Source organism: Lineus longissimus, chromosome 5 (assembly GCF_910592395.1).
Source record: "Lineus longissimus chromosome 5, tnLinLong1.2, whole genome shotgun sequence".
In the NCBI taxonomy this organism is placed as follows: Eukaryota; Metazoa; Nemertea; class Pilidiophora; order Heteronemertea; family Lineidae; genus Lineus; species Lineus longissimus.
In genome coordinates, this window is record NC_088312.1 from 14818084 (window position 1) to 14890172 (window position 72089).

General features: G+C 42.9%; 3 protein-coding genes and 1 long non-coding RNA gene across 4 annotated transcripts; 2 read left to right on the forward strand and 2 right to left on the reverse strand.

The window, feature by feature from the left end:
- Positions 1-328: 328 nt before the first annotated feature.
- LOC135488006 (vesicle transport protein SFT2A-like) lies at positions 329-21048 on the reverse strand. The gene is made up of 7 exons (XM_064772365.1): positions 20940-21048; positions 12621-12707; positions 12319-12401; positions 9360-9441; positions 8091-8126; positions 7727-7815; positions 329-6710 (listed from the first exon to the last, which is right to left on the reverse strand). The coding sequence occupies exons 1-7, from the start codon at positions 21003-21005 to the stop codon at positions 6671-6673; spliced, it is 483 nt and encodes a 160-aa protein (XP_064628435.1). The 5' UTR covers positions 21006-21048; the 3' UTR covers positions 329-6670.
- A 29-nt stretch (positions 21049-21077) lies between these two features.
- Positions 21078-25415, forward strand: LOC135487996 (uncharacterized). Its single transcript, XM_064772329.1, has 4 exons — positions 21078-21113; positions 22311-22422; positions 24242-24309; positions 25224-25415. Exons 1-4 carry the CDS (start codon positions 21111-21113, stop codon positions 25359-25361), a joined length of 321 nt encoding a protein of 106 aa, XP_064628399.1. The 5' UTR covers positions 21078-21110; the 3' UTR covers positions 25362-25415.
- Positions 25416-27709: 2294 nt separating this feature from the next.
- On the reverse strand, positions 27710-34106 carry LOC135488007 (uncharacterized). The gene is made up of 4 exons (XR_010446911.1): positions 31959-34106; positions 31748-31823; positions 31526-31606; positions 27710-30983 (listed from the first exon to the last, which is right to left on the reverse strand). It is a non-coding gene; the product is annotated as an uncharacterized LOC135488007 (long non-coding RNA).
- A 29369-nt stretch (positions 34107-63475) lies between these two features.
- Positions 63476-65456, forward strand: LOC135488389 (membrane progestin receptor beta-like). The gene is made up of 2 exons (XM_064772987.1): positions 63476-63638; positions 64166-65456. Exon 2 carries the CDS (start codon positions 64178-64180, stop codon positions 65201-65203), a length of 1026 nt encoding a protein of 341 aa, XP_064629057.1. The 5' UTR covers positions 63476-63638; positions 64166-64177; the 3' UTR covers positions 65204-65456.
- Positions 65457-72089: the final 6633 nt, after the last annotated feature.

A 72089-nucleotide genomic window follows, 5' to 3' on the forward strand; every position in this document is an offset into this window, starting at 1 on the left:
TGCCATAGTTACGGCCTGACGGCGAATTTACGCCATTTGACCTCTGTGACCTTGACAAGAAGGTCAAATTAAAAACCTGTGTGACATATACTGTATGGTGGTTAGATGTACCCATGATATCAAATTGGTGGCAATCGGGCAAGAAGTTAAGGAATAATCACATTTTTAAGGTTTTTGGATTTTGCCCCCTGGTGGTCAAGTGGTGAATCATATTGGACCAAACTTCGGTCCCTGAGATCACCTGACTAAGGGGTAAATGTGTACCAAATTTGCTATCAATAGTCATTGCAGTTTAGAAACGTGCCATTGTTACATCCTAACAGCCAATTTACACCATTTGACCTCTGTGACCTTGAAAAGGAGGTCAAATCAAAAACCCGGAGGATATATGATGCACCTTTGCTAGAAGTACCTACCATATTTTTTTCAAAATTTCCCGACTACTATTAAGGGAGATATTGCATATTTTCACTTTTAACGTTTGGCCCCCTGGTGGCCAAACCATGAAACGAATCGGACCGAAACTTGGTCTCAAAGGTGTCATTACATAAGGGTACATGTGTACCAAGTTTCAACTCAATAGCTCTAACAGTTACGAAACGTGCCCTGCTAACGGACGACGGACGACGACGGACGACGACGACGACGACGACGACGACGGACGACGGACGCCACGGTATGGGATAAGCTCACCTCTGCTAAGAGGTGAGCTAAAAACCACCAAAATATGTTTAATTATTCCAAACACAGAAAGAAGTTATGTAATCCACCAAAATAAAAACTGTGAGAATGTTGCTTTTTACAGAAATTATCACGAATCTTAAAAATATCAAAGGTGTCAAAATTTTGCGATTCAAGGGTATCTCTGTTTATTTGAAGAAGTTGCCATTTAGAAATGCAAGTTGAACTTGGCGTCTTATCTTCGAGGATAATAAGAATAATTTTGATAATAATATTTCTCACACTTACAGAGTGCATTTCCATGGTATCTGTAAACCTTACGCTTGTACCATGTGTAACTGAGTTTACCTTATCGAGCTAGACACAAAATGGATAGATTGTCTTTTTCACACGATACGAAATTATATGAATTAAAGGGACAATATAGGCGGCAGCTAGGCAGGCAAGTTGCCAATAGGGGTCCCTCACATCTCACAGTACGTCGAAATGATTCATGCTTGTATGAGAAATATATTTAGTGCTGAATCTGACATGACCCAGGGCCCTTACTGTGTATATTTGTCACCTGAAGATGGCCAGATTAGCCCCTCTGCTCCTGCCTATAGTCCCCCTTAATAGGGATGATGCCTCAGAGCCACACAGTGTTATCATTCTGATACAATTTTGTCTAAAACTACTACATGTAGAAAGGAACCATCATTATGCTAAAGATCATACATTAATATAACATTCTGCTCAAATATCTTACATAAGTACATGTAGAGTTTCATGAATGAGAAACATCAAAACCTGTAAAAATATCCAATCACCAGAAAAATAGAGGAAAATCGCACAAATATCTTGCACCAAAATAGAATCTTCTCTTACACCAAGCACAACATCTTGCCATTACAAGGGCACTGTCTTTATACAAAACAACTAGTACAAAACATTTTCAACAAGACTGATGGTTAAATTTCATGTGATTGAAAAACTAGCACACATCCGCTCCTAGCACACCAGTGACACCTTTTAATAGTGACATAGACAATGATGATGAAATAACAAATAACTACCGATAAGAACATGTCACTATTGAAAATGGTTTGGTGACAACATTTTAGATCACATTCATTTCAAAAATAGCGCATCATACAAAAAATCACCAGATGTTTTTAAGATAATGCAAAGTCAACTTTGCTGTTGATAGAAATTAAAGCAATTGAGAGACTCCGAGTGTTTACAAACCAAGTTGATATCAATTTATTTTAACTGTTCTTTTAACATCCTCATTGAATAGTACACAGTAACATCAGTTTTCAGCAACCAACTAGCGTTACGCCCAGGTCCCCTGTTGCTATAAAAGGGTGTCTGCACTGACAAGTGCACTCACGAGATTGCATCACCTAAGGCGGCAGCCATCTTGGAATTTAATGCGGTGACCTACTTTTCGATAGGCATAAGTAACAACCCTATATGTACCCACACACTGAATTTGGCTTTGTTACGCTGGTGACGTCTCCATATATCGCGCTCACAAGTGCACAAGCGAGATGAGACAAGACCACCATTGAATATTCATAGGTTGGAGGGTCCAGATCTATCAATTAGACGCAAGTATGTTTTTAACTGTCAAGTGCATATTTGGAGAGGTATTGAAAAGATATTTGGTGTGGCAAGTCTACAGATATATGAAGAAATTATTTGATGAAAAAATTAATTTTGAATTTTGCTAATTTGGCAATGGGGCGTGTTTTGAGATTTTTCTGCTAGTTGGCTGAAAAGAGTGGAAATATCAACATCTGTCCAATTTGTCGATTATCAAAAAAATTCCATGGTCAACTACCAGTTTACTTTTCACCATTTACTTGCCTGACTGTCCGGAATATCATATCAAAATTTCAGATTCACAACCCTACGCAGTAGTTGATGCGTCGCGGTCAAACATAGACAATTTAACTGCTAAAAGGCTTAAAAAATCAATGGTGGTCTTGTCTCAGATTTCAACTGGTAAGGCGGCAGCCATCTTGGATTTAGACAAGGTGACCTACTTTTCAATAGGGTTCTTACTAATGCCTATACGTACCCATACACTGAATTTGGCTTTGATATGTCGCTGACTTACATTGTAAAGAGGTAGCATGAAATTGTCCCAATGAACATGGTATTACAAACTATATTTAGGGAGGAAGAACCACTTGGATGAACTATAGTCAAGGGTATACATATTTCACTCACATAAATACAAGACATAAAAAAATGCGACCTCGTCTCCACATTGGATAAAAACACGCATATAAATGGCCCAAATAATCGACATTGATCTAGATTCAATCCAGATGTTTTTTTGGAAATTGCCACATTTTTTGGATTAGATCGGACCTTGTGAGATAGCGCTTTTTGTCACCAGATAAGATAAAGGGGCATCTCGATCATGTACAGTAGAACCTCTCTATTAATGACACCCCTGGGACTGACAAGTGCTCTCCTTAATAGAGAGGTGTCCTGATTAGAGGTCAAATTGAATGGTAACAACCAGTTTGGGACCAAAACTGGTGTCCTTAATAGAGAGGTGTCCACTAAGAGAGGTTCTACTGTAATTCCATGCAAATTTACTCAGGCATCTCGCTCGTGAAAATTTACACGGTCAGCCTCATTGGGCGATTCCATGCAATCTTACACGAACATCTCTATCACGAAAATTAAAGGTTGACCACAGGTACCGCCATTTTGGCTAGACCTCCAAATCCTAAAGCAATTAGAACTCTTTCCAAATGAATTGAATGCTCATTTCAAGGGCCGGAGGCTGTTCTCTGGAAAACAAAGAACAGACTCCAGCCCTTTAAATTAACATTCACTACGTTTTGAAGGAGTTCTAATTGCTTCTTGATTTCAAGTTCCAGCCAAAATGGCCATTTCCATGGTCAACCCTTAACAAAGCAACTTCTTTACAGGAATTGACATGCTGATGTCGGGTTCAAATGTTGCCACGGTCACATGCGTTCCTGGTTGCTTGGTTGTTGCGTTTAAACTATTTGAACTGGCTGATGCTTTGGCCCTCCACCAACATTTTGCAGGTCATGCTGCTGCTGCTGCACTTGTCAAGTTTAACTACTGACTGAGGCCACTGAGAGGAAAACTTGGGAACGAGATTTCCCTGCTCTTTGAGAATTATCTTAAGGTTGTTTTCAATGCATGCACCATAGATACCTCTTGGCTTTCATAGCCAGTTGAGAAGCACCAGTAAAAGAATGTGTTCCGGCGGGCACATAACCAGGCAACACGTCTCACTGCAGTGACACTCAAGTACAATAATTGCTCGACCACAGGGCCAGGAGTTTCTTTATCCATCTACAATTAATTGACATATAATTTTGGTCATATTTGTCTATAGGAGGTCTCATTTTGCATCGTTTTAGTGATTTTAGTCTTAGTGGAAGAGATGACACTTTTTTATGTCATGTAAACAGCATTAATACGGCTCTGTAGTAAGGCAATGATTGAGGCACTTTCAAAAACAACAACTATGGAAGTGCTGTGTGGAAAGAAACACTAGAATAATATTACAAAGTCAAAACAATATAGTATTGAGAATTACCAAAACCCTCGAATTTTGTAAACACGCATTTGGGGGAACCCTACTAACACGAGCCTGTTATAAATGTAACCAATGGCAAATGCAGTGCTGAAGCAGGGGCTATTTTGTTTTCAAATGGTAGTCTGCATGGGCTTACATTATCACCAGTTTTATGGATGTCGTCAGTATATACAAAATTATACCAACGAAACTCACTCACTATCTCAATTAAATAACATTCAGTTTATACCAAGAATTCATAAAGACTGAGAATTTGGAACTTCAGAAATTAAAAAAAATCGAGTTCTTTTCAAAAGGGTGGGTATTAAGAGATACTAAATGTTATTAAATCATTGTAAAGATTGTACCAAGACGAACAAAATGATACATTATTCAGCTCTGAACTCCTAAAGATAAAGGAGATACAGAGCATTTTGTCAAGAGACAAAATTGATTATTTAATTTTCAGTGCTATGGCGTGATGGTGGGCATTATTTGTCTTGCATCCTAAAGCCATTCCTTATTAGCCTAATAATCGTTACTAAACGAGTTACATTATTTGAGGCATGTATTTCGTGACAAAAATCAAGCAACAACCAGCCAATAGTAGTGATAGCCACTGAATAGAAGACGAATTATCTTGCGAAAGCCCCCTATTGTCAAAATGTGGAACCTACATGTAGTTCTAGTTAAGATGCTGTAGTGTTGGTCCCAAATTCTTAATCTTTATTCATTCTTGGTTATACCATATATTACTATATCATAACCCATCACTCCTGTGAACACAACTAAACAGCTACATAATTAGAGAAACTAGACAGCTATTTCGAATGGACATAGCTTAAAATGTGCACAGTAACAACACTCATCAGAAAGGGAGCCTTTCAACGAGGGCCGCAATCTGAAAAAATTTGTTCACAAACATTCATCTATGTTGGTAATCCATTAGACCAAAACCTTTGTTCAAACCGTAAAATGAATAGACTCTTTCACCAGTCCATTCACTCATTACAGAGACTGGTACTTGACGGCATTTCACTCGTCATGAACTAGATTTGGGGGCGTCAGCTTCCGGTGTCCGGTCATGTGTTTCTCACAAGCATGGGTAACCTTGAGCCAAGTGAATAACCAGGAATACCAGAGCACTCAATATTGACAGTGCATCCACTGTATGCACTGAAAATGTATGGCTCGCCTCGGGTAAATCAACGAGGCTTTCTTGACACTCCGCTGTACGGCGGATAGGGTCGAGGTTACCTGAACTATAAAATGAGGTGAAATTTTACCAAGGTGTTGAATTCCATAATTTCTGCATGCACTCTATTCAATCTATCACCAAAAATAAACATGAAGTGAAATTTTACCAAGGTGTTGAATTCCATAATTTCTGCTTGCACTCATTCAATCTATCACCAAACATAAACAGGAGCAAGGGTCTAACTTGATTTGTAATGTTTTCATGGTACTCCTATGCTCTGTTCACACTGAATCCGAATTTGAAGCAATTTTTTTGTTTTTTAAAGCGCATTCAATTCGTATCAAAACGCCAGTGTGACCACATTAAGGTATTCAGGAGCACATTTTACCATTCCAATAGCCAGAATATGCTGGTGGTTAAAGTGCCCCAAATATTTTCCTCATTGTAATCCGAGTGCCCCTATTTGGGATACCAGTACATCCTAAACTTCTACGTAAATTTCCGTTGTTTTGTGGTTTGAATAAAGGTTACCAGTATTCTAATGAGAAACATATACAGCAATCCACAACCATCCTCCTCCAAATCTTCCATAAAACATATTTTACAAAAGGCCCCATGGCAAGCAATATTCAATTTGAAATAAATTAACAATTTTCAAGCTTTTCACAAGCAAATAATTTTGGTCCGTCCAACATTTCCCGCGTAACAACAAATAACATTTGTGGAATCAAACAGTATTAGTGACAATTCAAAGGAGGAGTCATGGTGCTCATGTATGGCCAAAACGCATGTACAATCACACAGGCAACACAAAGATTACATCCTTAATTGCACACCAACAATCGGGAGGATGTCTGTGTACATGTACATTTTTCTAACAAACAGTAGACTGTAACCATGTAAGATTACATTGGTGATGGCAGTCAGAAATTCCTAACACTCCACCTTACAAACTTCCCTCCTCGCTTGAGGGTGTAGACCAAATTTTTTTTATCTCATTTCCTCCAATGAAATTCCATGATATTTTTCTTAAAGGCAAAATCAACATACATTACCATGCATAACTTTCTCTAGAAAGTTATAACTGATCCAACATGCATATCGCCAAAGCATCCTCATATGTAGCTACTCCTGAATTTTCCAAAATAATAATCATCCTCTGTCACGATATCCAATGTCTTGCAAGCCCAAGGCTTGCGTCTTCTTTCTTCCACTCGAAGAATCTGGTCCACAATCTAAGTCATGCAGCTAGCACAACACTTTTTGATGGCATCACTGAAAAAAAAGGGCCATGTGAGAAAACAACAAGAAAACATTAATCTCTTAACTCTTTGAGTGCCCTTGACAGAAAACTATGATTTTTTCGTCTTCTCCTCCAAATGCCCATGATGGAACTTTCCGATTTATCGTAAGTTCATCACCAGAACAGTAGGTGTCCTTGTAATCGCCGCGAAACAGTGTCTAACGATCGTTGATGAAGTGGGGATTTCCCAGATGTGCTGTCGGCTCATGGGCACTTTAGAGGCAAATTGCGAAAATCGATGGGCACTCAAAGAGTTAAGACTGGTATTTCAGACCAGAGCGTTGTTGTGACACACGCTACAATGGCCCAAAATACCAGTCAGGACCGGGTTGTTGAAAAAGGTTAAAATCAACGTTAGCACGAACGGCAACGTTTAATCTTCCTTATCGCGTTGTCAGGATGCAATATTCTACAATGCATTACAAAAGGCAGACGCTACGTCATTAATAATAAAATAATCATGAAAATTATATAGCGCTAAATCCAACTGGTTTCAGTCGCTCAAAGCGCTTCACTTTATTACCCCTAGCTATTGGCCTGTACATTCAGGATTCAAGCTCTACTCTCTGGGAGTATCACAGGTCCGAGCTGCAGCTATACAGCGCTCACGACTAACATACATAGTTTGCCATCTCTGCCAGCTAGGTACCCATTTACTCCTGGGTGGAGAGAAGCAAGTAGGGTAAAGTGCCTGGCTCAAGGACACAAAGACGAAACAGCGGTGACCTTCCGAGAATCGAACCCATGACCTCCTGATTATGAGCCCGGTTCTCTGACCACTACGCCACTGATCTTCCCAAATCTTCATTGGAACAAATGGTGCCATAACTTTGTAATGCTGTGTAATTCACATCATGAAGAATGCCCAAATAAAGTTATGCTAAGACGGTGGATCATGAGAGATTAAAGGTTATTAATTTGTGTTAAATTCGATTCACCACTAGTTCAGGGGTCATTGCGATGGCTTCGCCTGAAATTTGAAACTTACCGTGCGAACGGAATATATGATATCGAATACCATGTCAGAGCAAGAAACTGAAGGACACAAAACAGAATAGCCAGACCAGCAATCTTCCACTGAAATTGAAAAATGGGACACATTCAGTTATATTCAAAGGACGTTCAGTTGCACCTATTTAAAAATATATGCTTCATTTGACCTCTCTCAGAGCATAGAGAATATCAGAGTCACATTTTTTGTCATCAGCTGGAGAACCCCAGCACTGAGACTGACAGACACTGCGAAGACATTATTTCCCAATTAATAGAATAAGATTTGATTTGGCAGAAACTGTGGTCAGTACAATTAAGGAATGATTGATTGATTGACTGATTATTTGATTGATACTTACCCACAATGCTGCCATAAGTGTAAGAACCAAACACACCTAAAACAGAAAGGTTTTAATCTAGAAATTGCCAGATTCAAACAAAACTGGACCGGGCACGACACGACATGTAAAACAAAAGGATCAATGGCAATTTCAAATGCAGCTCGACCGAAGGCTTCTTACATCAATGCAATATACAGACTCACCCTGGAGAATGAATCCCCCAGATTGCTGAGCATCTTATCAGGCCTTCCAACTGATCGAAAGCTGCCCTGGATAGTGCTTCTTGAGGCCTGGGAGAATGGCTGCCTCACAAGAAAAACATCCAAAATGTGAACTGGTTGGTAAATTTTTTTTAACAAACTGTGTCCATCTGGTAACAGACAATATGTCATCATGTGCATTAAATTTCGAGGTAAATTAACCAGCAGGTTACTCTGTGGTGCATGCACAAAATCCATACATGCATATTTTACAACCTGTTGGATTTCCATAGTACAAACCAACAGTGCATTTTTTTTCTTTATTTGATGCAAATCATGCTTGAAGAACCTTATCAGTATCACCAGATGAAGACAACAATATTTTGTTGAAAGACCCAACAACGCAGTTTTTCTAACTTTATTGAATAAATTTTCCTCTCCCAGGACAGGCAAGCTCGGCAGACTGGAAGGCCTGACAAGATGCTGGGCAATTTGGGGAATTGATATTCCATGGTGAGACTGCAAACCACATCAGTCCACAAAATCACTATCTATCAATCAAATTTTGTAACAAAATGTTGGCGTCCATGGAAGGCTTGGGCATATTTCAAGTCAGATGCACAGCAACTTTCGCCTAAATATTATGTGTTACCATCGTGTATTAGGGCAGCTCACAGTTCATTTGTAATGACAGAAGACACATAATGGAAGGTGCCTCCAGGTATTCATGTCGCCTGTCAAATGATGTAAAATAGACAGCATCTTTCCATTATGATGCATCAAAGCATTCTCTAGAGAGTACCATGGCGCCAACCTTATCATGTTCATTGTGCAGGTATATGTGTTTCAAGCCTGTAACTAATATTTACATACATGGGAGGATAGCCAGCCAGAAAGTACACATGGGAGACTGGAGTGACCAGCTGTATATACAGTTTGTGTGATGTTTGTATGTATTTAGTGCAACTTAAAGATATCATTGACGGTGAAGGCGTTGATGTGTACAACTATTTGGTGTCAGTCCTGGTTTTCTTTCTGATCTGACGTCTTTCTTTCAGTGTTTTGCAGATTCCAAATGAGTACTTACAAATACTATTATTGTTGCAATGATCCGGGTTTCAGCAAACATCTTTTTACACTGATTGACAGGACCCATCAAGAAGCATGTGCTGAAATGGAAAGGATCTTCATATACAAGACTACATGTAACTTGCACAATAATGATAATTGCAGAGTCTCATTACTTGTTAATAATATATCAAGGAGAAATTTTATTAAATTCTAAGACAATATCTTGATTTAAAATGAACCACAATTTACAATGTAAATGCACTATGCGCCTATGACAATGTATGAAGCCTCGTTTTGAAGACAGCAGTTATAGATTAGGCGACCATAACAGCGGTCATTGATTAGGTAAACATAACCACTTGGGTTGGTGCAGAATATGGTAACAGTCAAAAAGCATTCAAAATCACACTTTATTATCAAAAATTTCAGGTGATTTAGAAAAGAAACTTTGCCAAAACATTGGCTGTTGCCTCCGTTAGGCCATGGGAACTATTAATCCTGTTTACCGTCCACCTCCCGCATGGGTTCTGAGCGAACATGAAATATTTTCATTATTTTTTAAAAATTTATTTATTTTATTGTTGCCATCATTTTTTTATTTAATAATCTTTCCAGTGGTTCATCTTAACCTTAAATGATTGAAAAACACAATAAAAACTTGGCAGGGTAGGCTCTTCATCATAATAATGAAATTTTTTCAATGCCTCATGTTGATGACCGACCCGATTTCCATTTACTGGAACTTGCTGAATCGCGTGTTTTGACCAGTAAATCAGACCGTAAACCGATAATGAATAATGAAAAATGAACAAGAGGCCCAAGGGCCTGGCGCTCAGCTGAGTTAATATCATTAATATCTTCCCGGTGTTTAGTTCATTATGCATGAAAATGGCATGCTCCATGGTATTAGATATCCTTTTGCGTTCACTACGGTACCAATGTTTTTGGTTGACATAATTATGCCACTGTTCATTCCTCAATCCTGACCATAATTCGGGTGAAATCATCGTATGAAAATATTTACCGAAACATGAAGTTTATGCCATGAATGAGGATACTCATTGTCATAGCCTTGTTTACAAGTACGAAGTATTTTCCCGCGAATATTCAAAACTGCTTGGCTCCTTGCCAGTTAAATAACATGTGACTATACACAAAATAGAAAACTTTGATGGAAATTGTAAATCATTTTTTATCTATCAGGGGAAACAAGCTGATGATGATCAAATAAATCATTCATGAGAAATCGTTTTGTTGCTGAAGCTTGCATGACGAAGTTAATGCTAAACCTTTTCTTGTGCTCTACTGCGCCACCGTAGTTTTCTATTTAGACCAGCGATGACGTCATTTCTGGTGATTCCCTACGTTGTCCAATGAGCGCTTTTTAAAATGTGCCATTTGGTATTCTACAGTATGCAATGTATTTTTTCAGCGCTCCCAGTTGCCGAAGAGAATGCCGTAGCTCCCTCAATTTCCAATCAATTTTTATGGGAGTGACATTATTGTATTGCTTAGAATGTCTACTTTTTACTCATGAAAGAATCGTAGAACTAAAATATAATAGGCGAACAGAATCATGCCGATTCACTGCACATACTGTGGGAATTCTCCACTTCAAAATACATCGGCGATGTCATCGCGAACAGAGCATGCACTTCCGATATCGTTTTCACAATGTCGCCAAATATTCAAGAACTAATTTCTGAATTTAGTCCCTAAAGACCTTATGACTACCACTGAAACGAACTAGTGATAATATCGCCTACCAGACTACTTTTTAAGCAGAAAATTGGGTACTTGAGTGTCATTGAGCTCCAACATTATTGCACATAGCGTAAACAACATGCCACCATTTTGTCTCCGCTTCGGTATTTCGTACGCCGCTTATAATGCACCTTCTCAATTAAAACCAACATAATAAGGCCTTACATCGTTGATTGAATAGGAACACCACACAAAACACAATAAAGTGGGGGTACAATCGATTACGAAGCTGAAGTGAACAGTGATTTATTCCTGGAGCTACTGCTTTTGTTGTGTAGCTGCCATGTTTTGAGAACTGGCAAATAGGAGACTTCATTGATGGCTGACGTCATCGGGCGGGAATTTGAATCGGCAGAAATAATTAAAAGGCAGGTAGCGCCCTCTCCTGTTAAAATTTTGAACTTTTTCTCAATAAAATAGATTTTCAAGAATTTTATCTTAATATTAGAGCATATTTCGACTAATTCTGCTGCTCCTAGGCCGATATAGGCCAGTTTCCTTCATGCACTCTCGCTCGCAGGAAGTAGGTCGAATGGCGACAAATTTTGTTTTGAAAGTAGAGTTTGACCAGAAGTATCCAGAAATGCAACATTGAAGTCTCTAGGTCTTACGGTTACAAAATGTGCACCAGGGGTTTAACGGACGGATGGATGGATGGATGGACAGACGGACGCCACTGAACAACTTATTTGACAAGCTCGGCTGACTTAGTCAGCTGAGCTAAAAAAAGCCTCATCATCTTTTTAAATCTCTCGGACGGTAAACAGGATTAATCATTCCCATGGCCTTAAGGCCAACATTTTAGCACCACACTCATAGTGTTTTGACGGTGAGACACTCAATACCTCCATTTTGGTTTCAATTCCTTAAACCATTTCATACAAACAATTTTGGTCACAATTTCAAAGGCTATGATTGACCACATACAAAATACATTGGGTGTATGAATGTCATGGTGCAATAGCAACCAGACATGTGCCTATTTCAGGGTGAGCAGAACACACAAGTGATTGTTATTTGGCCAGGAGAGCTCACAATCATGACGTCATAGCTGAGCACATGACGTCACAAGGTGAGGACATTCCCCCACCATATATTCTTTGGCTTCAATGTAGCAAATCTCCAAAAAGTCATATTTCAATATTCGCTTGCATTGCATTCTCTCCAGTATGATAAAATGCATGACGCTCCACATGTATGTCATCACTTACCTTGATAGTGAAAGTAAATTTCCTATCGTATAAAAAACGGCAAAAATGGTCAATCCACTTGGAAGGAATAGACAAAAAGAGCCCTGAAATTAAACACATCGAAAGTCATTATTAGTGCTCATTATTCATGCCATAAATGGATCACACTTTAGGTGAAATATTACTCCTTATTAGAGAGGTGTCCGCTAAGGGAGGTTCTACTCTTGTTGGGTACTGAACTGCTATGTGTCATTGGGATCCCAAAGTGTTGAGGACTGGTATGAAGTGTGAGTTACCAGGATGCTAAGATATTTTTAACTTACCAGAAGTGACAGGACAACACCTAATACAAAACATATCAAAAATCCTTTTATCCTTGTTGACCAACTCAGGGAAGAACCTTCGTAAATCTGGAAAATAGATAAGATACATACACTACAGACTGCTGCATCTCTACACAAACACCTACGAAAAACCCACTGGACTTCATAAGTTCTGCACCGTGCACTGCTCTTCAATTTTCAATGTCCACAATGGTTTCAGTAGAGTAACAAATAGTACAAACCACTAACTATTTCAAGTTAAGTTTGCAGGAAAAGATATGAGAAGTTTAAACCAAATATTAAGAGAAATCTAGTTTTTTAACTGTAGAAATTAACTATAGTGGTCTATCATAATCATGTTATTCATCCACTTGCACCAAAACTACTGTCAAACTTAACCACTGACAGGTCTGGCCAAATATTTCAACGTGGTTTACTGGTGGGTGTTCAGAAATATTACAATACATGTACATGTAAATCATGGCTTAAGATGCTTTACTTTTTCAAGATGTAGAACAGGCCCTGCAATCTCATAATGAAATGTCCGGGGGACACTGCACTCACTTTTGTCAATATGCAACAGTGAATGGATGATATTCTCAACTATATTTTATCATATACCCTAATGCATTAATCCGGCAGACATGCTATGAAAAACATCAGAATTTGTCACAAAAAGTGTGCCAACTTCTGCAAAATCATTGAGATGTCCTGAAGGAATGTTTTTGCTTCAAAATGAAGCCCCGCCAGTTGAAATCTCATTGAAACTTATGTTGAACAAAAATGTGTGAGAAAGTTTGAAAGAATTACCACTCGAACTAGGATGCAATAATCGTAACCGGATTGCACTAAGTTGCAATCTGGAGAAAGCCCCTTGACAACTTCACATCATATTCATTGCCGTCTTTTGTTACGTCATTACGTTGGAATTCCCCGACTGTCGGCTTACGACATCGGTGTGAAGTCGTGACATCGTTACCTCAAAACTTACGTCTTCCATGACTTCATGTCATGAGAGATTTTTGGCCCAAAAATGACAATACATGTATTGCCTTTTGATCAACATTTTCTTGGTATTTCTGGGAATATGCATTAGTTTCCCCGGCCTGTGCGTACGGTGGCTGTAAAAGGCCACGCAAAATCTTTTTTTTAGAATGCCAGAATTTATTTTTTATAACTCGAGCGCTCGACTTATATCTCGAGCGCTCGACTTATATCTCGAGCGCTCGACTTATATCTCGAGCGCTCGACTTACGTAAAGGTCACGCAAAATCTTTTTTAGAATGCCCGAGTTTATTTTTCATAACTCGAGCGCTCGAGTTATCATAACGACCATTCGGGCATTCTAAAAAAAGATTTCGCGTGGCCTTTTACAGCCACCGTACTGTGCGATATGATGGCTTGGATCAGAGTCTGATCCGAGCAACAATTTGACAGACACTCGGGCAGTGTTCTTATATTGTATCACCATTCTGTACTTTTAAAATAAAATATAGACCATTGAAAGAGCTCTGTATGAAACCAACCAGATGGGACTGAAAGCTTTGCTCAGGTTGAAACACTGACATAAGAATGTTTAAGTCCGACATTATCACTGAATTTATGCACCGATGAAACTGAAACTCTTTATCATGGTCAATGACTTTGTTGATATGAATTCTGCACTACGCCTATGCATTTCTTTAGATAAAAGATGACAGGATCTGTCTCCTCCCTACTTTGACTCGCACAGGATCAGTGTTTATGAAGTTGACAAAAAATAAACTATTCAACGGTGGCCATCTAGAACCCACAAAGTGGTCAAGTTGCAATGATTTTAGGTAGGTCAATTCTGATGTTGTTATGAGACCCTTATTATCCACACACCAAGTTTTTGAAGTCTCTCAAATCAAAATCAATAGGATTGTCCACAAGAGTGAGTGAACATGGAAAACTTGTTGACGGATAATGCCAGACAAGACTGGATGATATTAGATCAACCATGCAAGCAAAGAATACTGTTTCCCAATAAAAACAATTCCAAGAAAACGACTGATCACCAAAGGCGTCCATGACAAAACAAACTGATGCAACATATTCAAAAAGACCCAGAGTCTACCAAGTACCACGATAATTTTGTTGTATTAAACTTCAACTTCAAGGCTAAGTTCTATCACCAACTGCCATCATAGAATGCTTCCTTCAATTTAGATTCAAAAACAAAGACTTCAACTCACTGAACTCTCAGTCCGACACCAAATCATAAGCACTACAATACTTTTCACCACTGCTCAGCATCAAAAATAAAGAAGAACGTTCCCCAAACCATATTGACCAATGTCACATCAAAGCAAAAAAATATTTGGCACTAATTAGAGTAAATGATAACTCATCTTTCATAATAGTAAGTACAGTAAAACCTCTCTATTATTGACACTCTCGGGACTGACAAATGCTGTCCTTAATAGAGAGGTGTCCTGATTAGAGAGGTCAAATTGAATGGAAACAACCAATTTGGGACCAGAACGAGTGTCCTGAATAGAGGTTGTCCTTAATAGGGAGGTGACCGCTAAGGGAGGTTCTACTATATAGTGAGGAAATAGTCCCAGGATGTATCCCACCAAATGTGCCAGTCAGGACATTTATCAGTAAAGAACAGCTACCACTTTTCTTAGCCTTACAATACAAAGTGCTGCCAAAACCTCAGTCTGAGGTTGTCAGTATCAATGCACCACCCGATGTTGGTGTCAGTGAGTCCGAGTGGCAGGAACTAAATTTTCTCATTATAAAAAACTTTGACTTACCACTGCAAGCCTGGAATTAGTGTTAACATTGGTACGTGACAAAGTGTTATCTAGACAGTATTGATTCTATCTCTCTCATGGTCATTTATAGTAATCCCAGCAGATAGCCGACTTTTGTGCCTGTCACACAGCATTTTGCCGTCTGAACATGTAATGGATTATTGTTATAACCACTAGCAGTTGGTACCTGTCAAAGAGTCAGACGGCAACTCATGAGTACCTGTCAAAACCTCTAAAATCACAATCTGCATTCCTGGTGCCTGACAGTCATTGACCGACAGTTAAAGGACAGTTTTCGTTAAAACGCTTAAGAAATTGGTGTGCTATGAATGGCCCGGTAAAAACCTAAGGCGGGAATAAGCTTTCATTGATAAATCTAAGGAGTTTCAAGAACCCCAAATCACTAGTAAGGTTCATAGGATACTGGTCTGTCATTGGTTTAGGTCTCCTTATCATTTACATACTCCAATATCCAGAAATATAACAATATTTACGATAACTTTTTATGTTTTTGACATTATTTGCGACCATTATCGATAACGCGCTCCATGCGGATTCGTAAGGTACTATTACATTTGTATAGTGTAACACCATGCCTCGTCAAGTTACCTCGCTTGCGGAGCCACCTGGGTGACCCACGTGCTTAGACTCATAGTAAACATTGTAGTAGAAATATGCTAATGACTATCCCTTATATGGAAACCGAAGTAGTTGAATATTTTCACTGCAGGTGTCTCTGATAGTCACGTGGATTGACGAGCAATCTCATTTAACACTCTTATTTCCAGGCTTGCCACCATAGTCCAAATCTTCCTCCAAGTGGATACCGAGTGCCTACACACCAACAAGCCTGGTCTTATCTTCTTACAATGTCGAAACTCTTGAATCGATCACTCCCTTGTTTTCACATTTTCATTTTTTTTCTGTCATTCAAAAACAATTGACTGTACGCCAAGCACCTGTCATGCCCTTCAAGGATTGGCATCAGTTTACAAACAGAGTCCTCTTAGAAAGTAATGTCAGTTGAGTTGGATCCAGCGCAACAGGTGCATGGCAATGAATGAACCACCATGAGCATCGAAATATGCAATTCAAATTTTAATTATTATCAGATAATTTACAGTCATCAATCAAATCAACACCTACAGCAAGGCGCAGCTGCTATGATAGGCAGCAAATCGGTATCCTACCATATTCAACTCCAGGCGATTTCAACAGATTTGACCGTTTGAGTTCAGTAAAAAAGTTGGTACGCAGGGTTTGTACTACTCAAGCAGGTTGTTGGGGCGACATGCTGAACCAGGGAGCACCAGAAAACCGACAAGCTGCCCCAGGTGCCGACAGTCGGCCGGGGACAGCAGCCTGTTGCAAAAAAAATAAACTTTTTCTTCAAATTTTTTTGGGCTTTCGACTCCCCTATCACATTCTAAACAACAATCACATGGCAAACAAGTATAAAACAATTCCTTCTTATTAGGGCTAAATAATGCATATAATCAATCCAAAAAAAATGAGTTCCGAGTTGTCGCACGTTTTTCGATGCAATATCTCTACATCAGAGACCTTCAGCGACAACCCACTCTGAGGAGAAGTACCGTCTCAACATGGGAATTAGTTAAATCGGAGCTCTGCTACGTTGTCCCATCATTTGGAATTTGAACTGCCCGCAATGACCACTGACTGAGAGAAATCCTCAAGCCCAAACAGAAGCGAAGCACCAATGCTGACATGGAGATTAAGAATGATCTAGTATGAAGAATAAGTGTTTCTTCTACTTCCTATATTCAAGATTCTTAATTAATATTCTCTAGCTGGACAAGTAGATATCACATTTTAAAGTATTGATAATACAGCCCTCTCAAGTCATGTGTGAAGCATAATCAACATTGAACATCAACATTCGTCATTGATTTACTGACCATGAAATATGGTAGGTCAAATCAAAGACAGACTAAACAAGGTTATCTTATATTGTTGCGGAAATCAAAGGAAAGCAGTATGAACACTGAAATGACTGTAATAATGCCGGGACATGCAACCCTCATCACATGACCTGCCGAGGTCTTTCTGCATTAGTCATTTCATAACCGAGAATGAGATTCATTGTAAATGCAAGAGCCGGGACATGCAACCCTCATCACAAGACCTGCAGAGGTCTTTCTGCATTAGTGATTTCATAACCAAGAATAAGATTCATTGTAAATGCAAGACCCGATAAAGTCCCATTACACCATTTTTTGAAGGGGTAGTAATAACTGATGTATTCATACTTTTTTCAACGTTGATGTATCCATGAGTGGCTAAAAACACGAAATTCAAATGATTGAATCATTTAGAATAGTTCAAAGTGATCAAATTAGATTGAAATGTCCACAAATCGAGCGGATGCAGCAATGTAAGAAACTCACCTCTTCATCCTCCTCAGGCTGAGACTGCCCTGTCAATTTTTTTAATTTATCTGAAATCTACGCACAACAGAGACCACATTAAAAATATCCCTCAGATCTGCATATGTAAGGCATCACACCTGGTCAAATGCCGAGAATAACCAAAGATGCTAATTTTAAACAGAATGAAACTGGATTGACAAAATCACAAGACCAAGAACCTGAAAGCCCACAAGAGTACAACCTGGAAGCCCATGAGACTAGAACCTGGATGGATTTCGAACTTCGCAAATGAGTTAGAGGTGTTGATGACCTTTGCTCAGCCTGGGAAAATGGACAGAACGAATCGATATTAACCCTTTCGCTGCCGCTGGTCGACGATCATCGACGGGAAAAAGTTGCCCTTCACTGCCGGCCGTCGACGATCATCGACAGATCACTATCGCAAGTATCGCCATCTCTCCAAAGACCAATGAACTAAATACCGAATTGGTGGCTGCATGTATGTATTGTACACAGCCAATGCTTTATATTTCCACGAAAATTTTTGTATGTTGCTTCTCAAAGATTTGGAGTAAACAACATCTGAACTTTGTAAACAAATATGGCAGCAAGAAGGGTTACATTGTCAGGTGAGCAGGTTTTAGATGCAATTTTTGCGGATAGTGGAAGTGAAATGAGTGAGATTGACGATGATTTTGAACTGCCAGATTCTGATAATGAAAGTGTAGACATGGTAGATGACGTACGGCAGTCAGATGATGATTCTGATGGCGGGAACCCACCCCCAACACGTGTTAACCCCTTTGGACCACCAGTTCCAGATCGTTTGTTGGATTATAGGGGCTACGCTGATAGAGATGGATGGAGAAGATTGGGTCAAGGTGATAGGTTTCAAAATGACTTTTGGCCTGATTTTCACCCTGCTCATGATACCCCTGGGGTCATACCTGATATGGGTGATGATCCCCCCTTTGAGTACTTTTCAAAATTTTTTCCAACTGGAATTTATCGAGTTATGGCTGAAGAAACCAATAGATATGCCCTTGAATTGATGAAGTAGTGACTCTGGCAAGTTCAAAGCATTGTGTAAAGTCATATTCTGTAAAAAAAAACCTGGGATTTAATGTGACAACAGTCATTTCTTCAGAAAATCTCGTATCTCGTTAGTAATTAGCTAATTAGCATATTCATAATTAGTCCAAAAAAAATTTTTTCAAATGAAACTTTAGTATCACCTCAACAAACTTTTCCTTTACACCAACTTCCTATCTCTGATAGTTTATGAGCTAGAAAGGCCCAAAATTTACTACCTGTTTTTACTGTAAACCCCCAAAACATGCCCGGCAGTGTAGGGATTTTGGGCAAAAACGAGCCCGGCAGCGAAAGGGTTAAGGCCAGACGTTGTTAAATTGTTCATTAAAAATTTGAAATAAGTAACTGAATTCAAAATGTTAAATTGCATGCATGATGTACGTTCTGAATACACCAGGCATTTGTGACCCGTTCCAGCAAAACCAGTCGCATGTTGCTCTGAGCTTGTTAGGTTGAGACGGACTGTTTGTTCATTTCACTATTGTCTGCCTTTTGTGACATCTGACGACATCAATTTCTTCTATTATCTCCTGGTGTTATCTATGCTCATCTTATGAGCGACGTGCGACTGGTTTTGTTAGAACCGGTCACATTTCATCAATGAGTAGACAGATACACAAATGATTACTCAGTTTCAGCTAAGTTGCATTCATGATAAACGGTACTGTTCCATTGTGTAACTGCAGTTTTGTTTCCTGACCCCTAGTTGGAAATGCATACATCTGGGAAGGGGCCTACATGTACACATGTACCGTATTGGACAATTTCAACAAAGTTTGTTTGTGCCCAGAATGACCCAGTCATGCATTTCACCCATTTCCCTCGTGCCTTGCCAACCAGCGTTCACCTTGGGATAAACTCTGGTTTTCCCTGATTGATACCACGGCCTCTGTATGCCTAGCCTGGTACCACTGGCCACCGTCAGACGACGCTGTATTGACGAGACGGACGGAGGCCAGGTTCCGGCCACCGTCTATAAATAGATAATGACGTCATTGCGGGGAAGCCTGTCAGTCAACAAATCCGAAAGCGAAACTTATATTCAGTACTACGGCGAACATTCACCCTTCCTAAAGCAAGTTTGGATTTCAATGAGAAATCCAGTACTTCTTTGTACTTTTCCATTGGTTAAATAAAGGCAGATTTTATCGAAATGATGCTAGAAAATGGATGCGGAAATGAATTGTTGACAAAATGAAGCTTTAAGCGTCTATTGATAATGAGCCGTCGGTTCACAATTATGTACGTCCAACCCGTAATCTCACAAAGTATTCTACGAAAAAAAATTTTGTGAACATGATTACACCAAATACACAATATTTGAGTATTTCAAGCAAGCACTACTAACTCATGTTTATTAAACATGATTTCAATATAATATAAAAAGACGTTGGAAATCAACGACTTTCGTGACTCAGAATTCCGAGTCGTGCAAAGATTGGCTGGAACCTGGCCTCCGTCCGTCTCGTCAATACAGCGTCGTCTGACGGTGGCCAGTGGTACCAGGCTACTGTATGCCAAGCAGGATCGGAAACCAATGAAGCCTCATTCTGATATGCGTGCTAGTAAAATTTGAAGGAAATCACGAATTCTCAAAACAAAGTTCGATTTCTCATCAAATGTTTGGAGGATTGTGGTTTTCAAGTGTAAGATTTAGATTTGGACTAGTTTCGTTAAATGTACGTTGTGAATGCGCAGAATGTGCAAAAGTAGGGGTGAATTTAGCATTTTCAATTCATGATGAAAAACTTGTGTTTTCGTATACGGTATTGTATCATGGATGCTTTGGCCTTCATTGACCCTATCTCACCCGAACCCTAGGCCTAACCCTTGCCCCGACCCTAACCCTACACTACAGGTACCTGTGGTGTTGTGGATGATCACGACATTCATTTACAATTGTCCGGCAATCAGATCGGGGGCTTTACATACATATTTTGTCCGTCGGCATACGGCATGTGTGTCCTATTTTCGGACAGAGGTAAATTCAAGAGGTTAAGCACAACAGAGACATCTAATTGAATTTTGGAAATCTTTATGCAATCAGATATTACTTGTGTGACAATTCCTTGCTCTTCGTCAGCATCATCACCACTTAAAGCTCGTTTTAATTTGTCCATATTTAGAACTTTTCACTTCCCACTCCAGCGCAAAACCGGAAATGTACGTTTTGCTCGGCGCATGATCTCTGACGACTTCCTTTTCGGCCATACTACACCGCAAAGATGGTTCGTGAATATATTGTTTATAAAAATCCCCTATCATCTTGTTATTTAAACAGAAAGTCAGGTTGATTTTGGCCCTAATGAAAATTAAGATATTTTCCCTCATTTAAATTCCTTTACTTTATGTTGAAAACGTATGTTTTGTCCTCGTTTTGGGCGATTTTATGAGTACGCTTATGTTTTATGTATTCGAGTATGCCATCTCTATGCATTCATGTGTACCCCCTCCATACTTCATACTCCATACCGATCCACCGTCGTGCTAGATCCATCCTTCACCGCCGATAAACCCCCTGGCCTGAGTGATTGGCGGTTATAGAAGGGCTGTTATTTATCAGTCATCAGACAGTAGGCATCCATATGATATTAGGGCCTAACTGCAGAATAGCCGGGACAGTAGTAGCTCTGTACATTATGTACACTCTGTCCCTCTGTACATTATGTACACATTCCTATCATTTAGCACAGAGTGTCCCGGCTATTCTGCAGTTGCTCCGCTTGTGGTTGTCGCACGAGACCAGCATTGAAAACCATCATTTTATGGAAGACTACGTCAAGTGTTCAATGAGTGACGGTTCCCGGGAATGCTGACCTGGCCCAAATGCACAGTGCATGTTGTATAGAAGAAGGGTAACCTGATCCTGAGGTTGGCATTATCAATTGACAATTCAGGCCGATATTCAATTACTTTGTATCGAGCTATTTGATTGGCCACCCGTTGATGATGATGCGTCCAACACAAAACATGGAAAATGTACGGGGAGACTGAAGTACAGACTGGATGCAGGATGTCTTGGCTTATGAATTTACGATTTTGTTTCATGACACACCATTCATTCAATGATTCATGCCATTGGAATGCACTTTCTTCTTCAGCACTCGGACATGTCAGAGTCGAAATATTTGAGATGCAAGCTTAGACAGTCTGTCCATTTTCAGTGGCAAAGTCAGCTGTCCTAGACATTTCTGCCATCCAACCCCGAGTTTCTCTGTCAGGGTTTGGTACTTTGGCTAGTATTCCTCTCTATTGCACTTTCTATTTGGGCATACTTTGATCATCAGGTCACCCACATGATAGACAGAAGTTTCGAGTTGCGGTTTCCTTGTGTCTTGTAGCTTAATTGTAGCAATATTGTATGGTACTGAGTGAAATGTTGCCCCGAGGTATACTCATCTAATCTCTTTCCACGTCATTTTCAGGTGAATGTACCCAAGCAGCGCAGAACTTTCTGCAAGGGGAAGAATTGCAAGAAACATACATTGCACAAAGTGACCCAATACAAGGCTGGCAAGGCTTCCCTTTTTGCCCAAGGTGAGCATTTTGAGTTGCAATTTATTTGTGCAGCCAGTAGAATTCTCCACTTTTTCGGTGTGCTAAAAAAAGGTCAGTTTGATGGTAAGGATGTCTCTGCTAAATGGTCACACCATTCCTGTGCTCTGCCCTGTGAAATCATCTTTTAGACTGCACAGGTAACTACTTTGTCAATGACAATGATTATGATGACTCCATTTTTAAGTGTAAAATTCAGTGTGTACCAACTATTTCGAAGTTATCTGCTCAAAGCAAACCTGGGAATGTCTTGATTTTCCAGCACCGCAGTGTTATTTTAGAACTGATGTAGTCATTGTAACACTGTCACTGCGGAGGCATGACCGTGTTCTTGGCTTTCTCTAAGACCTTGGCCTATCTATGGACACTATCGTAGCGCAACGCCTATGTTAATTGATACGAGTGGAAAGTACATTTCAAGGCGTCAATGTCGTTGGTGCCAATGAACTCTTGAAGGTGTCAAATAGAGTCGTATTTCTGAGTTTCTAGGTGAACCCTCACTCTAAAAAATTGCGATATGAATGTACATTATTGAGGAGGATGTGCGCCAACTGAAAACCAGCTAAAAAGAATTGTAGTATCAGTTAGCGAAGTCAACCTTCAACAAAGATCTTCCAGCACTCCTGTGCCACATTTGAATCCAACATCCTGGCGTTGCTGGGTTTGGATTGTGATAGTGTTGGTTGTGCTCATGGAAGAAGAGAAACCTGCCAGTATCTGGGTGTACAGGCTTTAGCAGGACCTCTTTCTTAATGTCCACTTGCTTTAGCTTTACTCAGACTGGTACATTCATCATATAATTTAGGACAATGGTACAGGCTGTTACTTGACGATAATGGGACAGTGGATTGAGTAATAATACACTAATAAACTCCTGTCTGGGAGATTTTCAGTTCTCAATCTCATTCCTTCCTTCAACCTTTCCCCTATGGCCAGTCAAGTGTTTCCCACATTTCATACATACCCTGTCTTCCAGCACTCCTGTGCCACATTTGAATCTAACATCCTGGCGTTGCTGGGTTTGGATTGTGATAGTGTTGGTTGTGCTCATGGAAGAAGAGAAACCTGCCAGTATCTGGGTGTACAGGCTTTAGCAGGACCTCTTTCTTAATGTCCACTTGCTTTAACTTTGCTCAGACTGGTACATAAAGAGCGTGTGTAGATTACCTTTTCTGAATATTTCTGATTTGTAATTCTTTACATGAATTTTTTCCATACTGGTACATACAGACAAACCCCTGGCTTGAGGCCTAGGAAGGGCAGGGTGGACTAAGCTGGCTTACGGACAATTGGGCCAAAATAGGGGAAATTTTTCCGTTTTTCCCGCTCTCATTGCGGCATGGCTGGCGGCATGCACTGGACAGGACTGAAATCAATAAACAGGCCTATGTTTTGTATCTGAAACCTTACAAAACAAAAGTCTTCTGCAAACAGTCAAATGTTTATTGTTTGTTACATGCTAATGAAACATGCTGGTGAAGAAAGTAACATTGCTCGAGACTAAAATAAACAGAGATTTCGCATACCAGATATGGTATCGAAAAGATCATAACTTGACAGCGTTTTTGGGCAGGGCGGTTAAAAAGGTGGGCAGGGTATGCCACGACATAATTTTTAGCGGCAGGGCACAATTCAAAATCATTTTTTAAGGCAGGGCGCTGCGTCCCTCTTGAATTGCCTAGCTAGGGGTCTGCAAGAGAGTGTCTAAATGACCTTTTCTTAATATCTCTGATTTGTAGTTCTTTACAAGATTTAAGAATATTTCCCAGTCTTAATTTTTTTGTCTTAATTTTACTTCCAGGTAAACGGCGATATGACAGAAAACAGTCGGGATATGGTGGACAAACTAAGCCTGTGTTTCACAAAAAGGTATGGTATCTACTGATGATTGTTTCAGAAGATGTGAAAGGGGCCATTCAACATTTTTAACAAGCATGACAATTGACAAAAAGATCTTGACACTAGTGCCTTGTGTTCGTATTTTGATTTTTGAGGATGTTGTTGTTGACATTCTCTTTCAAGGGAAGAAAACCCTTTCTTCATTTTTTCTTGGAGAATATGCTGGACGATCCCCTTCAGTCTGTTATATATTTGCATACTATTGGTGGTGTGATTTGTCCAACTACTGCTACAGGGGTGCTGCAGTTGCTATTTCGTTATTGATAGGCAGCAACCCCCATCGGCAATGACGTTCTTTTGTGAAATGCTCGGCTTTCATGTTGCCACAGGATTGTCAACAGTGTAAAAAACCAAACGCAGCAGCCCTGTGGTCGAGGTTGCAGTTGTCTTGTAAAAATTGTAAAGTCAGTTGTTACAATTTTTTGCCATCTTGCTGATAGTGATACTGTAGTGTATTTGAAGGTGACAATGATTTTTCAGAATTTGGTCACCATAGATTGTGGAAACCATCTTAATAAATCCCTCTTCTTACTTGACAAAGGTGACCATGTGTTAATGTTGTTAGACTATTTGTGCATTTCGAAGTCGAAGGCTAGTTGTGTACCAGACCCTTCATGTACAATGGTGCTGTATCAGAATTGGGCTATCTGGCGTCCGCTTGAAGTCTTGAGTGTATTGGTACTGGCTGTACCAGTGAAGGAGATCAAAGGCAATCTTTTGGTCTGAGGTTCTAGCAGGACCTCTTCATAATGTCCATTTGCTTTTACCTTTCTGTGATTGCTACATTTCAAATCTATTGAATTGTTCTATGACTTGCCAATTGAGTGGGAATATTATGAAATCTTGATACATTTGTCTCAAGTGTGACGTATTTTGTATTGCAGGCAAAAACAACCAAGAAGATTGTTCTGCGTATGGAGTGCACAGAATGCAAATACAGGAAACAGTTGCCGATCAAGAGATGTAAGCACTTTGAGTTAGGAGGAGACAAGAAGAGGAAGGGACAGATGATCCAGTTCTAAATGCCACCCGTTCTCTGTAATATAACAACAAATAATAAAAAAATTGTACAGGAACTGGAATTTTGTTTTGGGTTGTGTATAAAATGAAGACGGAAGACCTCTGAAAAAGGTAAAAAAGGAAGACCCATAGGCCTAGTGGGAAAAAAGAAAGACCCTGGAAAAAAATCAATGAAGGTGTAAGACCGGAGTTTTCCCCGGCTAGCTTGGGTAGGCACTAAACACAAATCGGTCTTAAATATCAGCTTACCGATTCTTTCTTTAATTACTCTCACAACAGGTGTAACTCGTTCTCACAATTTACATCGACTCTTAGCCGGCCGAGACACTCCCAGGGCAGAGGAACAACCATCCCCGAAGACGATCACTGTTAACACAAATACCTGTGTCACATCGCTCCCCCTTGGGGAAGATGTGCCCCTCTGTGAAGGCACTAACATTGGAATAACGCTAAAAGCAGTAGTTGGTTTTAGGGTTGGCCGTTAGGCGCCGCAGGCTCATGTGCGCGTGTTAGCTGCGTGCGCACTAGCTGCCCTGAGACTGTTTTAGGTGTAATAAAGGCACGTGTATAAACACGGACATGACATGTCAGCCGGCTTTTTCAAACGAGGGAGATTGAACATGAAAACAAGACAAAACACAACATAAAATTTGCATCAATCGATATTAAACCTTAACCAGAGCCTACATCATCGCAATGTCTTGGGCTAGCTAGTAGAAATCCGAGAATGTCTGATTTCACGAGCAGAAAATGTTAGAATCACGGTGCTGCCCTGATCATGCCCACTTCTGACTTTTCTGTGTGTTGTGAATTTTGTGTGTTCCAACACTAACCCTAACCCTGATACCCTAACCCTGATAACCTCACCAGTTGCTCAAAAACTACATTGATGGTTCGGTAAAGGTAGGAAATATAATAATATTACATGAAACATGGCTTTATATTGAAATAAAAGTTTGTTCATATGATTTAAAGTCACTTAAGCTAAGGACACTTTCACTTTATCACATCCTTCCTCCTTGTCTGTTTTAACACTTTCTCTGATTTCATTTGTGATTTATCTCAAGGTCTATTGTTTTTCTGTTACAAAGGAGATATGTAGTGTTCCTTTATGCATGGAAAACTGGTTTGAATGCAAAAACCACACTTGAGTTATTTTTTAACAAAAACAAATGATGTGGAAGACAAAATTGTGACTGTCCTTCAGAAAATGGCATTTTCAACTCGTTCGGCACCACCAACAACCGAGAAAAATGTAAAAGACCGTTGGTCTTGAATTAGATCTGTGCACAATTGGGAATATATCAGGAAATTGTCCCAGTGGATGAGGTGGTATATATGTCACTTATGGAGACATGTCTTGTCTCAACCAGACAACTAGATGGTCTCAAAGACAATGTCCCTTTTTGAGGCAAGTCTTCAGTGTGCTCTCGAAGGGATGCCACTTATAGAGACAGGTCTTCAATGTGCTGTCACAATCAGCCAACAAGGTGTCCTCATGCATATGTCACTTATGGAGACATGTCTTGTCTCAATCAGACAACTAGATGGTCTCAAAGACATGTCCCTTTTTGATGCAAGTCTTCAGTGTGCTCTCGAATGGCCGGATGTCTTTTATGGAGACAAGTCTTCAATGTGCTGTCACAATCAGCCAATAAGGTGTCCTCATACATATGTCACTTATGGAGACATGTCTTGTCTCAATCAGACAACTAGATGGTAACGAAGACTTGTCCCTTTTTGAGGCAAGTCTTTATTAAGCTGTCGAATGGATTCCACTTATAGAGACAGGTCTTCAATCTGCTGTCACAACCAGCCAACAAGGTGTCCTCATACATACGTCACTTATGAAGACATGTCTTGTCTCAATCAGACAACTAGATGGTCTCATAGAGATGTTTTTTATGGACGCATACCTTCAGTGTGCGTGCTACACCCAACAGACAACAAGGTGGTCTCATTGAGATGTCACTTATGGAGTCTATCACATGGTGTGCTGTCCTAATCAGACAAAAAGGGGGTCTCAAATGGATGTACCTTATTGAGACATGTGTTCGGTGTGGTCTCAAAGGTATGTAGGCATGTCTTCAGTGTGGTGTCCCAATCAGTCAACAATATTTTCTCGTAGAGTCTAGAGCGTTCCTTATGGAGGGAAGTCTTCGGTGTGCAATCCTAATCAGACACCAAGATGTTCTCAAAAATATATTGCTTATGGAGCCATGTCTTGGTGTGCAGTCTTTAACAGACAACAAGGTGGTCTCACAGAGATGTCACTGTGATACAAAGAAGAGTCGCAGAAATGAACTTTAGCCTAGTGAAAAAGATAAAAGACAAGGCGATAGATTTCAGGTCATTTCATTATTATTATCTGCTCTGCTCATTGCCCACACCAAACCCTTATTCAAGACTTTAAAAGCATTAGAAGTAACAGATATACACACTCTACTACAAATGAAGTTTCTACACAAATTTTTCAATAATTGCGATCCGGGTTACTTCATTCTTGCATCAAAACAAATGACCAAATATATCCTCACAATACTAGAAATGGGCAGAAATCAATAATCCCACGATTCCGACTTAACGTTAGGAAAAAATATCATTTTTGTCAATATCTTCAATTCCCTTTCTGCCTTTAAGTATCAGGACAAAATTCACACTCACAGCCTTCATGACTTCAATATGTATAAAAATCATTTACTGGGATTATACTTTCAATATTCACCACACATTTAATTTTGCCAAACATGATTATCATTTGTACATGGCTGGGGCACTTGAGATACATTATCACAGTGGCAATTGCAGGACAAGGGCTTTTAAAATTATGTCAGTCATTTCAAACAACTTGATCTGTCTACTACTCTCATATATAATGAGGTCAAATAAGCTCAAAAGGCCCAAAAACGGTTGTTGTCAGACAAAAATATTACCGGTACAAGTACTTGCTGGAAATTCTTGCAGCCATTCAGTTCACTGTCACGCTGATTTCAACTTAACTCAATGAATGTTATCTTGGGACTTGAAGAAATGTGTTATTACCCCACAACTTGGGCATTGTCACGTTTCTCAGGAAAGTCAAGTTTTTCAGATAAATGCCAGAAAAAGCCATTATCTCTCGTCAAAGGGCTCTAGTTGAGATGAGGCACGAGCGAAGAATGTAAATGTACTTATGGACGCCATTTTTCAAAACTTTCCCAGATTACTCAAACAAATTATTACAGAAAATGATTAACGAGTGTCGCGTAAATGAATACGCACATGGCTTGATTACACGACACACCTCAATCTTTTATTTTAACTTTATATTCAAAACTTGCGAATGACCAATGGTGCGCAGTCAACCTCTTGAATCCCGGTGACCGACCAGTCAGTCATTTTGAAATAATGTTTTTTCCCAACGACCGACAGGTCGGTCTCAGTAATATTTTTATTCCCTTGAGCTGGGACGCTATTTTATTGCTGGTTTTAGCGTGTTTCATGTACAACAGGGTCAGTTAGAGCATGCCTGGGTAGATGGTGCCTCGTTACCGGACTTTGGCAGTTGTATGCGGGCGCTATACATCGTGAAAGTCAGACCCAATTTCGCAACCACGTGACCACCCTGGGATCCCGTGATTTTCAAGTTTTGGGAGTCAAGAGGTTAAACGCAGCAAACCAATCTAGAATGATCTGGATCGGTCAAGATCGGTCAAGATCACTGGTTCCGTGTAAATGGCCCTCACGTGTCTGCATAGGTTATGGTATTCCAACCACTTCAAGCACTTGGGTTGGTACCAAAATTATTAAAGGACCTTAGGCATTATTAACCCTTTGGCTACCTAGGCCTATGTAACGCGATGTACCGAGATTTTTTACCAGTTTTATGCAAAATAACGTAAAAATACTTATAAATATTGTACCTCCTTCATTATGCATCCTTGATTAATAAAACCATACATTTTTGTAAAGCTGATTACCTTGGCTATCAATTGGCGTTGTTTCTCGGTATCAATTGGGTAAGAGGTAATCAATAATCAGTAATAATCAATATTTTTTGATTGATTTTGCTCTAATTGATTGATTTTTCTGATTTGAACAAAGTATATGGAACTGTAATTGATGCAGATACAACCTGTTAATGATCAACGTAACTTGATTAATAACCTTTGACTATTGTCTATAACTGATTGATCGAATAATACAAAATAATATTAACTTATATGCTAATCAGTTCTTGTACTGTGACGCTGCACAAGCGCCAATCAAACTGCAGCGCCCTCTGAAAACTATGAATGAAACTAAACCTAGTCTTCTGCAGATCACCAGGGACACGAACATACAATAGCGTCTTGCGTGTACCGCGAGTTCTATACTAAAGCATTAGTATAGGGATGATATATCGTACCTCCCACGCGAGACAAAATACAGGGACGATATATCGTCCCCTCTAGGGAGGCAAGAGGTTAAGGGCAATATTACCCAGCTGTCCGCTGCCCAGTCACCTCCTGTTCTACATAAGTAGTTTCCATCAACAAATTGCACAAAAAAAGGAAAAATTCCAAAGACTGAATTATCGCGCTTTTCTGATGTTGACCCATTTAGCTCTCCAAGCAGTGACCCTTTTCAGGTGGAACAGTGCACTAGTAAGGCGTTTCCTGGAGTAAGGACCTACCCTGTGACGTCTTGGTACTGATATTATGGCGGGAAAGGTATTTCGTGCCAGGACTTGTGCTACTAGAAATAATGAATAACACGTTTTTCTACTATCTAAGAGCTGAAACAAAATGGCTAAAGCATCAAACATGATTGGAGATTGGAAAATAGTTTATAGGTGAACCAGAGGAAGAACAAAAATACTGCAATAACAAGAGCAACGCAGGGTGTAGCATATGCCCCGGTGAGCACATTGAGTTGGTGTATTAGGAAAGTGAAGTGTTTTTCAGACAACCCCGGGCAGCTGGTGTCATTGCTGACTGGGTTTAGTTGACATCGTGAAAGAGTTATTGGTCTGTAATGCCCGCTGTACACGTTATCTTTTTCTACCCACATAAAAAGTTACATGGTTATTACTCATAGCATTCTCGTTAAAATGAGCGGAAACGAAAAGTTTACAGACGCCTGACGGACATCGGTAAAACATAATGCCTCCGCAATGCTTTACGCATTGGCGGGGGCATAACAAGCTGCCTATTACTTTAGAGTCACACTCCACCAAAAAACATCGATGAAACCCCAGTAAAAACAGTAGTAGTAGAAGATTCAGCAGAAAGCATCTAAAATTGTTTGGGTAGACACCTGCGATATAAATTAAAACTGACCACATTCGGCATTTAAATCAACCGTTCTAGGAACAAACGTCTCGGCGCCAACACCAGATGTTGGCGAAAATGACATAATATCATGTAAAATCCAAGGAAGACATCAAGGAATCGCCTACGAGTGGGCACCTGCAAAAATGTCAGTTGCAGCAGGAACTAGTCTAATCCAGAACGTGTGTAATCCATTTGTGATTGTGTAATTCACTATGAAATAAATCCTTAATCCAATGTTTCCGTTTCTTCCATGCACCGACACTGCCTCAAGAACATTTCCGCCTCAATTTTGTTGAGTCCCTTGCATTGTTGTACTAAACAAATCATAGCCTGGAAAATAAAATTATAAAATTTCATCTATGATGTGATGATAATGCTTTACTTTGATAACAAATTAAGTGTATAATAAGAATGCAGCGGACAATCAAGTGACATATTTTCGTGTTTCCCAACAAAATCAGCCCAAATAACGATAATAACAAGGAGTTTTATATGGCGCTTTAAAAGAGCTTTCATTACCCAGCCTATCCAGAAGGTAAGAGTTACAAAGTGGCACATGCCGGGTATCGAACCCAGGACCTCCCGATCACAATGTTGATGCTCAAACGTTGTGCCACTGCGTTCCTCTGAGCACAAATTATTCCATATGCCTGAAAATGTACCCATCTCTGTACGTAGGTCTTTTATTGTTTCATGACTATCCACAGGACAATGCATGAAGTGATTCAAAATCATCGATCTCTAGGCACTGTATTTGGTTGCAGCCGGTCAGTTTAACCCAATTCGCTTCAAGTTTCTCGCCTGTCATGTGCTGTACTTTCATGGAGAGATACCATCAATAAGGCTGACCATTTGTCAAATTTCAGACCCACCTCTGGCTCACAGACATTCATCATGGTTTTCATCTCTGTCTGCGGCAACTCATCCTAAAAGAAGTTTATGATGGCCTCCATCTGAAATAACATAACATTTGTCAAATGAAAGGTATCTAATTGCTGTTTGCTGTGCAAATTGTCCATGACGAAGTTGGAAGATGAACTGATGGAGAAGACATGAATGGTTAAAAGGCAATTTAAAAATTGCATGTTTCTTACCTCCCAGTCCTAGATTGTTGTAAAGCTGTTCTGGCTTCTTACGAAAGGTTTCTTTACACTATGTTTATCACACACGCTGCAAAAAAATAACAATTTGAATCCTTTGAAAACATTTCGACAATCATATTCATCATAAGAATTGTTATGGCGCCACTGTGCCACTAGGACGAAAACTAAATCAAGACAAAAACGTCAAACAACATAGACTTACCGAGGGAAAAATCTGTTGTTATTCATTCACTCCTTGTACGAGTTCGATCCACTCTGTGTCCTTGGAGCGGTTTCCGTTTATTCTAGGGATGCCATCCCTTTATGACAGTTTATAATAATTTGCATTGATATATACTTTAGAATCGAGAAAAGATTCAACCCGAATAAATGAACGAATGAAAATCAGCACAGAAGGCGAATTAGTTATCAAAGTTCCAAAATAAAAGGGCGGACGCAAGTTAACTATTCGCGGATCGTGTGCACACAATAAATCAATAAATCAAGTCATTAATTGTTCGAATTGAACGGATTGAACGTATAACTATAATTTCTCACAAGTTTACGGAACATAAGACGGTGGTTGGCTCCTTGCCAATTCAAATACATGAATGAAGTACGCGAGTCGCACGGCTATAATACATATGCATTCGGAGAGCGCGATCGCTACTGGGAACCTTTTGGTCGCTCGTGGGACCCACTTTGATGATCGCCGCCCAGACCCTCACGTGACCCGCGTGTTAATAGATGGCGACGGTGTTGTTCCAGGCGGCGGTCGACCTGCATATTTAATGCTTTCCCTGTGTATTTGAGTATAAACTTGTACGATAAATGATAAGCGTGCGTGATCCGTGGTTGATGGATACTAATATCATAATATGGGGGAAGGCGCCGTGGAGGTCTATAGCCAGGGTGGGGTGGGGGTTATAGTTAGGTCGGATGATGGTATCATGGCCGTTGACCGAAAAGCAGTGGGGGAGGACCAGGGAATATGGGGGCTATAGATATATTTGAGTATAGATTTATACGATAAATGATAAGCGTTTGTGATCCGTAATTGTGGATACTAATATCATATAATAAATATGTTTTTGTCCGCTCGGAACTGTTTAATCTACAGACATAGGCATCACACTGTAGGCTCTAATAAGATCAATACCCATGTCGTGATTTTACTATTTAGCAAATTTTATCCCGGCAAATTATATTTTAATGTGATTTATCCCGGCAAATTATATATTAATGTGATTTGACAGGTCATATTTAGGCCTAATACTAATAGTGATCAACCTTGTTACTATTGATTGATTATTGGCAACAATCACTGTTCATTAATAAGTTCGAGGAAAAATTTTGAGATCAACTTTGTTATCCGAAGCGTATAGGCCTAGGATTGATTGATTATGTCGTTTATCTTGTAATATTCATGTAACTATGTACACTGTATTATGATGTACTGTCTGTACTTTTGTGATAGCTGTGCAACTGCAAGTAAATACTTAGTTAGTTCATCACCTTTCGTACAGATGGCACTGCAGGTGAGGGGTTTGGTGTGTTTGGGAAAGGTCTCCCCTTGAGCGGTTGAGGACAATGTCACAACCAGAGGATTTTTATCTATGGTATGGGTTTGCCAAGGCTTCTTTGAGGGTTTATAAGCGCGCAGCAGAAAAGCCGAAGGCTTTTCTGCGAAGCGCTACTATGGTTAACGTGCATACGACGTCATCCAATGTAAACAATGTTTCTCAAGTCCATGGATTCGTTTCAAATGGCTTAAATTTGACTTAAAATGGCCGCCAGAAGAGATAAACGCGCGAAAGTAGTAACTCGACTATTCTGAGCTCCGAGAGAGAACCAGACGATTATTCTCACTGTTTTTTAATCAAACTTCAATTTCTGGGGGTTTACCCCCCGACATATGTGTTTTGATTTTTGAGACTTTAGTAATGATATCCAAAAGATGCTTAAAATGGATATAATCCCGAAATAATGAAGCAAAAGACGGGCAGGCGTTCCGAAAAAAAAAATGTTATTTTGAGATTTCAATAAACCTTTTGAACGAATTCCACATGGGCCGTGGTGGGATCCGAAGACACCTTAAGGAGGAATGCATGTTTTTATGGGGTACCATTGGTTTTGCAGATCTTCTGTTTTTTTCTAAAGAATAATCAATATTCGCTAGCAGGCTTTTTATGCTCCCAGGTATGAAGAGGGTTCTATGTTCCTCATGTTCTTTGTTCATCAGTCTGGTGTTCCTCAAGAGTCAAGTGTCTTCAAGTCTCTTGGCCTGCAAAAACCCTTTCCAACCAATTTTTTATGCATTAACCATTCGGCAACATGTTGGTGGGGGAAAAACCTGATCCCTGACCCCTTGAATTGGTTGGCCAGGTACGACCACAAGCAATTGTCTCAAAGAAGCCACCAGTACGACCTCTTGGTAGTCTTGCCAATATCATGCCAGTGAAAAGGAAGGGTAATGATGGTTGAGGGTTGCAGTTAGGGTACCATCGAAGGAGTACCTCTTCCTCGCTCTGGGTTAAACGTGTCAGTCAAAGGCCTGCACCATCATGAAGGTTTGGAGGTTCCACTCAAGCACCCCGGGGTAAGCAGCTCAGAAGGACTTATTGAGAGGCCAATAGGGGGGTTGAGGGGCCTTCCCCCAATGCACTAGCTAAAACATGTCAGAAGGACAGGGGTTGGGGGGGGGGGGGGCTCTCCATTGCGACAGTTGCGTGAGTTCAATAGAGCTTGCACTTTACATTAGAATCTGCCAGAGTCCCAGACTACGATAGTCTGGACACCTTTCGGGGGGGGAGGGGGACATTTTCCATTTCTTTGCCGACTGACGATGGAGTTGAGTTAGGCCCCTACTGCTAATGCGATACACGGAGAAAACTGTCTATCAAAACAAAAAATTGGCGGAAGGAACTATAGCAGGGTCCCAACCAGGGGGTTTGGGGGGTTTCCCCCCAACCTAAAGGCGCTGCGCGCTTACTAGGGCACTGCACTGATAATATTAACGAATTATGGGCTTTTCCCCCCGCATTGATGTAATCTGTAGTCGTCACAATCAACTATCATAATCATGTCGGTACTTTACGCATATTACATGTCCGTGTATGTAAAGTTTAACGAGTTAACAACATGTTCATCGAAACTGCCAAGTGGCCACACAAATTCTAAAACGATTCCTCTTCCGAATCCATCGCACTACAAATGGTGATTCGAACTATGAAGCATAAAAATTGGGTTTGAAAACACTAATCACGAAACTATAATTTGTCTCAAACCGCCATTATTTCCCCCCCCCCGCTTTTCGCTGTTGTTTTTCAACCATTCTCAACTGCTTCCGAACGGGCCGCATTCAATCGGCGGGGCGTCTTCGGCCCGACTACGACTTTCGTCCCAACAAGAATCCTTTCTGCGGCTGTCTTAGTGCAGACAATGACAGTCAAACCTTTTTTGCCTTTACATACATGTAGCACGAGAAGTAAAAAAGCTTTATGGACTGAATGATGCAGGAGCTGAGCTTGTGTATGAAGTTGAACTTCATACATCATACATGTATGAATTTTAAGAAAAGAAGTTTGACCCAGCACAAAGCCCAAAGTCAGAGTCAGATGAAAAAAAGATTTTATTCTGCTTTAACTCTTTAAATCCTTGAATTTTTTTTAGTGTTTCCCAGTATTTCAGCAATTTTCACCCCAAACGACCTCCAAATCCCCCCCCCCCCCCGCCATGTAATATGTAAAGAGCAATCTCTAGTGAACTCACACAACTGTCCTTCTGACATATATAGCCAGTACATTGGGGGATGAGTCCCCCAAACCCCCTCCCCCGTTCTCTGAAAGTGACAGGTTTTAGTCAGTACATTGGGGGGAAGCCCCCCCCCCCATTGGACTCTAAAAATAGAATTCCTTGGAGACGCTGAACAATAAGGCCCCATAAAGAAATAGTCCCCGCCCCGGCAGCTGCCTCATATCTGCTGACAGAAGCAGCTCTTTGTGGTGAAATAATAATTGAATGCATGTCATGACACCCAGGAGCCTTTTCTCATTTCTGAAACAGTTGCATGGTTGGAATGAATTTCCAAATCAGTCCGTCAAATCTCTATGCAATGAAAATTGAAATGTCACAACTGTCTCCACCGACGTTGTCCTGTATGTCCTAGCAGACGATTTTTAAATAAATGATGTGATTGATATACTTGTAGATTGGAATGAATTATTTCTTCAATGATATGAAAGTTGAAAACCCTCGAGTACGAAAATGAGGAGGCAAGACACATCATGCATGTCATAACACCCTGGACCTTTTTCTCATTTCTGAAACAGTTGCATGGTTGGAATGAATTTCCAAATCAGTCCGTCAAATCTCTATCCAAATGGAACATTATGACCACTCTATATTTGTGCAGTAGTGTTAAAACTGACTTTTTGAAGTAAAGTACGTAAATCGAGAAGAAGAGGACGTTTACTTCGTCTGCAATGAAATGTCACAACTGTCTCCACCGACGTTGTTGTCCTGTATGTTCTAGCAGACGATTTTTAGATACATGATGTCCCATACCCGCACTTCAGGACAGTGGCGCCGGTGTGAATAAATCTACTTGCGTGAATGGTCAATGGCTCATGACGTCATGAAATAATTGCGTCAACAACGGGAATCATGGTAACTGTGGTTGCGGTGCGTCGTGAAAGCAGGATCGGCAAGCGCGGCCCGTATGGAATGCAACAAACTGTACCGGAACCGGAACTGTCATGGGTCTGCACTTTTTTTTTCAGATTCGATGGACATGATGGATATATGAATTTTGTTTACACTTTATACATACACGTAACCATTACACTCACTACGTTGTGTGAGTGATTAATTTCACTAGTATTATTTCATCAAATGGATGAAAACAAGTATACTGCCATTATTGCATATCCCTAAACCGCCCGAAAACCAGCCTTAGTTTCATGATGGCGATGGTGTTGCTTGAGATTTAGATTAGGTACGTACTGGCAGGCAGCTAGGCTGGGAAACTAGACAAAAATCAGTGTCGTTTGCCATGGTGATGCTGGCCGATGCTATTGCGTCCTGTCAATCAAATATCCTTTAAAAAATTGTATTTGGTAAAACATCTTGACAGTACATCTGCTGTGCACACATATGCTACCGGCTGACCGACTTTCGAATGTGGTCTCGAGCCAAGATGCATCCTTTTCTGTGAAGATCTATTGTAAACATGGTTTGTTTTGGCGACCTTAGGTGGTGCCGGCGTATCTGGCAATGCTGCAAAGGTCCTATAAATAGACGAATTCGAAGAAGTTTGTTTTGGTGCTGACCAGATCGTGGTGTCTCTAGGCATTGTTTTTCTGTGTTTCCCCCTATTGAAAAGTCATGGTCTCTCTAGCTGCCTATTGTTTGGAAACACTGACACATGGGCAGGCGGTATTTGCACCACGCCACCACGGGCACTACGCGACCACCACGCCACCACGCGAACAGGCGGAATGATCATAATGACGATATCAAAACAGCGGTCGATTCATTGGATCATGGTTTCTTGGAACAATTATAGATGGCGTTGGCTGCTATCCTAGCTTCTCTGATGCCCGTTCTTGGAACAAAGGCGTACGCCAACTACGGAAATACGTACTGAATTACCGTTGAGTAACTTGACCTACTCCAACTGACGACTGACCTGCAAAAACCATACGAGTTCGAGTGGGTTATATAGTCTCCCTTTAAAGGGGTGGCCGTTCGTTTGGGTGGGGTGGGTTGGGGGGGGGGGGAGGAGTTAGATTTATCACTCACTCGAACACGTGTGCATAGTTCCAACATACTGTTGTGTGAGAGACCCTTATTGGCGACTTTGTGTAACTTTATCTTGCCTACCTAGCTGTTGCCTATAGTTTCCCATTAAAGGGGGACTATGTAGGAGCAGGGGGTCAAATTGGCCAACTTTAGCTGACTTATAAACAGAGTAAGGGCATTAGGTCTTATTTGATTCATCACTGAATGTATCCCTGTTACAGGCGTGACTAGGTTAGGACAAACTGTGAGAGGTGAGAGACTCACTATAAGTTGAACGCTGCTGGGACCCTCTGATCGCTGCTGGGACCCTCAGTACTGTCTCCATTAGAATAAGAGTGATTATTGGCAATAATCAATCAATACTGCTGGGAGAACTAAGTTGATCGCTGCTGGGTGAGGGTCTGGTGAGGGTCTGGGCGGCGATCATCAAAGTGGGTCCCACGAGCGACCAAAAGGTCCCCAGTAGCGATCGCGCTCTCAGAATGCATATGACCTAGGGCAGAATGTTCAAAATCAATGGCCTGATATGAAAGTTAATGCAGTAGTCATCTTTAAATTCCTGAAAAATCACCCGGACTTTTAAAACTGGGGACTATACTGACTTTCAAATGACTGTAATACGTCTACGATGTATAAGCCTGGGCCCATATTGCTATTCATGAAATCCCATCAAACAATAGAACAGGACTTTTAAATAGTGGACTATATTTACTTTCACACCAGTGTCACAGTCTTCATAGTGTTTAAAGGGACGCTATAGGCAGCAGCTATGTAGGCAAAATAAAGTTACACGAAGTAGCCAATAGGGGTCTCTCACCTCTCACAGGACGTCGAAACTATTCACACATGAGACAATACACCTATAGGCAAGATGAGCCCGTCAGGTATTTGAAATCACTGAACCATTGTCGAACAATAGGGCGGGACCTTTAAAACAGGTCACAATATTTACTTTCACATCAGTGTACCAAATAGGCCTTCAATGCATAAGCGTACATGCCGTACAGGACCTTTACCGGGGACAAGTCTCTGTACAACACGAATTCGCAATAATAGGTCTCCGATCTATACTTTCTCCGCAGTGACAGTATTGTGATAACAATAATGGTGTGATAAGATCTCTCATGACAAACGGTTGGACACGGATGTATAGCGGCTTAATAATAGCCCTGCTTTTTGCGAATGCCATTAACAAGTAATTAATACTCGTAAATCCCGTCAGGCAACAGCGCAGTATACCAACATGCCATCTATAATTGGTAGGTGTAACCACAACTCTCAAGTGTCTGTGGTCTGATGGTCTGTTTTGATATCGTCATTATGATCGCTCCGCCTGTTCGCGTGGTGGCGTGGTGGTCGCGTGGTGCCCGTGGTGGCGTGGTGCAAATACCGCCTGCCTCCAATCAAGGCTAGGATTGAGTTTAAGATTCTCTGTGTTATCCACAAATCACTGAATGGTGTGGGACCTGAGTACCTCAGTGACCTCCTTCTGGAAACAGAAGGTCGCACTCGGTCAGTTGCCTCCAAGGCCCTTCAGGTCAAACGTACCAGATCGAGGTACGGTGACCGCAGCTTATCAAGGTTCGGCCCGTACCTCTGGAATAAACATCCAATCGAACTAAGAATAAGATCCGAGCCGGAAAAAACGTTTAAAAGACAACTAAAAACTCTGCTCTTCGAACGAGCCTATGGGGAGGTGGCGCCTGGAGCGTGGTGCGACCACGGAAAGGCGCCTTGATACAAATGTAACTTGATTGATTGATTGATTGATACTTGTTCAAATCAGAAATATCAATCAATTAGAGCAAAATCAATCAGAAAATATTGATTATTACTGATTATTGATTACCTCTTACCCAATTGATACCCAGAAACAACGCCAATTGATAGCCAAGGTAATCAGCTTTACAAAAATGTATGGTTTTATTAATCAAGGATGCATAATGAAGGAGGTACAATATTTAAAAGTATTTTTACGTTATTTTGCATGAAACTGGTAAAAAATCTTGGTTTATCGCGTTACATAGGCCTCGGGAGCCAAAGGGTTAATAATGCCTGAGGTCCTTTAATAATTTTGGTACCAACCCAAGTGCTTGAAGTGGTTGGAATACCATAACCTATGCAGACACGTGAGGGCCATTTACACGGAACCAGTGATCTTGATCGATCCAGATCATTCTAGATTGGTTTGCTGCGTTTAACCTCTCGACTCCCAAAACTTGAAAATCATGGGATCCCAGGGTGGTCACGTGGTTGCGAAATTGGGTCTGACTTTGGCGGTTGTATGCGGGCGCTATACATCGTGAAAGTCCGGTAACGAGGCACCATCTCCCCAGGCATGTTCTAACTGACCCTACTGTACATCAAACACGCTAAAACCAGCAATAAAATAGCGTCCCAGCTCAAGGGAATAAAAATATCACTGAGACCGACCTGTCGGTCGTTGGGAAAAAACATTATTTCAAAATGACCGACTGGTCGGTCACCGGGATTCAAGAGGTTGACTGCGCACCATTGGTCATTCGGCAAGAAACACAGTGTTTAAGTTTTGAATATAAAGTTAAAATAAAAGATTTAGGTGTGTCGTGTAATCAGGCCATGTGCGTATTCATTTACGCGACACTCATTAATCATCTTCTGTAATAATTTGTTTGAGTATTCTGGGAAAGTTTTAAAAAATGGCGTCCATAAGTACATTTACATTTGTGGTGATCTGGTAGCTCTTGGTGTGTTGGCTTTAGGCCAGATGGCGCCACCAGTCTCTTCGGAGGCTGCCGGGTGACGGGACCATGAGAGACACCGTAGGAGTGGGGGAGGGTGAAGACGGCATGGTTTTAGATGAGATGTGAGGATTCTGTGTCGAAGGAATAAAGGGGTTTTATAGACATGAAGGTATGTTAGCGTGAGTTAATGCCGAGCAAGGAGAAGTACCCCCGACGAAACTTCACACTGGTGACAGCTGTACAGGAATTCTGGACCCGATCGCAGTTAATTTCCCAACTTTGCCGGCCCTATCTGACACTCGCGCTTGCGTGCGGGCTTGTTGTATATACTGCGGCAGTGTATTACGGCCTCTTGTTTTTACGCCGTTCGTTTGTGTGCTACTGTGCTATATTTAATTGAGTTTTGTGTCGGGTGAGCACTGCAGGCATTGCCTAGACACAAGCATTAGTGAGTTGTAGCGCCGTGGTTGGCTTTCATGAACTTTCTGCCTGGATTTTTAGTATAATTATATTGCCAGTCTCGCGCACTGCATGGCTGGTACTGGGCTAGTCCACAAGTGCGAATGTATGGTGGCCTGTTAGGTGTGCTAACGCTCTGTTCTGCATTACCAGTGGTACACGCTCTGTAGTGCCAATCACTATAGTATTGTTCATTAGTTAATGATATTGTGTTTCTATTGCGGTAATTCTGGTCGGCTATTTGTTGTGGTGGGAGAGTATACTTGTTTATTGCATATTCATTAAGTATTATCGAAACTCATAAATATGGCTGAATTCTTTGATGTGGTGACGGATCAGAATTGTAGAACTCCGATAGTGCAGGGGGGTGTGGTCCCGGCCATGGACACCCCACGAGGACCACCGAGGGCTGCTGGATTATGTGCACCACCAGGTCACAACCCTTACCGAAGAGTGGGATTTGAGGACTTCCAGCGTAGTGGTCCCCGTACATTGAACCTGTCCCCGGCATCACCTGGTACACCCGCTTTGAGAGCCAGTAGTACCCCGCTTCCACCAGTGACCCCTGCTGGACAGAGGACACGGGAAGATTTGGATGCTGGTGCAGACAAGGGAGAATTGATGTCATCATTTCTGGACTCGTTTACATCCTTAGTCGAGAGCAGATTGAAACAGGAGGGGACGGCCCGACATTCCTCTGCAAAAGTGCAGGCCCCCAAACCATTTATGGTTAATCAGAGCTTTCGGATATGGCTTGAGCGCTTTAACACCTATGCTGACCTGACAAAAATACCTGTGTCGGAGAGGAGGCAGCAAATTCTATCGCGTCTTGACCATCAAGCATACATGGCTGTAGCAAATTTGCACTTGGCCCCTTCCTTGACGTATGAGGAGTTCTCTAGTGCACTTGAGCATAGATTCCACAATGTGACCCGTGAGGACTATAAACTACAATTAAGGGCACGCACACAGGGAAGCTCTGAATCTTACGAAACATTTGCTGACGTTTTATTGGAATTGGCCCTAAATGCTTATCCAGAAAGTGGGTTTTCCCTACAACAAGAGATGGCAAAGGACCAGTTTCTGTTGGGAGTGACTGCCACAGAACCTGTTAAGCAACAACTTCTCATGAGTTCCCCAAAATCCGTGGGAGAAGCCATAAGGAAAGTGCGTCAGCTAGAGGCTGCACAGCTCCTTCTCAAACAGGGGACCAGGCAGCGTGAGGATAGGAATGATGGTAGTGCATCATCCGGGAAAGGCAGGGTGGCAAGTGCTACCTCTGGGACCACTGCACCGAAAGCAGATTCGGACATAAGCAAGGTTCTGGACCTGCTGCAGAAGATGGAATCCAGGATAAGCAAGTTGGAATCCACCGGCACAACAAATTCTGAGAGGACGTCTGAGGACATGCGCTGTTGGCGTTGTAAGGAGTGGGGTCACCAGGCCCGTCAGTGCCCAACCATAGAGTGCTATAACTGTCATGGCACTGGACATATGGCCAGGTCTTGCCCCCAGAATGATCAGGAAAACTCCAAGTCGGGGTCGTCACGGGGCGGACGGACCCTCAGACATCAGTAGAAGCTCCAGCTGGCATTTGGTGTGGGAATGAGTCACTGGTTCTCCGAGGTAACGTTCTGGCTACCTCCGAGAATGGCACTGCTCTAGATTTGCCACCTTCTGGCTACATTTCCCCAAATGCTGAGCATGTACGGGTATCTGTCCCTATGGATCACCTGATGACCACCAAAGAGACCATCCATAGAGTCCCAGATGACAACACCATTTCTGGAGGGCGGCATACTGGAGACACCGCTCTGGGTATCTCTAGCACAGAGTCAGTCACCGCTCTGGGTAAGACTGAAACACCATTACCATCGACAGGGACCCTAAACCCAGATGCAGTAGAATTTCAGCCATTGGGCGGTACCAACCAAAGGAGACCTCTCTCTATTGGTCAGATTACATTTAAAGACACCAGCTTGTATGTAAATGGAGAAATTGAAGGTACACCAACCACAATGCTCCTTGACACAGGTGCAGCTCTTACTCTAGTGAGTGGCGACCTCTGGAGAAGATGTCCAAGTTCTTCAGGCCGACCACTCCAGGAGGTAGATGCAAGCCTACAGTCTGCAACAGGAGAAGAATTGAAGATTCTTGGGATGGCTGATGTACCATTAGGCCTTGGATCCTCGCAGTTTAGCCACCCAGTTGTGGTCGTTGAGAACCTAGCCCACGAGTGTCTACTGGGAAGTGACTTTCTTCAAGCTCAGGGTTGCAGTATTGACTACAGAACTGCCACCCTTGAGGTGGCTGGGAATGAGGTGCCCCTACGCAACCAACAGGGTGTCCTCAAGGTATGCAGGGTGATCATGGGGAGGAATACAAGAATACCTGCAGGAACGGAGATGATCCTGGCCGGGAAACTGTCTAGGAGCAGGAAGGAAAGCCATCTCACCCCAGGTCTGATAGAAGCTCAAAAGGGCACTATAGGCTTTACAACAGGGAGGTCCCTGGTGTCATCCGACTATGGGAAAATGCCGGTGAGAGTGGCGAATTTCACTGACAAGCCAATTTTTATCAGGGCCTGCAGGACAATCGGTTGGTTCCATCCAGTGGCAGAGGTTGGGTCAGCCGAGAGGATTCTGTCCCCTGGGATGGATGGATCCCCACCGGTAGATAAGGAAGGGGTGCAAAATCTGAATATTTGTTCTGCTGGTAAAACCAAGGTTGAGACTACACCGGAACAGCCAAGTACGCTGGAAGATGAGGCCAGGTTAGGAGCCTTGCTAGAGAAGTTAGAGGTGACTGAGTTGGGCCTTTCAGGACAACAGACAGAGGCAGTGATAGATCTTGTCAGAAGGCATCAAAAGGTATTCTCAATGGGTGACTTTGATCTGGGACAGACGCACATAGCCGAACACACGATCGACACTGAAGGAGCACAACCCATCAAACAGCGCCCGAGGCGAGTGCCACCTCATCAGCAAGAATTTGTAGACAAGACCATCAAGGAGCTCCTGGACCGGAACTTAATTCAAGAGTCACAGAGTCCTTGGAGTGCCCCAATTGTTCTCGCTCGGAAACATGATGGGTCATTTCGCCTTTGTATAGACTACCGCCGATTGAATGCCACCTCAGTAAAGTCTGCACAACCACTGCCAAGGATAGATGAAACTCTAAACAAGCTATCGGGCTCTCAGTTCTTCTCTTGCCTCGATTGTGCAAGCGGGTACTGGCAAGTGGGCATGGCGCCAGGAGACCGGGCCAAGACCTCGTTTGTTTCGGGGGTTAAACAGTATGAATGGCGTGTTATGCCATTTGGTCTCACTGGAGCCCCGGCCACCTTCACTAGGCTGATGAACATCGTCCTTGGGGGCTTGGAGTATTGTCTAGTATACCTGGATGACATAATCGTCCACTCTGAGACATTCGAGCAGCACCTGTCCCGTCTTGAAGAGGTTTTCACTCGTTTGGAATCGGCTAACCTCAAACTGAAGCCATCCAAGTGCAAGCTATTCCGACCACTTGTTAAGTTCCTCGGCCACAAAGTGACGAAGGATGGAATCTGCACCGATGAAGACAAGATTGCCAAAGTAGCTGAATGGCCTACCCCAGCGAATGTGTCGGAGGTTCGTTCGTTCATGGGACTTGCCACTTATTACCAACAGTTTGTGCCAGAGTTTGCCCACATAGCGGCGCCTCTTCACAACCTGACAAGGAAGGAGGTGCCATTCGTGTGGTCCGAGAAATGTGAGATTGCTTTCAGGACATCAAAGGAAAAGTTGATCTCTTCCCCGGTATTAGCTTACCCAGACTTCAGTCCAGAGGCAGGGGAGTTTGTCTTAGACACAGACGCCAGCGACCGGGCAATGGGTGGAGTCTTGTCACAGAAACAGCAAGACGGATCAGAGAAGGTGATTGCTTACGGAAGCAAGGTGTTTCAAGGTGGGGAAACCAATTATTGCACCACGCGTAGAGAAATGCTGGCACTAGTAACATTTGCGGAGCACTTCAGGTACTATTTGCTGGGGAAACGCTTTCGAGTGAGGACTGACAATATGGCTGTCAAATGGCTGTTAAATTTCAAGGAGCCGTCCGGTCAGGTTGCTCGCTGGTTAGAGAGGTTGGCCGAATTTGATTATGAAATAGAACACCGCTCTGGTACAAAGCATGGGAACGCAGACGCTCTGTCAAGGCGACCCAAAAGGATGCGTCGACATGGGGACTGCCCTACGTGTGGTCCCACGGAGGCCAAATCTCAAACCTTACAGGTGAGTGCAATCCAGTCGCCAAGGAAAGCCACCGGACTGAAGACACCCGAATTCATGTGGAACCGGGAAGAAATCCAGCAAGCGCAAAAGGATGACCCTGATTTGAGGTCAGTGTACCTCCACGTGTCGGAAACAACTGACAAGCCACTGGAAGAAGTAATAATGGGATGCAGTAGGACGGAGAGGGCTGTATGGGCCCAGCACCCCAATCTGGTGATCCAGGATGGCATTTTGTACTGCAGGGCTCCAGAAAATGACAGGCTTCGCCTAGTACTGCCCTCATCTTTTGTTAACCCAGTGCTGGAGGAGATCCATAGTGGTTTTGCTGGTGCCCATCTAGGAGTGGCCAAGACCCTTGGGAAGGCAAAACAGCGTTGCTGGCGCCCTGGCTTAAAAAGGAATGTGGTCGACTTTGTCAGAACTTGTGAAATCTGCCAAAAATGCAAGGGAGGTAAGCGTAACAAGGCACCCCTTAAGAGCATCCCTGCAGGCCGCCGCAACCAGCGGTTGCATATAGACATCGTTGGGCCGATCAATCCACCTTCCAGGAGAGGCCATCGCTACATCTTGGTGGCACAGGATGCATTTTCAAAATGGCCAGAAGCCTGGGCTCTGAGAAATCAGAAGGCCACCACCTGTGCTAAGGTTCTGGTGAACGACTATGTTTGTCGATTCGGCGCACCAGAGAACCTCCACAGTGATCAAGGGAGGAACTTTGAGTCCACTGTGTTTGCTGAAATGTGCCAGCTGCTGAATGTCCACAAGAGCCGTACCACAGCATACCACCCCCAGTGCAACGGGCAGGTGGAAAACTTCAATGGCACACTAAAGGATATGCTGATGACCATGGTTGACCAAGAGGGATTGGACTGGGATGAACACCTTCCAGCATCGCTTATGGCTTTCCGAAGCAGCATCCAAGCATCCACTCAAGAGACTCCATACTGCATGACATTTGGGGAGGAGATGACAGTTCCGTTGGATCTGGTAATTGGTGCTCCAGAGACACCCTCCATCGAGACAACGGCTCATGTCGCGAAACTCCGTGACCAAATTGACTCTGCCCACAGGAGAGCTCGAGAGAATTTGAAGTTGGCCCAGAGAAGGCAAAGGACACACTATGATTTGAAGACTAAGATGACATCTTTTGGTGCGGGTGATATGGTGTTGCTACGTAACCATCATGTGAAGCCAGAGGAAGTGTCAAAGTTCCACAGACGCTGGGAGGGACCTTTTGAGGTACTGGAAAAAATATCTGAGGTGAATTACAGGATAAGACGAGTGAATGGACGTAACCGGCGTCCTAAGGTAGTACACCTCAAAAACCTCAAGGTTTTTCACTCTCGTGCTGAGGACCCACAGGCTGAACAAGATAGCAACACCGGGACTAGCCCAAAAGCAGGACAAACTAGAGAAACTCTTCTGCAGCCAGTTTTTGACTCAGTACCAACTTCCCCTGTATCTGGTGCCTCTGGTGCAGCGCTCTGCACACCAGAGGTGGTCACTGTTCTAGGTAACCATGACAGCCATTCCGACTCCGAGAATGCCTCCGGTGCAGCGCTCTGCACACCAGAGGTGGTCACTGTTCTAGGTAACCTTGAGAGTAGCTCTGATTCTGCGCCAAGCGTGACAACTGATCCACCACCCAGCCGCAAGTTTCGTCCTAGGGACGATCTAAGAAAACCAGCTCGCTACAGATTGTCCATTGGTTGTTGCGTCAACCATCTGGCCCAGCAGGATCGCATTGCCAGAAGGAAGGCCCTGTGGTTGAAGAAAGGGCGGGAACTCCGTGGAAGTCGACCTACATAATCAAACTTTCTGCTCATTACTTTAAGATAATTTCAGGGCAGGATCTGTAGGAATCTGACTCTTTTCCTACAGCTGGGAGGGGATGAGGGAGGTTGGACTCTTTTTGATCGAGTACATCCGCCGGCAGGATTAAAGTGGGGATCCCTTTCCTAGCGCTCTGCAAAGGATCGGTGGTGGGATCGCTCTGACCCATATGGACCCCAGCCCAAGTGTTGTTTTATATTCTTCCTTGTGCAATTACCGTGTTTAGAAGGACGTTCTCTACTCGGATTTATTTTTTGATATTTGTGTATTTATCATGTTTTGTATATTCTATAGTGTCACACTAGAGACATAGCTAATGGACACCTGAAAGACTTGTACAGTGAAATGTTATGAGACTGGAGTTTACTGTAAAGAACTGTTGATTTTGGTAGTTTTCATACTCAGTTCTTAATTCTGACTGCTGAGGGCGTGCCGGAAGTGCATTTAATCATTTATTATTTTTGTATCGAAATTTGATAACCATGTATTTTGTTTTGTATGACAATCGTGTATTTCGTTTTGTAACTGCCTGTGTACCGTGCTATGTAGTGTTCGATCCTGAGGCTCGACCAATTTTGGTGGGGATGGTGTGGTGATCTGGTAGCTCTTGGTGTGTTGGCTTTAGGCCAGATGGCGCCACCAGTCTCTTCGGAGGCTGCCGGGTGACGGGACCATGAGAGACACCGTAGGAGTGGGGGAGGGTGAAGACGGCATGGTTTTAGATGAGATGTGAGGATTCTGTGTCGAAGGAATAAAGGGGTTTTATAGACATGAAGGTATGTTAGCGTGAGTTAATGCCGAGCAAGGAGAAGTACCCCCGACGAAACTTCACACATTCATCTCAACTAGAGCCCTTTGACGAGAGATAATGGCTTTTTCTGGCATTTATCTGAAAAACTTGACTTTCCTGAGAAACGTGACAATGCCCAAGTTGTGGGGTAATTACACATTTCTTCAAGTCCCAAGATAACATTCATTGAGTTAAGTTGAAATCAGCGTGACAGTGAACTGAATGGCTGCAAGAATTTCTAGCAAGTACTTGTGCCGGTAATATTTTTATCTGGCAACAACCGTTTTTGGGCCTTTTGGAGCTTATTTGAGCTTATTATATATGAGAGTAGTAGACAGATCAAGTTGTTTGAAATGACTGACATAATTTTAAAAGCCCTTGTCCTGCAATTGCCACCGTGATAATGTATCTCAAGTGCCCCAGCCACATATGTACAAATGATAATCATGTTTGGCAAAATTAAATGTGTGGTGAATATTGAAAGTTCAAGTGTTAACACATCATGTAAAAGTGTGGAATTACACAGCGAGAACTGTATAATCCCAGTAAATGATTTTATACATATTGAAGTCATGATGACTGTCAGTGTGAATTTTATCCTGATACTTAAGGCAGAAAGGGAATTGAAGATAGTGACAAAAGTGGTATTTTTTCCTAATATTAAGTCGGGATCGTGGGATTATTGATTTCTGCCCATTTCTAGTATTGTGAGGATGTATTTGGTCATTTGTTTTGATGCATGAATGAAGTAACCCGGATCGCAATTATTGAAAAATTTGTGTAGAAACTTTATTTGTAGTAGAGTGTGTAAATCTGTCACTTCGAATGCTTTTAAAATCTTGAATAAGGGTTTGGTGTGGGCAATGAGCAGAGCAGATAATGATAATGACATTACCTGAAGTCTATCGCCTTGTTCATTTCTGCGACTCTTCTTTGTATCACAGTGACATCTCTGTGAGACCACCTTGTTGTCTGTTAAAGACTGAACACCAAGACATGGCTCCATAAGCAATATCTCTTTGAGAACATCTTGGTGTCTGATTAGGACTGCACACCGAAGACTTCCCTCCATAAGGAACGCTCTAGACTCTATGAGAACATATTGTTGACCGATTGGGACACCACACTGAAGACATGCCTACATACCTTTGAGACCACACCGAACACATGTCTCAATAAGGTACATCCATTTGAGACCCCCTTTTTGTCTGATCAGGACAGCACACCATAGTCTCCATAAGTGACATCTCAATGAGACCACCTTGTCTGTTCGGTGCAGCACGCACACTGAAGATATGGGTCCATAAAGGACATGTCTATGAGACCATCTTGTTGTCTGATTGGACAAGACATGTCTCCATAAGTGACATCTGTATGAGGACACCTTGTTGGCTGATTGTGACAGCACATTGAAGACTTGTCTCCATAAAAGACATCCATTCGAGAGCACACTGAAGACTTGCCTCAAAAAGGGACATGTCTTTGAGACCATCTAGTTGTCTGATTGAGACAAGACATGTCTTCATAAGTGACATATGTTCGAGGACACCTTGTTGGCTGATTGAGACAGCACATTGAAGACCTGTCTCCATAAGTGGCATCCCTTCAAGAGCACACTTAAGACTTGCCTCAAAAAGGGACATGTCTTTGAGACCACCTAGTTGTCTGGTTGAGACAAGACATGTCTCCATAAGTGACGTATGTATGAGGACACATTGTTGGCTGATTGTGACAGCAGATTGAAGACCTGTCTCTATAAGTGGATTCCTTCGACAGCTCACTGAAGACTTGCCTCAAAAAGGGACATGTCTTTGAGACCATCTAGTTGTCTGATTGAGACAAGACATGTCTTCATAAGTGACATATGTTCGAGGACACCTTGTTGGCTGATTGAGACAGCACATTGAAGACCTGTCTCCATAAGTGGCATCCCTTCAAGAGCACACTTAAGACTTGCCTCAAAAAGGGACATGTCTTTGAGACCACCTAGTTGTCTGGTTGAGACAAGACATGTCTCCATAAGTGACGTATGCATGAGGACACCTTGTTGGCTGATTGTGACAGCACATTGAAGACCTGTCTCTTGTGGCATCCCTTCGAGAGCTCACTGAAAACTTGCCTCCAAAATGGACATCTTGTTGATACCATCTTGTATTTTGATTGAGACAAGACTATGTTTCCCTAAGTGACATCTACATGTATATGAGGACACCTTGCGGATGGGGACAGCACATCGAAGACTTGCCTCCAAAAGGGACATCTCTTTATGACAGTATTGTTGTATGATTGAGACAAGACAGTCATGTGTCCATAAGTGACACCTCCATGCGACATTTTGTTGACTTATTGGGAGGGCACACTGAATACTTGTCTCTATAAATATCATCTCTATGAGACTATCTTGTTGATTGATTAGACAGCACACTGAAGACTTGTCTCCATCAGGAATATAACATAAAAGAGGCAGCGGAAGGGGCTCTTTAGATAATGGCTGAAATTACAGCTAAAATCATTTCGAATGTTTCCATTTGATCATATTTTGTTGGTAGGGCATAGATCTCAACATTATTTAGCATTCGGTGAAAATCAACTACGTTTGGAGGGTTCAAATGGACCCTTTCAATATTGGGCGGGGTACTTTTTGGGTCTATTTTCAAAAAATTTCAATTAAAAAACAAATTTACCGTGCAATGGACATATATATACCAGTTTTCTATGAATAAATGATTGTTCCAGATCATTTTCACCAAAAAAAGTATATTTGCCATATTCAACTGATAAATTAGGTACTAAGGGTTGGGGTCTATAAGGATTTTCAGTTAAAGTTAACCGAAAAACCTAAAATTATGAACTATAGTTTTTTTAATCTATTTTTGGTATGAGGGGATTACAAATGATGAAACGCACTAACACTAAGATGTTCAGTGTGAAATACAGAAAATATAAGGGTTAGATAGGTCAAAAAGGGCCAAAATAAGACCTAAATGCAATACGCCTAAGATATGCCTAAAATCACCTCATCCACTGGGACAATTTCCTGATATATTCCCAATTGTGCACAGATCTAATTCAAGACCAACGGTCTTTTACATTTTTCTCGGTTGTTGGTGGTGCCGAACGAGTTGAAAATGCCATTTTCTGAAGGACAGTCACAATTTTGTCTTCCACATCATTTGTTTTTGTTAAAAAATAACCCAAGTGTGGTTTTTGCATTCAAACCAGTTTTCCATGCATAAAGGAACACTATATATCTCCTTTGTAACAGAAAAACAATAGACCTTGGGATAAATCACAAATGAAATCAGAGAAAGTGTTAAAACAGACAAGGAGGAAGGATGTGATAAAGTGAAAGTGTCCTTAGCTTAAGTGACTTTAAATCATATGAACAAACTTTTATTTCAATATAAAGCCATGTTTCATGTAATATTATTATATTTCCTACCTTTACCGAACCATCAATGCAGTTTTTGAGCAACTGGTGAGGTTATCAGGGTTAGGGTTAGTGTTGGAACACACACAGTTCACAATACACAGAAAAGTCAGAAGTGGGCGTGATCAGGGCAGCACAGTGATTCTAACATTTTATGATAGTTAAATCAGACATTCTCGGATTTCTACTCGCTAGCCAAAGACATTGCGATGATGAAGGCGCTGGTCAAGGTTTAATATCTGTGATGTTTCGTCGGGGGTAGGCTACTTCTCCTTGCTCGGCATTAACTCACGCTAACATACCTTCATGTCTATAAAACTCCTTTATTCCTTCGACACAGAATCCTCGCATCTCATCTAAAACCATGCCGTCTTCACCCTCCCCACTCCTACGGTGTCTCATCATGGTCCCGTCACCCGGCAGCCTCCGACCAGTGGCGCCATCTGGCCTAAGGCCAACACACCAAGAGCTACCAGATCACCACATATCGATTGATGCAAATTTTATGTTATGTTTTGTCTTGTTTTCATGTTCAATCTCCCTCGTTTGAAAACGCCGGCTGACATGACGTGTCATGTCTGTGTTTATACACGTGCATTTATTTACACTTAAAATACACAGTCTCAGGGCAGCTAGTGCGCGCGCAGCTAACACGCGCACATGAGCCTGCGGCGCCTAACGGCCAACCCTAAAACCAACCACTGCTTTTAGCGTTATTCCAATGTTAGTGCCCTCACAAACGTGGTCTTATTATGGACTCATAGCGCAATTGTGGGGTTGTAACTATTTTGCTGTATATTGTCACGAGGAAAGAAAAGCACGCGAGCTAACGCCGACCTATTTATGTAAAGTGATAATTAAAAGGTATATAGTTATAGTTAATAAAAAATCATTCCATATCGTCTTTTGAGACCATTATCGATTGTGAAAAATATATGCCTACGTCACAGAGTCTCTGCAATGGTCGTTTTTATCACAGTAGTCTCGCGCAGCCAGAAGTTCTTCACTTATTAGTCTGGCGCATGCCAGATTGCAATGGTCATTTTTATCACAGAAGTCTCGCGCAGCCAGAAGTTCTTCCCTAATTAGTCTTGCGCAGGCCAGACCTTCTTTGTACGAGACGTTTTCCAGCACGATGTATGTTGGCAGAAGCAACCCTGCGCAAGATTACCTCGAGCAGGGGCTAATAATAGATTATGGTAATGCGCATACCATCCTCATTGAGTTTTCCAAGAATAGGCCATATCACGCGAAGCTCGGGGCGGCATGGTTCTTCTGTTGCATGTATAGAGCATTTTTAATTGTAAAAGGTATGTGCCTACGTCACAGAGTCTCTGTAATGGTCATTTTTATCACTGTAGTCTCGCGCAGCCAGATCTTCTTCACTTATTAGTCTGGCGCAAGCCAGGCGTTCTTTGTACTAGACGTTTTCCACCATAATGTATCTGGCCCGAAGAAATACTGCGCAAGATTAACTGGAGCTGGAGCTAAGAAAAGAGTATGCTCAATAGCACAAAGGACGGACCTAACCAAAATTACTTACATTTTCGCACTGCTGCAATAAAGGCCTAATACTGAAACCACATGTCTGTTGACTGTGTTTTAAGTCTCTCTTAAAACACAGTCAAAAGACACCACTATACCCCCTCACACTCAGAAACCACAAACGCCCCGCCCCTTTCTGCTACCTTTTAAGGCGACCAGCTCAGCATGTAGTATGTCCAGCCCCTTATCAACAATGAGGCGGTCATAATTTAGCAACGCTATGACGCTCAGGCTAATCCAGAGCATGGGCCCGCAGTGTGTAATCTTATCTTTGCCGAATAAATGGTGTCGATCACTACATAGTGATTGGTCAGAATACCAGAAAGATGACAAGCCGGTTACGTCAAATCTTTCCGTGGAAAAGGCAGTATATATGTGAAGTTTCGTCGGGGGTACTTCTCCTTGCTCGGCATTAACTCACGCTAACATACCTTCATGTCTACAAAACTCCTTTATTCCTTCGACACCGAATCCTCACATCTCATCTCAAACCATGCCGTCTTCACCCTCCCCACTCCTACGGTGTCTCATCATGGTCCCGTCGCCCGGCAGCCTCCGAAGAGACTGGTGGCGCCATCTGGCCTAAGGCCAACACACCAAGAGCTACCAGATCACCACACCATCCCCACCAAAATTGGTCGAGCCTCAGGATCGAACACTACATAGCACGGTACACAGGCAGTTACAAAACGAAATACACGGTTGTCATACAAAACAAAATACATGGTTATCAAATTTCGATACAAAAATAATAAATGATTAAATGCACTTCCGGCACGCCCTCAGCAGTCAGAATCAAGAACTGAGTATGAAAACTACCAAAATCAGCAGTCCTTTACAGTAAACTCCAGTCTCATAATATTTCACTGAACAAGTCTTTCACGTGTCCATTAGCTATGTCTCTAGTGTGACACTTCAGAATAAACAAAACATGATAAATACACAAACATCCAAAAATAAATCCGAGTAGAGAACGTCCTTCTAAACACGGTAATTGCACAAGGAAGAATATAAAACAACACTTGGGCTGGGGTCCATATGGGTCAGAGCGATCCCACCACCAATCCTTTGCAGAGCGCTAGGAAAGGGGTCCCCACTTTAATCCTGCCGGCGGATGTACTCGATCAAAAAGAGTCCAACCTCCCTCATCCCCTCCCAGCTGTAGTGCAAACCATCCTTGTCAAAGGCAGGATGGGCCGTCAAAACAGGATGAGGGATGGACCTAAATCCCACCCTCCTCATCATCGCACAGAATTCTGTTAAATTCTCCCTTTGATCCGGCCTCAGCTTTGGGGACATGGGCGGCTCCAGATGGTACAGCCGAGCCGTGGGGTATTGATGTTTTAGCCATTTGAAAACTGCTACCATGTCTTCCTCCGGTTCCCCATAGAATCGAGTATGGTTTAGGCCATGGTTTAACACCACATCACTTACCCTGGCCCGGGTCTGCACGACCTCCAGCATCCAACGTAGATCTTCAGCACGCTGACCAGAGTAAGCGATGGGAAACAAATTTGAGGTGGGCTTCAACGAGGTGAACATTGAATCCGCCAAGAGGAGTATTGGACATCTCCGCCTCCCCTCGAAGTCCCGCACCTTGGCTACAAGCCTACAAGTAAACCTCTCGACATCCGATCGTTGCTCCCGGGACGTCCCCCAAAGTCGGAGGAAGGTCGAAAGCTTCTCGATGGTGGCCATTAATTCCTCCCCTCGGACACCCCAACTGGTTCTCATGTTGTTGTCAAACCGCTTAACCGCCTGAATGACGGACGTCGTCAATGCTATGGTGGGGTCAAACATCGCCTCCTGGCAAGCGGTTACCACAGCGGTTCCCAGACGGAGATTAAACCTGGCGTGCACCTTCTCCCTGAGCCTCCTTACCATACCAGCATATACTTCATTGGTCAGTTCCTTCTTTGCTGCTTTCATAGGCTCCGGCATTCCATCAAGCTTCACAATATCCTCTGCCTGTAATTATACAATCAAGAAACAAGGGTGAGTGCCTTACAGCTACAGCTGCAGGAAAAGAGTCAGATTCCTACAGATCCTGCCCTGAAATTATCTTAAAGTAATGAGCTGAAAGTTTGATTATGTAGGTCGACTTCCACGGAGTTCCCGCCCTTTCTTCAACCACAGGGCCTTCCTTCTGGCAATGCGATCCTGCTGGGCCAGATGGTTGACGCAACAACCAATGGACAATCTGTAGCGAGCTGGTTTTCTTAGATCGTCCCTAGGACGAAACTTGCGGCTGGGTGGTGGATCAGTTGTCACGCTTGGCGCAGAATCAGAGCTACTCTCAAGGTTACCTAGAACAGTGACCACCTCTGGTGTGCAGAGCGCTGCACCGGAGGCATTCTCGGAGTCGGAATGGCTGTCATGGTAACCTAGAGCAGTGACCACCTCTGGTGTGCAGAGCGCTGCACCAGAGGCACCAGAGACAGGGGAAGTTGGTACTGAGTCAAAAACTGGCTGCAGAAGAGTTTCTCTAGTTTGTCCTGCTTTTGGGCTAGTCCCGGTGTTGCTATCTTGTTCAGCCTGTGGGTCCTCAGCACGAGAGTGAAAAACCTTGAGGTTATTGAGGTGTACTACCTTAGGACGCCGGTTACGTCCATTCACTCGTCTTATCCTGTAATTCACCTCAGATATTTTTTCCAGTACCTCAAAAGGTCCCTCCCAGCGTCTGTGGTACTTTGACACTTCCTCTGGCTTCACATGATGGTTACGTAGCAACACCATATCACCCGCACCAAAAGATGTCATCTTAGACTTCAAGTCATAGTGTGTCCTTTGCCTTCTCTGGGCCAACTTCAAATTCTCTCGAGCTCTCCTGTGGGCAGAGTCAATTCGGTCACGGAGTTTCGCGACATGAGCCGTTGTCTCGAAGGAGGGTGTCTCTGGAGCACCATTTACCAGATCCAACGGAACTGTCATCTCCTCCCCAAATGTCATGCAGTATGGAGTCTCTTGAGTGGATGCTTGGATGCTGCTTCGGAAAGCCATAAGCGATGCTGGAAGGTGTTCATCCCAGTCCAATCCTTCTTGGTCAACCATGGTCATCAGCATATCCTTTAGTGTGCCATTGAAGTTTTCCACCTGCCCGTTGCACTGGGGGTGGTATGCTGTGGTACGGCTCTTGTGGACATTCAGCAGCTGGCACATTTCAGCAAACACAGTGGACTCAAAGTTCCTCCCTTGATCACTGGAGGTTCTCTGGTGTGCCGAATCGACAAACATAGTCGTTCACCAGAACCTTAGCACAGGTGGTGGCCTTCTGATTTCTCAGAGCCCAGGCTTCTGGCCATTTTGAAAATGCATCCTGTGCCACCAAGATGTAGCGATGGCCTCTCCTGGAAGGTGGATTGATCGGCCCAACGATGTCTATATGCAACCGCTGGTTGCGGCGGCCTGCAGGGATGCTCTTAAGGGGTGCCTTGTTACGCTTACCTCCCTTGCATTTTTGGCAGATTTCACAAGTTCTGACAAAGTCGACCACATTCCTTTTTAAGCCAGGGCGCCAGCAACGCTGTTTTGCCTTCCCAAGGGTCTTGGCCACTCCTAGATGGGCACCAGCAAAACCACTATGGATCTCCTCCAGCACTGGGTTAACAAAAGATGAGGGCAGTACTAGGCGAAGCCTGTCATTATCTGGAGCCCTGCAGTACAAAATGCCATCCTGGATCACCAGATTGGGGTGCTGGGCCCATACAGCCCTCTCCGTCCTACTGCATCCCATCATTACTTCTTCCAGTGGCTTGTCAGTTATTTCCGACACGTGGAGGTACACTGACCTCAAATCAGGGTCATCCTTCTGCGCTTGCTGGATTTCTTCCCGGTTCCACATGAATTCGGGTGTCTTCAGTCCGGTGGCTTTCCTTGGCGACTGGATTGCACTCACCTGTAAGGTTGGAGATTTGGCCTCCGTGGGACCACACGTAGGGCAGTCCCCATGTCGACGCATCCTTTTGGGTCGCCTTGACAGAGCGTCTGCGTTCCCATGCTTTGTACCAGAGCGGTGTTCTATTTCATAATCAAATTCGGCCAACCTCTCTAACCAGCGAGCAACCTGACCGGACGGCTCCTTGAAATTTAACAGCCATTTGACAGCCATATTGTCAGTCCTCACTCGAAAGCGTTTCCCCAGCAAAAAGTACCTGAAGTGCTCCGCAAATGTTACTAGTGCCAGCATTTCTCTACGCGTGGTGCAATAATTGGTTTCCCCACCTTGAAACACCTTGCTTCCGTAAGCAATCACCTTCTCTGATCCGTCTTGCTGTTTCTGTGACAAGACTCCACCCATTGCCCGGTCGCTGGCGTCTGTGTCTAAAACAAACTCCCCTGCCTCTGGACTGAAGTCTGGGTGAGCCAATACTGGGGAAGAGATCAACTTTTCCTTTAACGTCCTGAAAGCAATCTCACATTTCTCGGACCACACGAATGGCACCTCTTTCCTTGTCAGGTTGTGAAGAGGCGCCGCTATGTGGGCAAACTCTGGCACAAACCGTTGGTAATAAGTGGCAAGTCCCATGAACGAACGAACCTCCGACACATTCGCTGGGGTAGGCCATTCAGCTACTTTGGCAATCTTGTCTTCATCGGTGCAGATTCCATCCTTCGTCACTTTGTGGCCGAGGAACTTAACAAGTGGTCGGAATAGCTTGCACTTGGATGGCTTCAGTTTGAGGTTAGCCGATTCCAAACGAGTGAAAACCTCTTCAAGACGGGACAGGTGCTGCTCGAATGTCTCAGAGTGGACGATTATGTCATCAAGGTATACTAGACAATACTCCAAGCCCCCCAGGACGATGTTCATCAGCCTAGTGAAAGTGGCCGGGGCTCCAGTGAGACCAAATGGCATAACACACCATTCATACTGTTTAACCCCCGAAACAAACGAGGTCTTGGCCCGGTCTTCTGGCGCCATGCCCACTTGCCAGTACCCGCTTGCACAATCGAGGCAAGAGAAGAACTGAGAGCCCGATAGCTTGTTTAGAGTTTCATCTATCCTTGGCAGTGGTTGCGCAGACTTTACTGAGGTGGCATTCAATCGGCGGTAGTCTATACAAAGGCGAAATGACCCATCATGTTTCCGAGCGAGAACAATTGGGGCACTCCAAGGACTCTGTGACTCTTGAATTAAGTTCCGGTCCAGGAGCTCCTTGATGGTCTTGTCTACAAATTCTTGCTGATGAGGTGGCACTCGCCTCGGGCGCTGTTTGATGGGTTGTGCTCCTTCAGTGTCGATCGTGTGTTCGGCTATGTGTGTCTGTCCCAGATCAAAGTCACCCATTGAGAATACCTTTTGATGCCTTCTGACAAGATCTATCACTGCCTCTGTCTGTTGTCCTGAAAGGCCCAACTCAGTCACCTCTAACTTCTCTAGCAAGGCTCCTAACCTGGCCTCATCTTCCAGCGTACTTGGCTGTTCCGGTGTAGTCTCAACCTTGGTTTTACCAGCAGAATAAATATTCAGATTTTGCACCCCTTCCTTATCTACCTGTGGGGATCCATCCATCCCAGGGGACAGAATCCTCTCGGCTGACCCAACCTCTGCCACTGGATGGAACCAACCGATTGTCCTGCAGGCCCTGATAAAAATTGGCTTGTCAGTGAAATTCGCCACTCTCACCGGCATTTTCCCATAGTCGGATGACACCAGGGACCTCCCTGTTGTAAAGCCTAAAGTGCCCTTCTGAGCTTCTATCAGACCTGGGGTGAGATGGCTTTCCTTCCTGCTCCTAGACAGTTTCCCGGCCAGGATCATCTCCGTTCCTGCAGGTATTCTTATATTCCTCCCCAGGATCACCCTGCATACCTTGAGGACACCCTGTTGGTTGCGTAGGGGCACCTCATTCCCAGCCACCTCAAGGGTGGCAGTTCTGTAGTCAATACTGCAACCCTGAGCTTGAAGAAAGTCACTTCCCAGTAGACACTCGTGGGCCAGGTTCTCAACGACCACAACTGGGTGGCCAAACTGCGAGGATCCAAGGCCTAATTGTACATCAGCCATCCCAAGAATCTTCAATTCTTCTCCTGTTGCAGACTGTAGGCTTGCATCTACCTCCTGGAGTGGTCGGCCTGAAGAACTTGGACATCTTCTCCAGAGGTCGCCACTCACTAGAGTAAGAGCTGCACCAGTGTCAAGGAGCATTGTGGTTGGTGTACCTTCAATTTCTCCATTTACATACAAGCTGGTGTCTTTAAATGTAATCTGACCAATAGAGAGAGGTCTCCTTTGGTTGGTACCGCCCAATGGCTGAAATTCTACTGCATCTGGGTTTAGGGTCCCTGTCGATGGTAATGGTGTTTCAGTCTTACCCAGAGCGGTGACTGACTCTGTGCTAGAGATACCCAGAGCGGTGTCTCCAGTATGCCGCCCTCCACAAACGGTGTTGTCATCAGGAACTCTATTGATGGTCTCTTTGGTGGTCATCAGGTGATCCATAGGGACAGATACCCGTACATGCTCAGCATTTGGGGAAATGTAGCCAGAAGGTGGCAAATCTAGAGCAGTGCCATTCTCGGAGGTAGCCAGATCGTTACCTCGGAGAACCAGTGACTCATTCCCACACCAAATGCCAGCTGGAGCTTCTACTGATGTCTGAGGGTCTGTCCGCCCCGTGACGACCCCCACTTGGAGTTTTCCTGATCATTCTTGGGGCAAGACCTGGCCATATGTCCAGTGCCGTGACAGTTATAGCACTCTATGGTTGGGCACTGACGGGCCTGGTGACCCCACTCCTTACAACGCCAACATCGCATGTCCTCAGACGTCCTCTCAGAATTTGTTGTGCCGGTGGATTCCAACTTGCTTATCCTGGATTCCATCTTCTGCAGCAGGTCCAGAACCTTGCTTATGTCCGAATCTGCTTTCGGTGCAGTGGTCCCAGAAGTAGCACTTGCCACCCTGCCTTTCCCGGATGATGCACTACCATCATTCCTATCCTCACGCTGCCTGGTCCCCTGTTTGAGAAGGAGCTGTGCAGCCTCTAGCTGACGCACTTTCCTTATGGCTTCTCCCACGGATTTTGGGGAACTCATGAGAAGTTGTTGCTTAACAGGTTCTGTGGCAGTCACTCCCAACAGAAACTGGTCCTTTGCCATCTCTTGTTGTAGGGAAAACCCACTTTCTGGATAATCATTTAGGGCCAATTCCAATAAAACGTCAGCAAATGTTTCGTAAGATTCAGAGCTTCCCTGTGTGCGTGCCCTTAATTGTAGTTTATAGTCCTCACGGGTCACATTGTGGAATCTATGCTCAAGTGCACTAGAGAACTCCTCATACGTCAAGGAAGGGGCCAAGTGCAAATTTGCTACAGCCATGTATGCTTGATGGTCAAGACGCGATAGAATTTGCTGCCTCCTCTCCGACACAGGTATTTTTGTCAGGTCAGCATAAGTGTTAAAGCGCTCAAGCCATATCCGAAAGTTCTGATTTACCATAAATGATTTGGGGGCCTGCACTTTTGCCGAGGAATGTCGGGCTGTCCCCTCCTGTTTCAATCTGCTCTCGACTAAGGATGTAAACGAGTCCAGAAATGATGACATCAATTCTCCCTTGTCTGCACCAGCATCCAAATCTTCCTGTGTCCTCTGTCCAGCAGGGGTCACTGGTGGAAGCGGGGTACTACTGGCTCTCAAAGCGGGTGTACCAGGTGATGCCGGGGACAGGTTCAATGTACGGGGACCACTACGCTGGAAGTCCTCAAATCCCACTCTTCGGTAAGGGTTGTGACCTGGGGGTGCACATATTCCAGCAGCCCTCGGTGGTCCTCGTGGGGTGTCCATGGCCGGGACCGCACTCCCCTGCACTATCGAAGTTCTACAATTCTGATCCGTCACCACATCAAAGAATTCAGCCATATTTATGAGTATAGATAATACTTAATGAATATGCAATAAATAAGTATACTCTCCCACCACAACAAATAGCCGACCAGAATTACCGCAATAGAAACACAATATCATTAACTAATGAACAATACTATAGAGATTGGCACTACAGAGCGTGTACCACTGGTAATGCAGAACAGAGCGTTAGCACACCTAACAGGCCACCATACATTCGCACTTGTGGACTAGCCCAGTACCAGCCATCCAGTGCGCGAGACTGGCAATATAATTATACTAAAAATCCAGGCAGAAAGTTCATGAAAGCCAACCACGGCGCTACAACTCACTAATGCTTGTGTCTAGGCAATGCCTGCAGTGCTCACCCGACACAAAACTCAATTAAATATAGCACAGTAGCACACAAACGAACGGCGTAAAAACAAGGGGCCGTAATACACTGCCGCAGTATATACAACAAGCCCGCACGCAAGCGCGAGTGTCAGATAGGGCCGGCAAAGTTGGGAAATTAACTGCGATCGGGTCCAGAATTCCTGTACAGCTGTCACCAGTGTGAAGTTTCGTCGGGGGTACTTCTCCTTGCTCGGCATTAACTCACGCTAACATACCTTCATGTCTACAAAACTCCTTTATTCCTTCGACACCGAATCCTCACATCTCATCTCAATCCATGCCGTCTTCACCCTCCCCACTCCTACGGTGTCTCATCATGGTCCCGTCGCCCGGCAGCCTCCGAAGAGACTGGTGGCGCCATCTGGCCTAAGGCCAACACACCAGGAGCTACCAGATCACCACATATATATACTTAGTAATACACAATGCGCGCTTTATGATGGCATTTTAGCATCACTAATACGCTGAGTTAGACGAATGTTAACATGATATACACCGGAAAACAACTACAGTTAAAACCACTACCTTAGGTTTTTGCATAAAAACTCGCCATAGATAACACAGTTTGACGAGTGGGTTACTACATTTATAGAACACTGCAACTTAGTTTGAGGGCGAAGCAGAAAAAAATCCGGATAAAAGCAGCAAGTTCGGGCTTTACGCATGCGATTTTTTTGTTGCTGGGTGCAATGCGGCGTCCAAAATATATACAAGCACAAACATGACTTAATCGCGTTCAGTGTGTATATACATGTACATGTATATGTTAGCCCTACCCTTAGAAATAGTCGTTACGCATTTTTTGTTTTGTCCGAGATTAAGAACCTGGACAGGAAGTCAAAGGCGAAACTGGCACCACAATATCGGTTTGATATTGAATGAGATAGAACTCCATACAATAGCATTCCTACACTTAAATGATTGACCTATAGATTATATTCAGAGTTATAGTAATACTCTAGTCTCGGCTTTTTATGGTGGGTTTGCAATATGCAGGCCATTCCCCTTCACAAACTACGTAGAGCATGGTTACTCACCGCTTTTGTGATGAAACGGCCAATCAGATGGCGGAGCAATTCCGAAGTGTGCTATGGTCGATTTCGCGGTTATGCTAAACACTCAGGCAGTTTGTTGAATCGCTCCTATGAAAGAGATCTGACCTATGAGCAGTTCCGAAGTTCCAGTGTCAATGGTATTTCCAAAATTGGGTCCGGGGTGGTTTTTTGAATTGTTTGTTGTCAACATTGTAAGCAATGCCTGTGCCTGTGGTGCCGTGAGTCACCAGGTTATCGAAAATGGATTCGAGGCAGCTTTACGCCAAGGCCAGGTCGAGGCTGGACCACTTCCACAACTTGACGAAGAACATGCAGATGGAATTGAGTTCATGGCCATGCTAGATGATGAAGTGGATCAGGCCTACAGTGCTCTGCAGGATGCGAGAGAACACGGACTGTGTCTTTGTACTGTCTGTGTCAACATTAGTTGTCCACCATAAATCACCTTCGTGGCACTTATTTACCCAACAAATCTCTAAAAACTTCCCCATAATAATCTCTGATTTTTAAACCTGCATTCAGTGGTATTTCAACAGAACTACCATGTTTTGCTGCAATGAAATGCAAAAAAATACTACTGAATGCAGGTTTCCCAAATCTGAATTTGATTTTGTGGAAGTTTTTAGATAAGAATTTGATGGGTAAATAAGCGCCATGAAGCCGATTTATGGTGGGTAACTAATTTTGACCCAGACAGAAGCCTGAATATCTAAGCAGATCCATGACGTCGACTTATGTCATGACGTCAGTCACATTGGCAAGAGGAAAAACCATTGTTGTTTTCGGCCGTTATACAACATCGTCACTGCATGTGCTTACTGTGTACATTACCGAGTGACGTACTGCACATCTTAGCAATCTATGGGTAATAAGGTTCACGTTGGTTCACGTTGGCTTTTGTCCTTAGCGACGTTTGACGTGTTTAGAAAAAAATGGCCTGTGTTGAAACGTGTAAACAGGTTCCCCAATCATCCCCCTGGATCTATCTATCTATCTCATTTCTTGTTTACCTCGATGCGAAAAGTTCAATTCTGAATTGAGACTGTAGTCATTTCCTATGTTTAGAGAAAAATGCACCAAACGTTGCAATTTTAAGGAAAATTTAGACACCCAGGCAGTTTATGGTTCATACTCAGAATGTAAAATTCGCGCATTTCTTTTGCGACACCCTGCATTATAGCATTACTTTTATTTATCGTAATAGCAGTGTGAAGTAAAACTTTCAATATTACAAACTGTATCACTTTCGGTCATACATTGAACATTAAAAGATTGGATGTAATGAACCATAACTTTCCCTGTGGCTCAATCAATTTCACAAGGACCGCGTCCCATGCTGGCAGTCACACGATTCAAATGTGAATGACAGACGTTCAGCCATTCATATGGTGGAGGCGGTCTTCCATTACAAATCACCACTGTGGAGGCGGTAGGCCGTGGAGATAATGAACCCACCATAAAAAGCCGAGACTAGAGTATTCTTATTGTGAACCCTGCATAGACATTCGTTCAACCAGTAAATAATCATGGGCATATATACTATATTAGTAGGCCTATACTGCCTATCGCTCTCTGAATGAAAGGCATCTGTTTGTGATTGAAACACGTTTATCAGTATTGAGCAGGCGTGACACAGCATGATGAGAATGATTGTATATCATCATGCGGAACTTTGATTTCTAGTCCAATTCATGGATATTGAAGGCAGCTGACCACCGAATAATCCTGAAAGATTCGTCCCTGACCAACCGGCGGTGAGTATACAACACCTAGCCTGGTCAAAGTGACTGCAGCGGCCACCCTTGATGGTGACCGGATGAACCAGTCCGCATTTGGTGGAGTTAACTGATGACTTAAACAGTATAAGTGACACAAATCGCCTCCTCCTTTAGCGATTTCCCGACCTTATGGAACGTCCCGGTAACAGAAGGGTGTGTTGGACATTGTCATCCTGAAATTCGCATAAAAACGACCAAACGACCATAGCTTATTGCCAATGGCCTCTCTGATGGACGTCCGCAGTGATCGTCATCCATCGTCGTCCGTCGTCCGTAGAAGTGACGACCATCAGTCGCCGTCATACTGAACTTCCAGCGGTATTTCCCCCGCTGCCTCTAAAGCTGAGCAATGTCAATACATTGAGGGTTAAGATGGACGGCCGTCTGGTCGAATGTTTTCAGACAGGTTCTCGGCAAAGGAATCGGGGGCAACGCCACTGCATATGTCTTAAGTCTTATCTAAAGTAAATTCAAACCTCACTGGTCCCTTATCATTTTTTCAGTGAAATTTTACAATGACGCTGAAGAGGCAGGTGATCTTCCCCACTCATTCAGACACTGTCACTTGCGACGACGTCTCCCACAGTTTCACAAACATCGGGATCCTGACCGGCTACAGACCCAGCGGAAAGTCTTGGTCCTACTACCTCCGGAGCATATTTCATCTACACAATGAAACGTTCAATGTCTGGACCCATCTGATAGGCATGCTGTTCCTGGCATGCCTGACGACCTACCATGGCATTACAACCGTATATGACGAACCGGGTGTGACATCATCCATATGGCTTCATGGCATCTGCTGCATTTTGATCCAAGTGATGAGCACATTGACTCACTTATTGCGATCAAAATCTCGCATGGTCAACGAATGCGTCTATTTCTTCGATTACTCTGGGATAAGCTTTGCCAATTTTGGAACGCACGTGCTTTTATTTCACCATTGTTACGACCGGCGCTGGATCAACCTTCTCGGACCACACGCTTTAATTTTCTCAGTTGTGATATCAGCAAGTGTGAACGCTGCAATGTGCTATTGCCGCGCCATCGTTAAACCTAACTACACAAACTGTTACAAGATCTTCAATCTCGTACCAAACTTGGTCTCACTCATGTTTGGCATCGGTCCTCTAGTGGCTAGAATCAACTTTCCTGACGCAACAGCAGCACAACTCCCCGACCAGAATCTCGAAAGCTTTGTGTGCCGTCTTCTCCACCTTTCAAACCTACTTTTCATTACAACAGGCTCATTTTACGGCAGCCATATTCCGGAGCGATTTTCGCCGGGCAGTTTCGATATCTTCGGTCACAGTCACATGATGGTCCATATCTTCATTACCGCTACGTTCGCCGTGCAGCAGATAGCAGCATATTATGATATCCCTGTGCAGTACGTCACCAAAGACATGCGAGAGACTATCTCAAGTTATGGTTCCATTTGGTTCTATTTCTCTATCCTTGTTGTCCTTAACTCAGCTATTGTGGTGCATTGTATAACTATTGTACTAAGAAAAGAGAAAAAACTCGCCAAATCTATGTAAATTGGTACATCTATAACCAGTGGTTGCGATATTACTACACCTCTTGATATTTGATGACGTAGGAGTGAAAAAAACCTGAATCTCAGGATGGATCATTAGATGGTTCAGACGCACACGGGTACACGCATAACCAACACACCAGTACTAGTTTATAGTAATTTTGCACTCAAATTTGTATATTATTAATATTCTTTGTTATCTTGGTGCTTGCCGTTTTACCATGATGTGATACATTTTCCAAAAACAATACATATACACAGTGTACTTTTCATAAATTTTCAAATCTGATTTTTGTGTTCTATGTTCATTGGCGTTCATAACATCTCATGACAGATCAGATCATGCTACGTACATATTTATCCCAAGCTCAACCCTTCCCATACTGAACTTCCAGCGGTATTACCTCCGTAGCCTCCGCCCATACCGCGCGTTGTCTTGAAGCAGATTGAGGGTCAAGATGACCCCTTCCTATAATTTGATCAACTGCAAATGCGACTAGCGCGATTAGTTATGCATGAATAGGGAGTTCGCAAATCCCCGAAACGCCAAGCTGAACGCCTATCTCATTGTTCGATTTCTCATAACGATGCCGAACAATGGGATCGGCGTTCACGTTGACGTTCTGGGGGCTTTGCGATAACACCCTAGTTTGTGTTTTGAATCACCATGATGACCCGTGATTGTAATAAGATCAAGATCCGCATAGATGCGCAGGGAATATCACAGTTTGACTTTATGGGGTCTGCCACGCAGTATCGGCTCTGGAACCACACGCTTGGCTATATGGTTAGCGGCCTATCACACCCTGTTGCTGACGTGCCATTCACATTTGAAAGTAAGATTAATGGTCAGAGGTCAATTTTGGATAATTTTATTTTCAGTGAGAACCTTCTGCCTCATATTGATCACTATGTGTCGCTCCATGATGGAAATAATCTATCTGATCACTATCCAGTGTCGGTCACACTTAACAAAGACATAGATCGGCAAGACGAGATTGGTGGTGCGAGACTGGCAGAATTATGGCAACCTGTGGAAACCAAAATTAATTGGCATGAGGCTAACGAGAATGACTTGTTACAATAAAAGAACAGTCTCGACAATCTGCTTACTGCAATCCAGAAGTATTACGGTAGCAGGAAGGGTTGGGCGTTTGTGGTTTCTGAGTGTGAGGGGGTATAGTGGTGTCTGTTGACAGTGCTTTAAGAGAGACTAGGCATGATGCCAGTCTCTCTTAAAGCACAGTCAACAGACATGTGATATCAGTATTAGGCCTTTCATTGTAGCAATGAGAAAATGTGAGCAATTTTGGTTAGGTGCGTCATTTGTTATGACCAAGTAGCTTCTAGAGTGACTCAACCACTCTCTTGACGCAAGGACCCAACACGCCGCGTAGCGGCAAAATAGCGAAGCTGGCGAAACATTTATAACGGGTCACCGTGATCTCATTATGGTGTTATAGCGCGATTTTTGGGGTTGTAACTATTTTGCTGTATATTATCACGAGGAAAGAAAAGCACGCGACCTAACGCCAACCTATTTATGTAAAGTGATAATTAGAAGGTGGATAGTTCAGGAAATGTTAATAAACAATCATTCCTTATCGTCTTTTGAGAGCATTTTTAATTGTAAAAAGTATATGCCTACGTCACAGAGTCTCTGCAATGGTCATTTTTATCACAGTTGTCTCGCGCAGCCAGACCTTCTTCACTTATTCGTCTGGCGCAAGCCAGGCGTTCTTTGTACTAGACTTTTTTCACCACAATGCATCTGGGCCGAAGAAACCCTGCGCAAGATTACCTGGAGCTGGAGCGAAGAATACATCATGCTAATCAGCATACTTCCCCATTGAGTTTTCCCAGAATGGTGCATATCGCGCGAAGCTACTTAGCCAAATACCATTAGGCCCCGCGTGGTGGCGCTGAGGCGGCCACTGTAATCAAGAGAGTGGTTGAGTCACTCTAGAAGCTACTTAGTCATAACAAATGACGCACCTAAACAAAATTGCTCACATTTTCTCATTGCTACAATGAAAGGCCTAATACTGATATCACATGTCTGTTGACTGTGCTTTAAGAGAGACTTGGCATGTCAACAGACACCAACCCCCTCACACTCAGAAACCACTAACGCCCACCCCTTCCTGCTACCGTAATACTTCTTGATTACAGCGGCCGCCTCAGCGCCACCACACAGGGCCTAATGGTATTTGGCTAAGTAGCTTCGCGCGATATGCACCATTCTGAGACAAGACCACTAATGAATATTCATAGGTTGGAGGGTCGAGGCCTATCAATTAGACGAGTGCATGTTTTTTACTCTCAAGTACATATTTGGAGAGGTATTGAAAAAATATTTGCTGTGGCAAGTCTACAGATATAAATAAATTGTTTGGTAAAAAAAATAATTTTGAATTTCGACAACCTGGCCATAGGGGGTGGTTCAAATTTGGAGTGAAAATGGCCGATATGGGTAAAAATGTCCACTTGTGTCAAACTTGTCAATTTTAAGAAAAATTTCCGTGGTCAATCACCAATTTAAATCGCACCAGTTACTCGCAAGACTAATCCGTATATCATATCCGAATTTCAGTTTCACTACTCGACGCATTCTTTGATGCGTCGCGATCAAACATTGACAATTTAACTGCTAAAAAGCTTAAAAAATCAATTGTGGTCTTAATTGTCTCTTCTGGGAACACTCAATGGGGAAGTATGCTGATTAGCATGATGTATTCTTAGCTCCAGCTCCAGGTAATCTTGCGGAGGGTTTCTTTATCATTTTACAAAAATAGGTTGGCTTTAGGTCGCGTGCTTTTCTTTCCTCGTGATAATATACAGCAAAATAGTTACAACCCCATAATCGCGCTATAAGTCCATAATGAGATCACGGTGACCCGTTATAAATGTTTCGCCAGCTTCGCTATTTTGCCGCTACGCGGCGCGTTGGGTCCTTGCGTCCAGGTGCCTGCTGATCTTCCGTGCACAAACCTGCGCTGCACGAACCATGATCATTCAATCAATGAGCTCTTTGACAATATTGTACCTGCTTGTATTCAGGCAGGTCAGCGCCATATGCCGAAATCTTCAGCCAATACAAAGACGGTTGTATTCCTGGGTGGAATGAGTATGTGGCAGAGTATAAACGTAGAGCAGAGGTCCGAAAAATGAACAAATCATCTCAGAAACTTCCAAACATGGTCGACGGAATTACCAGTAAAGCTGATATTGGGGATGTTTTTGCCAGGAAATATACAACGTTGTATAACTCAGTTTCCTTTGATAAACAGATAATGACTACTACTCTCCATGACATAGACTGCCTTATTTCATCCAAACGCGCATGTGCTAATAGTTCATGTAATCGGCAACATTTTACAACAGTGGACGAGATTGCTACCTGTGTAAGGTTACTAAATTTTAACAAGAACGACGGTTTGCTCGGGCTCTCAACCAGGCATCTAAAGCATAGCACCCACAGGCTCCATACTTCGCTATCCGTTCTGGTCACTGCTATGATACGGCACGGACACGTTCCACCCGACATGCTAATAAGTACAATTATTCCTATTTCTAAAAATGCCAAGAAATCTCTACACGATTCCTCAAATTGCAGGGCCATTGCACTCAACAGCCCAATTTCCAAGGTTTTGGAAACCGTCATTCTTTCTAAAGCTAAGGAACAACTTCAGTCCTCCGATATGCAGTTTGGTTAAGAAGGGTGTTTCCACCACCAGCTGCACATAATGTTGTTAATGAAACAATCAAGGCAGGTGTAATGTTTTTGGGTGTTTCTGTTTTTGAGTGTTTCCCCTCATTGTTTGGGAACGCTCAAAAATAGATTGACAAGTTTTTCTGTGTAACCCCCTATTGAAAAGTCGTGGTCTCTCTAGCTGCCTATTGTTTGGAAACACTGACACATGGGGAACAACCACAGATGTTACACCGGGTCTATTTGGCAAGCCGCTCGCCGAACAGGCATCTTTTTTTGTCCTGTTTGGAGAGCCGCTTGCAAAACAGCACTAAAAAGCCACCCTGTTCGGCCAGCCGGGCTTGCCAAACAGGTAAAAAATCTACCCTGTTTGGCGAGCTGGAGACTTTACTTTAATATTAATGAGTTCGGCTCTCCATTCAGGACAAGAAAAAGTCGCTGTTTGGTAAGCCGGGCTTGCCAAATAGTCACTTCCAACAATCAAATGTTATCTCAATGGTCGGTCTCAGGTGTATGCGATGCTGCTTAACGCATCTCAAGCATTCGATAGATTGGAACACGTCTCTTCCGTCTTCTGGTTAAAAGGAAGGTTTGTCCCACATTAGCCAGGGTTATAGCATGCTGTACATCAAAAAGAAAATGCGAATAAGGTGGCTCGACTTTAATTCAGATTTCTTTACAGTGACAAACGGAGTGAATCAAGAGGGTATACTAGGTGACTTTAAAATTTCGAGTTAACACTGGTTTTAACACTAACACTGACATTAAGAGTCATCTTAACACCAACTTTATAATCTGTCCGAGGTGTTGGTGTTAACACTCGGTGTTGGTGTGAGCAGAGTTTAAAGTTGGGTGTTAGTATCAATTTTACACCGACTGGAACACCGTGTGTTACTTAAACCGTACTTGGTGTTTACGTTCCTTAATTATTTGCAATGCATTTTCTATAAGCGCTAACACTAACCCCCTAGGGGTTAACACCGGCGGGAGTTTAAAGTTAGGGTGTTAGCAACCATGTTGTTTGTACCATTTCAACAGGTTGTGGCAGGAATACTTCAACAAAGAAGACGACGAAACCACAGGTGGAAAGCTGCAGAAAGCAGTGAGGCAGTGGAGGACCACATGAGGCTGAATGAGAACCAAACTGATGAGGTGGCAGAAGAATTCCGGTAGAGTAGAATAGCTACCAACCCTCGTGCTTCGCGACATGTATTAGGTTTCCTTCCGTGCAGCATGATGCAGCCTGGTAAAAGTTTAGATCAAGATGATCTATAGGTCTAATGCATGAAAGCACATGTATTCTGAATATGCAGCCCTACATGGATTTGGATGGTTAAATCTAGCCTTCCCGGTATTTTACAAATGCAGAAGCGACAAAACATAGATGAGGTACATGTTACACCACATCGTCTTTTCATATATTCCCTACCTTTGAGATAACTGTGGAGCTGCCCCTGAGTTGGCAAGGAAGAAGAGCTCCTTCCGGAAAGTCAATAAGAACACCACCTCGCTCCAAGCAGACGCTGCCAACAGGGTCCATGTTTTCTGGACCAACGTCACCTAGACCATCGAACGGTTCGACATCCCAACGCAATTGGTTTTCAACATGGACCAGACGTTCGCCTTGTTTGAGTTCCGGCCGTTGTACACAGCCAACAAAAGGGGAGCAAGATACGTTGACGTCCGCACATCAAGAAGCAACACCAAACTCGCTTGTACGGTTACGTGTGGGCGGTTATTTCCGCATAGATAGAGGTTGTCTCAAATAGACATTTTATGTCGTGTTATGACTCGAATAGACGTTTGGTGGCGCTCGTTTTAACGGAGACGTACCTGAAATAAACATATTGTGTCGTATCTCAAATAGACATACACTCAAATAGACGTTTGGTGGCGCTCGTATCTCAAATAAACATATATATATTGTCGTGTTTTCAGCTTTTTGTTAATAACTCAAATAGACGTTTGGTGTCGCTTTTCAAATAGACATACACTCAAATAGACGTTTGGTGGCGCTCGTATCTCAAATAAACATATATTGTCGTGTTTTCAGCTTTTTGTTAATAACTCAAATAGACGTTTGGTGTCGCTTTTCCGCAAAAATGGAAGTTCCCCAAATAGACGTTGTGTGGCGCTGGAATCAATTTTAACGACGGCAACAGCGATATTGACATTATCATTGCGGTAAGCGGCGGCGCTATTGCATGTATTGCATGTACATTTGATGTACTTGTTTCTCTCTTCTTCTGCCATAGCTAAATACACTGACAATCCAATTACAATTAAAATGAAATGGTATTAAGTCTCGATTTTTTCTTAGATACGCGCGCAAATAGCCGTGTGCACTGCTTAGAGCAATAACAATAATATCGTCGTGGCAGATAAACCAATTCCAAACATGCTCCAGAATTGCCGCACGCCAGCGCCACACAACGTCTATTTGGGGAACTTCCATTTTTGCGGGAAAGCGACACCAAACGTCTATTTGAGTTATACACAAAAAGCTGAAAACACGACAATATGTTTATTTGAGATACGAGTGCCACCAAACGTCTATTTGAGTGTATGTCTATTTGAGATACGACACAATATGTTTATTTCAGGTACGTCTCCGTTAAAACGAGCGCCACCAAACGTCTATTCGAGTCATAACACGACATAAAATGTCTATTTGAGACAACCTCTATCTATGCGGAAATAACCGCCCATAGTTACGCTCGCCATAACGTTCCAAGAAAAAGGATTTGTGCGACAGCTTAACCTTTGAAGATGACGATGAACCACTGCCAGAAAATTAACGTAGTCGTAACTTCCTCAGCGACGGGTTGGATGAAGGAGGAGACGGTGCGACACTGGTTGGAACAGGTTTTCGAGCCCCACCTGATAGCAGAACAAGCGGAGCAGTTTCTCCTACACCTCGACAGATATCGAGTGCATCGCACAGATGATTTCGGCTTCCGAATTATGCAACTTCAAGGAATTTTCGACTTTATTCCTGCAGGCTGTACGTCGTTGGTACAACCCCTAGACCTTACGGTTATGAAATCGTTTAAGAGTCACATGAGGCAAAGTTGGAAGTGGTGGAAGAAAGAGAATACGGACGATGACGGACAATGTGAACGTATCGGATTACGTCATGTGGTGAACTTTGTCAGTGTTGAAGTGTCAATGAATA

What these genes read in the sequence shown, in the direction of transcription:
- LOC135488006 (XM_064772365.1), bottom strand. Translation starts at nt 21,005, where the DNA reads ATGGACAAATTAAAACGAGCTTTAAGTGGTGATGATGCTGACGAAGAG. An exon ending in AATTTACTTTCACTATCAAG is followed by an intron (nt 9,442 to 12,318) that starts GTAAGTGATGAC and finishes TTTCCATTTCAG; the next exon opens with CACATGCTTCTTGATGGGTC. An exon ending in CACTTATGGCAGCATTGTGG is followed by an intron (nt 7,816 to 8,090) that starts GTAAGTATCAAT and finishes TTTCAATTTCAG; the next exon opens with TGGAAGATTGCTGGTCTGGC.
- LOC135487996 (XM_064772329.1), top strand. An exon ending in GGCTTCCCTTTTTGCCCAAG is followed by an intron (nt 22,423 to 24,241) that starts GTGAGCATTTTG and finishes TTTTACTTCCAG; the next exon opens with GTAAACGGCGATATGACAGA. An exon ending in AGCCTGTGTTTCACAAAAAG is followed by an intron (nt 24,310 to 25,223) that starts GTATGGTATCTA and finishes TTTGTATTGCAG; the next exon opens with GCAAAAACAACCAAGAAGAT.
- LOC135488389 (XM_064772987.1), top strand. Translation starts at nt 64,178, where the DNA reads ATGACGCTGAAGAGGCAGGTGATCTTCCCCACTCATTCAGACACTGTC.